The sequence below is a fragment of the Ictidomys tridecemlineatus genome, chromosome X, assembly GCF_052094955.1.
Source record: "Ictidomys tridecemlineatus isolate mIctTri1 chromosome X, mIctTri1.hap1, whole genome shotgun sequence".
Lineage (NCBI taxonomy): Eukaryota > Metazoa > Chordata > Mammalia > Rodentia > Sciuridae > Ictidomys > Ictidomys tridecemlineatus.
The window spans coordinates 66339594-66411682 of record NC_135493.1 but is presented as its reverse complement, the minus strand read 5'-3'; positions in this window follow the sequence as shown (position 1 = coordinate 66411682).

Genomic DNA, 72089 nt, shown 5'->3' with positions numbered 1-72089 from the left:
TATCCTTTTTGGAGGGGAGGTGTACCAGGGATTGAACTCAGGGGCACTTGACCACTGAGCCACATCCCCAGCCCTGTTTTGTATTTCATTTAGAGACAGCGTCTCACTGAGTTGCTTAGTGCCTCACTTTTGCAGAGGCTGGCTTTGAACTTTGATTCTCCTGCCCCTGCCTCCTGAGCTGTGGGGATTACAGGCATGCACCACCGTGCCTGGCAAAAGCTATCATTTCAAGAATAGGCTGTACTTGAGTCTGACCAGATGGTACGTCAGTGGTAGAATTGATTTAAAAGAGCAAGTTAGTATGCATCTAAAATACAGGAGATTTACAGGATTAATTGAACTTGGTAACCAACAGGAAACCTGAGCATAATTTGGATTTTATTTTGGAACATAGGCCACCATTTATTAACACATGCAATATAAGAAGATAGTCAAGTTTCTCAGAGGATAGTAGATAGAGATGAAATATGATGTTTTTGACTTGAGTCTCATAGTGCGCATGGGACAATCTGGTACAAAACTATGGTCCTGGAATTCCAGGGGAAAAGTTATACGTATATGGAAATGATTAACACAGAGGAGTTAGTAAAACTCATTACTATAAGTGAGATAGTAATTGTGATGGTGATAATGGTGATGATTATGATGAGAGCAAAAATAAAGCTAATATTCTTTGAGTATCTATTATATGACGGACACTCTGATAAATACTTTGCATTAATTATGTAATTCATTTCTCACATCACTCTGACAAGAGAAATTTATTTTCTCAGGGAATAGAAATTGGATAATGGTAGACATTAGATTTTAATTCAGGACTTCTGGATTCTAGAAATTGAAAGAACACCGAAAGAACATCAGAGAATGTTGATGTTTAAGTTTTCTGCACAGAGAGTAAAGAATTAAAGGAGGCTGAAGAAATCAGAAATAGAAACAAAACTTGAAAAAAGAATCTTATGGAAATAAAAGAAGGACAGATATCTATGAAGGAAATGGTTAATAATATTGAATGCAAAAGAGGTTAAAATGAATAAGAACAGGAAAATATCTGATAGGCTTGGCAATGACTTACGAGAACAGTTTTGGTGGAATGGTAGGGAAGTGACTCTAATTATAGTAAGTTAGCAATAAAAGAATAGCATGAAAGCAGAGGAAGTGAAAATAAATTGTTATTGTGAAAAGTTTGGATATAAAATGAAGAATAAAGAAGAGTAGACTTGGGATAATCTTGACAATAAAGAATAGTGATTATTGGCACAAATTCTGGATTCTTGACAGTCTAAAGTTAAAAACAAATTTTGCTATCTACTTAACTTGTTTTATTATCTTCGGCAAGGTATTTCACCTCTTTGTGCCTCCCTCTTCTCATCTGTGAAATAACTATAAATATAGGCAATTATCTCACAATGTGGTAAGGATTAAATGATTGAGGTTATGTAAATAACTTAAAAAGGTGCTCAGCACATTGTAAATATTCCATGTGTTTTCTGGTCTGTTAAGATTACATTAAGGGAGGAAAAAAATGGTAAATAAAGTTGATGGTAAAGAAAGTTGATTATGTTTATACGCCACAGGGTAGAAAATAGGAAAGAATTAAAGATTGAGGGCAAAATGAGGCATATGGATGAAATCTGTTCCAATTTGTAGTAAAGTACGAGGGGGAGATAAAAAAAAAGCATAACTGAGGGATTATCCGTGAATAGCAGAAGAGTCTGGGAGAAAGGAGGTATGGGAAGTATAGTTATAAATAGAGATATATAGGGTGAAATGTTCTTTCATGATAGCTTTATTTTCCTCTGTAAAGTATGAGGTCAGATTTTCTGTAGAAAGTAGTGGGTTTGTGGATGTGGGGTATCATTGTTGATTCCCAGTATGAAAAAGGAAAAGGGCAAATTACACTAGACAGCTAAGAGGATCCCTGGTTAGCACCAAGTGTCCAAGTAAATTTGAACACTGTTTTCAAAGGAAAAATAAATGTGTGCTCTTAGGTGAATATTTCCAGCACTATTTTAGATGGTCACAGTGCAGGTACTGAGAAAGAACTGAACAGAAGGGTAAAGGAATGACGGTTTAGCTGTGTTGGTAAGAAAGGGATTAGGCTGGCTGGGGAAGTTCATGAAACCCCAAGTGTGAACTAGGAAAAACAGGAGTTGAGTGACTCAAGATGAGGAGGTTTATAAGAGCATGGGTGAATAACTGACTAGGCACTGGCACTAACTAGCTTGTGACTTTGGGCAGTTCACCTTCCTAACAGGGCTTCAGGTTTTTCATTTGTTAAATGAAGAGATTGGAATATGTGATTTCTGTATATTCTTTTCAGTCTGGATTCTGCCTTTTCTTCTATCATTACACTGCCACCTAGTGTATACAAAGGATATAGAAGAGAGTCTATAAGGAAGAATTGAAGGAATTCGTTTTAAAATAGAAAAAAAAATACAAGCAAGTATATTTAAGGAAGGGTAAGGATAGAGCTGGACAGATTATATCTCAAATTGTTCAATATTTGTTTCCTTTTCTTCTCCAGGGGTATTTTCCTTCTCATGAATCCTGTGTCTCATTTTCCCTAGACACCAGTCCTACTCAGAGTGCCCCACTTAATTTTTTACTATTAGAGGAAAACATTTTCAGATAATCCTAATTTTAGTATCTCCGAGAAAATCAAAAGCCTCTTAAGTGTCAAATGAATGAATGTTTAATGGCGCAATTTCAGGTGACTTTAATATTGGTGGGAGACATATCTTTGACCCATAAACCCTCTTCAAATCTTCTTCCTCCACAATGGGTGTTATTTATTCTATCTATACTGGCATTTGGAACACACAGGAGACAGTTGGATAAAGTGAACCAAGCAAATGAATTTAGAACAGGAAATCAAAACGGCATTATAACAAATGGAAAATGACTTCATGGAGTGAGCACAATTTAATGCAGTAAAGAAACTCATAAGGTTTTTGTTGTTGTCTTATTTGGATCCAGTGTTACATTAAAAGAGTGAAAAGGCAACCTACAGAATGGGAGAAAATATTTGTATACAACTGCTCTGGTTAGGAGTTAAACTCCAATGTATTCAGCATACTTCATTTTGGTGTGAAAATAAAACAAGTCCTGATTAAAAAATAGGCAAATGACTTGAATAGACATTTCTCTGAAGAAGACACAGATCATCACTATGTATATTAAAAAAATCAGCATCACTAATCAGGGAAATGAAAATTAAAATTATAATGAATCATTTTATATATATATGTATATATCAGTATGACTATTAGCAAAACACAAACATTGATAAGGATGTAGAAAAACAGAGACTGTTGTGAATTTGATAGATTGGCAAGATAGTTTGAGGTATTCTTGCAAAGGCAGGCCAAAGCAGACCACAAGAATTAGGACTTGATGTGATAGGTAATAAGATGTCATTACAAGCACCTTAACAAAGAACAAACCTGGTGAAAGGTAAATGTAGAGAAAATCCATCAGACAGTAATTGATATTTAAGAAGAATTGTGTCTGCCAATGCCTGAGGTCAGGGAGGACAGCCAAAAGTTTTCTACAGGTATTTCAGGTGTGGAAAGGAAGGACTAAGGAACCAGAGAAACAGTGACAAGGGAGAACAAAAGGCAAATTCAAAAGGCATTTCACAAGAGGAGACTAGAAGATATTGGGTCTGTCATGCTGGTTGTAGGGGATGAACGGAGGAATGAATAAACGGAGGTTTTTGAATTTGAGGAATAGAAGAATGAGTTTTTGAGGACAGAGATGTGATTACAGAAACGAAGGTTCAGCTTCATGTCTGGAGAAAAGAATATTGATTCTTCATGGATTTGATGACTGGACTTATATAGAGAGATGTTTTTAATGTCAATATTTAGAAACACATATTTGGTACAGTGGAACAGTTTGCAGAGAGTAAGGGAAGGAGGAGGAGAAGGAAGAGAGAAGAACAGAACAAAAGAAGCAAGAAAGAAATTGAGAGAGGGAGAAAGAGTGAAAATGAACAAAAGATCTTTCAGGGAGAGAGAAGTGTCTGGCACATAATGTGCACTGAATATGTTCATTGAACCAGGGAATTGTGTCCAGAGTGCTATAAATTAAAACAGGAGAATGGGAGCAGATTCAAGAACATAGAATATGGTTAAGGAAAGTTATTAGAGCCTTTGGAGAGAACACGTTGGAAACTGGGTAGAATTGTGGGAACATTCCAGGATGTATGAAGTTATAAAGGAAAAGAGGCCTTTGGGGAATAAAAATGATGTGAACCTTGGATTCTGTGAATTTGACTGAGAAAGAAGGTGAGAAACTGGCCAAAAATATGTAAAAATTCTAGTAGAGATTTTTTTTACTAGTTTGTTAGTTTTTTTAGATAAAGGAGCCCTGAACCTATTTGAAAACAGAAGGAAAATAAAGAGCCCATAGAACAAGAAATGAAGGAGCAGAAGAAAGAAGAGACAAATTCATAAGGATTTATTTGTTATCCAAACAACTTACAAACATAGCAGTGATTTAATCCAAAGCAATAAAGCCCAATGGTGGAACTTCAGGAAATGTGACAACCAGTTTGAAAAAGTAGGACTAATTTGAAATTGCCTCAAATTAGAAATCTACTTCTGTTCAAACCAGTTATACTAGGTTATTCTGGTGTGCTTTCCTTTTGAAAAGATGGCATTGACTTGAGGTATGTATGTCAGTGGCGGAGGAAGTAGGTTGAGCTAAAATGAGGAGGGTAAGCTGGAATGTTTCCATGTGACTTTCCAATGTCATGCTCCTGTGATTTTGCTCCATCCATAATAGAACACAGATCTCCAATCTTAGTGACCTTTCCAGTGCCAAAAATGACTCGCATAACAGATCACTTGCTGGGCCTAAGCAAGTTTCACATGAAGGCTTACTGGTCCTCTAACTCAGAGAGATCCATCACTCTCTTGCATTCATGAACCTTCTGGTTCAACTCCAAGGGAGCCACAAAGCTTGCCTTTCTCTTGTTCAATGCTGATTTGACCCCTCTATTAGCCTGACTTCAAACCAGGAAATTCCCTACTATGGGACTAGAGAAATGAGTCACTAAGGGCCAGTAACATGTTCTGTGGAGTCTTTCTTATTCTACATCATAGTCTGCTGAACAATATATTGAAATCTAACTATCTTTTCAGAATAGAAAAACATTAGTCAGGTGCAATGGCACATGCCTGTAATCCCAGCAGTTTGGGAGGCTGAGGCAGGATGATTGCAAGTTCAAAGCCAGCCTCAGCAACTTAGCGGGGCTCTAAGCAACTCAGTGAGACCCTGTTTCTAAATAAAATACAAAAGAGGGCTGGGGATGTGACTCAGTGGTTGAGTGCCTCTGAGTTCAGTCCCTGTTTCAAAAAAAAAAAAAAGGAACATGGATGATATTCAGGTCTAAAATGAGGCTTTATATATACTGATTATATGCCCAAGATGGCAGGGATATTAGAGTTTTCCATTTCACATGGAGATGAACTAAGAGCAAACAAATACTGTAACTCATCTAAAATTAAATTTCTAATCAGCATAGGTAATCACTATGATTATGACTTGGAGTATAGTTAAATTCTTAGCTATTCTAAAATCTTGATCTAATTTTTTTGGTTACATCATTTGTCTGTGATGGTTAGTTTTTTGTTGTTGTTGTTGTTGTTGTTTTGGCACCAGGGATTGAACTCAAGGGCACTTAATTGCTGAGCAGCTACATCCTCAGCCCTTTTTGTTTTGAGACAGCATTTTCCTCAATTGCTTAGCACTTCACTAAAATGCTGAGATTGGCTTTGAGCTTGTGATCCTCCTATGTCAGCCTCAGAAATTCCTGGGATTACAGGAATGCACCACCATGCCTGGCTTGTGATGGTTAGTTTCATGTGTCAATTTACCAAGTCCATAGTACCCAGATATTTGGTCAAGATTCTTTTGGACATTTCTGTGAAGGTGTTTGAATGACATGAATATTTAAATCAGTAGATTTTGAGTAAATCATATTACCATTCATAATATGGGCACCCTCACCAACTGATTCCTGTGTCTTTGTAGGTGACTGCAGAAAAAAAGTGCTGAAGTTTCCCACCCAACCACTTTGATATTTGTAGAAATTGGCCCCTTAAAAATCTTATCTCACCTTGGGGAAATAGGGAGAGCTCAAAATGTGCCCATGGGGATTGTTGAATTGCAGATAATTAAAGATGTAATGAAATTCACACTGAATAATTGAAACTATCATAGAAGAGAAAGTAGAAAGCCATTGGAGATGACTTAGTGCGAGTGCAATTTAGTTAGGGTTTTTCAAAGACAGGTTCAGTCAAGGATAACAATTCAACCAAAAGATAAGTGATGATGGATGGTTGGCAATATTGATTTTAAATTTGGATTTTGTAAAACATGTAAAATCTACCTCCATAGCCATTTTAGGGGTGTAGTTCAGTGTCATTAAGTATATGCACATTGTTGTGTAATCATCACCACTCTCCAACTCCAGAACTTTTCATCATCCTACACTGAACCTCTGAACTCATTAAGCACTAATTGCCTATTCCTCCTGTGAACCACCATTCTACTTTGTTTCTACCAATTTGACTATTCTAGGTACCTCATATAAGTAGAAGCACACAATATTTGTCCAACATCATGATGTCTTCTGTTTTCTTAGTTTCAGAGTTTTTAGCTCTTATATGTAGGTCTTTGATCTATTTTGAGATTTTTTTTGGCATGTGGTGTGTTATGGTTTAGATATGAGTTGTCCCCCAAAAGTTCACATATGAGAGAATGCTAGGTTTAGAGGTGAAATGATTGGGTTATGGGAATCTTAATCAGTGCATTAATCCCCTGATAGTGATTGATTGGTAACTGAAGGCAGATAGGGTGTGGCTGAAGGAGGTGAGTCATTGGGGGGTGTGCCTTTGGGGGTATATAATTTTCCTGGTTGAGTGGAGCTCTCTCTTTGGTTTCTGATCATCATGTCTTGAGCTACTCTTCTGCCATAATGTTCTGCTCCGCCTCAAGCCCAGAGGAATGGAGCCAGCTCTCTATGAACGGAGACCTCTGTAACTGTGAGCTCCATAATAAACTTTTCCTCCTCTAAAATTGTTCTTGTCAGGTCTTGTGGTCACAGCCCAGAAAAAGCTGACTAAAACATAGTATAAGGTAAAGGTTCATCTTCATTCCTTTCCAAGTGGGACTTGTTTTCCCTTCAAAAGGAGTCCTCTCTTCTAAAGTCATGGAATTCCTCCAGGACTTCTGCTCAAGGCTAAAAATTCTTTCTATAGTTCTCATTTTTAAAATTTTCACATTGCCCAACAATCTTGTCAATTCTTCTTTCATCTTGTCTTTCACATTTATCTTTTCCTTTTCATTCCAACTGCCATCATACCAGTTCATGACCTTATTATTACTCATGCCTGGATAAATGCATACTCCTCCTCCCTGCTTCTCTGACTAGTAATCTTGATAGTCAATTATGTCAATTCTCTCAGGAATACTCTCCCTATCTCTTATAGCGGGGTTATCAATGTGGAACATATGCATTCCAGGGAATATGTGAGATAATATACTGGAGAAGGCAGAATAAATATTAGAACTTTCATTTTATTTATTTTACATCATTCACATTTTCAGCTTTGCATGTTTCTAATATATACTTTAATATAATAGTATGTGACTAGGATTTATAAATTGATAAGTTTTAAGTACATTTTTAAGTGAAGTGGTGAAACCTGAAATGATTTTAGATATCTTAGCTACACTATCAAGTCTATACTATTGAGCATAATACTAAAAGCCCCTCATGATCTGACATCACTCCATTTTAAATTTAATTTGATCTTCAGACAATTCAAAAGTTGTATTTTTCCACTTCTGCTATGCTTTTACTGTAATTTTCCTTGAATATTTCTCAACCATAGATCATTAGCTTTGTCCTCAAGCCTAGAATGGTCTCACACCTTCTTTATGCTCTAAATCATGTCTACTTTTCAGAACATAGGTCATCCACATCTCATCTGGGGAGGATTTCCTGGCTATTACAGTATTCTAGATTCCTTTAGGAACTACAACCTGTAACTATGGACAAATAATTATATTCTAGTTTATAGTCTTATTACATTTTTACATAAAAATGCAAATATGGCCAGGCATAGTGGCACATGCCTATAATGCCAGTGACTTGGGAGGTTGAGACAGGAGGATTGCAAGTTTGAAACCAGCCTCAGCAACATAGTGAGACCCTGCCATAATAATAATAATAATAATAACAACAACAATAATAATAATAGATTGGGAATGTAGCTCAGTGGTAAAATGTCCCTGCATTCAATACCTAGTATAAAAACATGTGAATATGCCTCTCTCTACAGTTTGTTTCTATGAATCTAGAGAATGAAAATGCTTTGTCTTATTTTCTTGTAAAATTAGCTCATGGAATCCAGGAAAGTACCTTTATGTACAGTAGGACCTCAATAAATATTTAAAGACACAAGCCACATACATGAATAATTTATAAAAAAACACAAAACCTATGGAATAAGTAAAATAAAAGAGTATATATTTAGATATCAGGGAAAGTTGAAGTAAAAGACCTATAGAAAATGCTTATGGAATTCTTTTTGGAGGAGTGGAATTTTGATCTGTCTCAAAGATAATGAAGTACAGGAGTTGAAAAAGTTCTTTGTTTTAATCTGACAGGATACAAATCTGAGTTTTAGGGGCTGGGATTGTGGCTCAGTGATAGAGCACTCGCCTCACATATGCAAAGCCCTGGGTTTGATCCTCAGCACCACATAAAAATAAATAAATAAAATAAAGGTATTGTGTCCAACTACAACTAAAACATAAATATTTTCAAAAAATCTGAGTTTTTTTTTTTTTTTTTTGCCCAAACTTGCTCTTAAAAGTATCAGAAGTTAAAAAGTAAAGGGAGGCACCAGAGTACACTGTATAAGAGTGTAGCTTTTGGAAACAAATTGACCTCATTTTGGATTTTGCCTCTGCTCCATTACTACCTCTGCATTAATGGACAATTTACTTAAGATCTGAGTCTTAGTGTGCTCATTTGTAAAGTGGAAGCAATAATTATAACATGTAACTCATAGGATTGAGAATTGAATAAATTGAAGTGAATATACTGGGTGGGCATCATGCTTTGCACACAGTAAGTGTAAAATAAATGTCAGCTAAATCTGATACTACTACTACTGCCACTATTAAGTTTTAAAAGCCTTCTTTTAAAAGGCTATTTGAGCTGGGCTTGGTGGTGCAGGCCTATATCTGTAATCTCAGTGGTTTGGGAGGCTGAGGCAGGAAGATTGAAGTTCAAAGCCAGCCTCAGCAATTTAGGGAGTCCCTGAGGAACTCTGTAAGACCCTGTCTCAAAATAAAAATATAAGATGGGCTGGGAATGTGGTTCAGGGGCTCAGCAACCCTGGGTTAAATCCCTGGTACAAAAAAGGCAGTTTGAGGATGATGATTTTTCTTTAAGTTACAGAAATGGAAACAAATGAGGCCTCAGAATATGGGCTTCTCAAGAGGCAAATAAATTGATTGGAAATACTATGTGTAAAAAAGCAAGGCCGTATAATGATCTTGTATGCTTTGCTTTGCTCTTTATAACGTTTTTACTAACATAAATTACTTACCATATAAATCACATATTTAAATTGTATAATCCAGTGGTTTTTAGCATGTTCACAGAATTGTGAATCTCAAACACTTGAGAAAATTTTCATCAGCCCCAAGTGAAATCCCATACCCATTAGTAGAAATATCACTTTTCAATTCCTACCATAACCTTCAGACCTAAGAAACCACCAGTTTATTTTCTGGCTCTATGGTTTTGTCTATTCTGTACCTTTGATATAAATGAAATCATATTTGCAGTGATTAACTTTATGTGCCAATTTGGCTGAGCCACAGTGCCCAGATTTTTGGTCAAACATTGTTCTGAATATTTCTGTGAAGGCTTTTTATATTTTTTCCTGGATGACATTAACATTTAAGTTGATGAACTTTTAGTAAAGGAGATTATCTTCCATAATTTGGGTGGGCCTTATCCAAATAGTTGAAGAACATATAAAAAAACAGACCTTCCCTGAGCAACACAGAATTTTGCCACTGGACTGTAACTCTTGGGTCTCCAACATGCTGCATATTTTGGCCTTAAGGAGCCTCCATAATATTGTGAACCAATTTTTTTTTTAGAATAAACTTCTCTCTCTCCTCTATTTCTCTCTCTCATGCATATATCACTTTGAAAGGTACATGAATACTGAGAAACATCTTAACAGACCTCTTATGTGTTACTTCATCAGTTTCCTACATCAAGCCATACTTTTGGATGTGCCCATGTCACATAGTGTTCTAATGATTTCTCTGTCCCCAAATGAATTGATTTAAAAACTTCAAACCAGGTGCAGTGGCACACACCTATAAAATCAATGGCTCAGGAGGCTGAGGCAGGGGATGGTGAGTTCAAAGCCAGCCTCAGCAAAAGCAATGTGCTAAACAACTAGGTGCTAAAAAAAACACAAAAAGGGCTGGAGATGTGGTTCAGTTGCCAACTACCCCTGAGTTCAATCCCCAGTACCTACTCCCCCCCAAAAATAAGGATAGAGACTCTCCCCAGCACAGATAATGTGACCCTGTCAGATATACCAGAAATCAAACAGAAAGTCCCTAGTTAGAAATTTAGTTCATTTTGTTGTTGTTGATAACCAAAACTCTTACTCATATAGTCTCATAAGTTACCCAAAGAAATGAGGGGCTTTCCACCTCCTTCCAGTTAATTTGAACAGTTAATTTTCACCCAAGAGTCTTTCTGTCTGATACTAATTTTAGCTGAGCCCTAGGGAATTATCTCATGGTTTTCAGATATGAGAAACCACCAATAATTATGATTATGTTCAGAAAAATGGAAGCATTTTAAGACACAGGTCCTGTTACAATATCTTTCATGCTTAATTTTCTGCCTCCTTTAATTAATTCTGCTATTGCCTCTTGCCCAGACTATTGCAATAATTTCCCTAGTCTATCTTCAATATATTCTCCTACTAAACCATTCCATATATCCCTACTTTCATGACCTTTTTTCCTCTCACACTGTTACTGCTAGTCATCCTCTGCTTATAATCCCTCAGTGAGTCTTTATTATCTTTTGGGTAGATCCTAAAATTAAGCTAACATTCTGGATCCCCCTTACCATTCAGGTCTGAAAGCAAACCTTGCCATTCTTTGTCATAATTGGTGATAGTCAGTGAGGATGTTTGACTCATTGTTTTCCCCAAACTACATAAATGTTCACACTTATTTACCATCACTTGTGCTGCCCCATTTCTCCTTTCATCCATGCTTCTTTTGGAAAGATCTATTTATTTTTATTTCATTAAAACCCTATCAGCGATTCATATACTGTAAATATTAAGATCATTATATCAGAGTTAATTACATCAATGAGCAAAAGGAGCAGGATGAATGAATGAGTACTGGGGACAGGGATGAGTGAAGAAAAGGACACTTCTTAATTTCAAACAAAATTTTTTTTTGAAATCCTAATATGTGTAATCAGCCACAGTCCAAGGAACAAACTAAAGGCCTTAAGTTGAAGCCATACTTTTTTATTTAGTTTTCCTTCTGTTTCCCTATAAATACATTACCTAAAGGGCAAGTTTAAGTTCAGCAGCTCCTTTCTTAGTTGCAATATGATTAATTCTCAAGCTCTTACAGTGAAGGAACTAGATTAGCAATATGTCTACTCATGAAGTCAGGGAAAGAAAGTAGTTTAAGTACCTCTCTCTCTCTTTGCAGTAAGCATATCATTGGGTTGAGGTTTCTGATGAAAGAGAAGGTCTGAGTTTCCTGGACACAGTGGAGAGAATAGAATTATACTGTCACAAAATGTATGCCTGAACTATATGTACTCTCCTACATAATCATGTTAGCTGATACAGTGATAAAAAGCTTCCCACATGAAGTCTTAGTCTTAGGCCTCATAAACTGATTCTTTTTGTATAACTGAGGCATGGTTAGAACAACCTCTGCCACATTTAATGGGGCTTTGGTTTCCAGGATGGCACCTGGAAAAAATGATCCCGTCAGAATTTTTTATGGGCATTAGAGGTAAAGATACATATCTAGTAGATCCAGAAAAGGCCAATGTGAGGATCATTGTAAAAGTTTCCACTACCATAGTGACAATACTGACCACTTGACCATGAGGACAAAAGTTTTATGGTGTAGTGGTATAACTATATATCCCACTTTCTAGACCACACGAGGTCTTGGCCATCCAACTCCATTACCCAGAAAACAATTGGTCCTGACTAATCACAGTATAGCAGGGCATATAAAAGCAGAAAGTTACCCATTCTAGTCTTTTACTTATTTACTTTCTCCATCTTCTCTTCATTGTTATTATTTTTAAATAATTTTTCTCTATTCCTCTTTTATTTATCAATCTTACATTTTCAAATATTTGCATGTCCTCTACCAGTACCAGATCTCTTACTATATTCCTCAACAATGTGCCACTGATAATGTATATTCCCTTGGACATAAGATCTATCCAGCCTGCCCTCAACGATGCGTTCTTTCATCATCAATCTGTGCCAGAATGGTAGAGTCCAGTCCTCATTAAGGCAGTGGGTATGTTTGCTAACTCTTTATATACCTCTTTTTTTTTCTCACATATAAAGTTTCAAAGGGAGAAAGCAAATTTCATAGGATCTTGGTGTCATTTTGAACACTTTTGTTAGCCCAGCAAAGGAAAAAAAATGAACAGAAAATGTGTTGTTTAGTATGTAGATTGATATGAGGTTTAGAAGTAAATTTTAGTTTCTTTTAAAACACAAATTCATGCTGGTGTGCTCGTTGCATACCTGTAATCCTAGTGACTCAGGAGGCTCTAGCAGGAGAATTGCAAGTTCAAGGCCAGCCTCTGCAACTTTGCAATACCCTGTCTCAAAATTTAAAAAAATAAAAATAAAAAGCTAGAGCATAGTTCAGGGGTCAAACCCTATTGGGTTAAATACCCAGTACCATACACACAAAAACTTCATGTAAAAAAATATTCAAAATATAGAGGAATTTTTTTCTCTCAGTAAAGATAAAAAAAAAACAAGCATAAAACCTATTTTCTAATAGAAGTGACAAATTGGTGTTTGAAGCACTAACACTATTTTAAAGCATGCCCCTTTACATTTATGGTCTACTAAAGTCCAGTCCACTGTGGTTAATCAAAATAGGGGGCAATGTTGTATGGTTAAAGAAGTCTGAAGAGACAGACTTCATTCCTCATTCTTTTCAGAAGAAAGTTAAAACAGAAAACCCCATCATGAAAGCAAAACACATTTTATGATCTTTTTTGGTGAGTGCTACCCAGCAATGTTTTGCCCTGAATTCTTTTTTTCCTTGGCCTAACTTGTATGTAGGGGAGTTTGATGATTTCCTTCTGACTCTCCCCCACCTACTTCATGTTAGCATTGGACTGGCCACTTGGCTTTGCTGCTCTTGGAGAACTGATCCCTCTCACTGCCTAGCTCAGCACCTGACTGTCATTAGGCAGCCTTTTCTGTCTGGAGACCATGTCGAGGAACTCCCTCCACACTGTCCTAAGCTTTATTTATACTTTGGAAAGCACCCAGAGACTTAGCTCTGGGGACAATCTTCTTAGAGTTCAGTACTATAAGCAAAACTTGTGAACTGCTTCTCCATTTTTCAGTGGGCTGCTTCTCCATTTTCTACCTACTGATTCATAATGACAAAGAATTAATTGTCCTTTAGCTTGTAGGTTCTTTTAGCCTGACTCTGGAGGCTAGTAGACCAGCTAATAATAAGTGACATAAAAAGAAGGAGATGTAAATTTCTAGACCAATATGGAAAGACACAATGACTTAGGATTCCTATTGTTTGCTTTTTTATTGGTTCTTTTTAATTATACATGACAGTCAAATACATTTTGATGTAATTATACAAGCATGGAATATATCTTATTCTAACTAGGACCCCATTCTTGTGGATATAAGAATGGGATTAATGGTGGGATTCACTATGGTATATTCATATATGCACATAGGAAAATTATTTTGGATTCATCCCACTATCTCCTTTGCCTATCCACCTCCCTTTCCTTCACACTCCTTTGTCTAGTCCAATGAGCTTCTAATCTTCTTCTCCCCTATTGTGGGTTAGCATCCACATATCAGAGCATTCTGCCTCTGATTTTTTGGAATTGACTTATTTCACTTAGCACGATATTCTCCATATCCATTTATTTACAGGAAAATGCCATAATCTCATTCTCCTTTATGGCTGAGTAATATTCCATTGTGTGTGTGTGTGTGTGTGTGTGTGTGTGTGTGTGTGCACGTGCATGTGTGTGTAAAAATCACATTTCATTTATCCATTCATCTATTGAAGGGTACCTAGGTTGGTTCCATAGTTTAGTTATTGTGAATTTTTCTGCTTTAGGGCTAGGGTTATAGCTTAGTGGTAGAGTGCTTGCCTAACATGTGTGAGGCATTGGGTTCGATTCTCAGCACTGCATATAAATAAAGATCCATTAACAGCAAAAATATTTTTTAAAAAGTGTGCTGCTGTAAACATTGATACTGCTACATCACTGTAGCATGCTGATTTTAAATCCTTTGGATGTATACCAACCCAGCTATCCTACTCCCCATTATATATACATTGGCATATAAATCTTATTGTTTTCTTAAACCAAGTAACTACGGCCTGTTTGGAGCTGTTAGTAATTTGTTTTGTCTGTGATAAAGATTCAGAGAAAATAAGATAAATTAAATTCCATTTAGTCCAGAGTTCAAACCCTAAAATTACCCACTTGGGGATACCATATTCTTGTGCATCATCATGAAACCCTACCAGAGATTGTGTGAGAGTATAGCATCTGATGTGGAAAATAGGCAATCTTCAGCCAAATTCCCTGAATTATTGTTCAGGGTACTTTTCGTTTTCTAGCTTTTTGACTCCTTTTCCTGCAAATTTATGCACAAATACTTCTTGTTCAGCCAAATATCAATAGTTTTTGTGTATTTCAGTTTATTCATACACACTTTACACATGCATACCTGTGTGGCAAGGGGTCTGTACCTACTGGCACTACAAACACATCAACTCGATTTTTTGGGGGGCAACATAAGATTTATGCTCTCAAGAAATTCATTTTCTAGGGAGCAGTAAACATGTGCACTATCATACAAAACATACTTGGAGAAACATACAATGTATTAACTAAGTTTTTTAGCATTAATTAATTAATCTAAAAATTTTAGGAAAAGTTCACAGAGGAGATAGATTTTGTTCTGGATCTTTAATTGTGAGGTTTAGACAAGCTCGAAGTAGAAATAATGGAAAATAGGGACAGGAGCACTCAAAATTGAAGTAATACACAAAACTCAAAAGTATCTGATGTTAAACTTCCAAAGGTATTTTCTATGCCACAGTTTATTGAATTTTAAGAAATTCTCATTTACTTATTTTTTTGTAAAATGCAGCTCTATGGACCAGAAACTGCTTTCTCTTTATCTGAATTAAATATTGAGCTCTTACTGTATGTCCTTTGAACAAATGACCAAAGGCATGCTTGGCAATTGATTTCCTCATTGTGGCTGGGGAAAAGCAGGCTAGGATTAAATGGAAAAATTAGGACATAGTCAGAGTATGAAGAACATTAAAGATAAAAAAGAGTAAATTAAATGTCAGCATAGAAAATTTGGATCTGATTTAGTAGCAAATGGGGAGCCACTAAATAGATTCTAAGCAGGGGATTGACCTGATCAGACCTACATTTGGTGGCATTGGAGGATAGACAAACACTTAGGAGGCTTCTTAAATAGACATAAAGTATGGGCTGAAAATAGATAACAGTGAAAATAGAGGAAAAGATGAATCTGAGGGACGCTTTGCAAAAAGAGTCAACAGAACGTAGAGGTAGCTTTGTTATGGTAAGGAATGAGGAAAATGGAAACATTAAAGATAATTTTAAGATTTCTGAAATTTGTAAGTGGATAATGATGATCTATTTACTATCTACTGTGTGCCATGTACGTTTGTGTTATTTAAATTTCATAAGCTTTCAAAACAGATATTTATATTTTACTCTCCATTTCATACATAAAGAAACCGAGGTTAAGCAATTTGCTCAAAAGAGATTAATCAATTTTCCCAAAGTTGCAGAGTCTGAACAAGGTTTATCCATGATCCTTTTTCATGATTTTCAGTACTATATTTGTATGTGTGTGTGTGTGTGTGTGTGTGTGCGCGCGCACGCTTGTGCATATGTATGCAAAGTTAGTATCTATGAAGTTTCTGATAGTTATTCATTTCAAGAGAAAACAGAAATAAAATTTTATGCACAATTGACTTTTAGATAAATTGTTTCCATATCTGTCAAGACTAATGAATATATATTTCTTCATACTGCCTAGATGATTGCCTGTGTGTGTGTGTGTGTGTGTGTGTGTGTGTGTGTGTGTGTCTCGAATGCGTCTCTACAAAGATAGGCCTGGCTCTCAGCCAAAGGTGACTTGTCTTTAGAGATATATAGCATTTTATTGATCAAAGATTAGGGTTGCTTATCTGAACGAAGTGGTGTTATGAGAAAATGATAGAAAGATGGAACATCCTGTGAAGAGATAGACTGCTCCCCCCCGCCAGTGGAGTCCCCTAAGGCACAACCAATTCAGAAAGAAGTTCACAAAAGCTCTCTGGACCAAATAAAAGATAAGAAAGAGGCAGTTTCTATTTATCTGTAGTAAGTTTGTCAGTGATTATTCAAAAATTAACAGTTTCCTTTGAGCTTACAACTTCTGTGAAACACATTTTTAATCAGTCTTTTCACCCTAAACTGTAATACCCACAACTCAAGTCTGCTAGATTAAAAACAAAGCTGGGGGAAGGGTATCCATTCTTTTAGATAAATATTTTTTTGTGTGAGAAAATAATGAATGAATTCATTAATGAGGCCTTGAATTAGAAAGCCATGCAATCACTATAGCTACTTGTCCTATAAAGTTCACTTATTCATTCATCCACCAACTATCTGTGAAGTATCTACCAAGGCAGATATGATTCCTGTTTCTTGTTCAAAAGTATATTCCAGTAGTGAACACAGGGAAAGAATAAATGTTTGCAGAATAGCCAAATTGCTCTCTTAAGAAAAATTCAAGCAGCACAAGGAACATAGAAATATGCCTAACTCATTCTGAGATCCAGAAGGTAGGTCCCTATTATAGCTGTAGATGGCAATGTGAGAGAGTAATTAATGAGAGATAAAACTGGACAGGTAATATGGGTCTAAACCACATGGACCCTTTCAAACCACGTTAAGAACAGTGGATTTATCTTTTAAGTAACTGGGAACCATTGAAAGGTCAGAAGAGAATGGAAGAATGATACTTGTATGTTGGATTTTCTCATGAGGAAGTCAAGATGTTGCCATATTCCAGGCTGAAAGATACTGAGCCAAAGCAGAGTGGTTATTACAGGACATAAAGAAATTGGATAAATTTAAGATACTTTATGAAGACATATCACTAAAACTTTATTCTCTTTCTTTTAGCCCTAAAACCAAATAATCAATGACAATTAGGTTTCTGATATGAACAATCATACATATGGTAGTGCCATCAAACATAGGGAGAGAAGAGGGTTTGGGGAGAATATGTTAAATTCAATGTTGGATATACTGAATTTGAGTATGTGTGAGACATTCAAGTAGATAAATTCAGCAGGCATTTGTGGAATATGAATTTGAAGTTTAGAAAAGAACTCTTGGCTGGGGAAACAGATTTGAGAACACTTAGTCTATAATGAATTTCTCAGGTGATAAAATATACATTGTTAGTGTTCTCTTCTGGCTTTCTTGTATGTATTTGACCATATTTGTGGGACTTTCCAGACCAGTTTACAAAGTCAAAAGATGTGATGTGGAAAGTCGAGCAAGAAGGAACCTATGTCTGTTGTTAAAATTAGTTCATGATCTTGAAAAAATCTGAACTTTCTGGATATCTCTTTCTTTAATAAAACATGGAAAAGGAAAAAAAAACAAAAAAAGCTATTTTTAATTCTTCCCATACAATCATGTACTTGCTAGATTCAAATCATTAATAGATTAAAGAGCATCAAATATTTGCTGTGGTAAATTAGCTGTTTTATTGAATTAGATTCCCAGTAATTTACATGCTGTCATGACTTATGGTAGTAGCATTTATCCTAGAATAACTTCACAACAACTAAGGATTATCTTGTTGAGTATCTACATTTTCCTGGATTCATGAACACTTGAGTGAGAATTTTATAAAAGTGGAATTTGGGGGTCAATGGAAGTATATATTTAAAATGTTTCTAGATACTAATTGCTCTTCAAAACATTGTCTGAGAATAGCTTATTCCCCACATGCTTAAAACACTAGATATTACCAATATAATCTTTGATGATGTGATTTTACCTATTTTTAAAAATATTTTTTTAATTGCAGGTGAACACAATGCCTTTATTTTTATGTGGTGCTGAGCATCAAATCCAGTGCCTCATTATGTGCTAGGCAAGAGAAGAGCTCTATCACTGAGCCACAACCCTAGCCCCGATTTTACCTATATTTAAAAATTTCTATCGAATTAAACTTTTCTGGAGTGAAAATAAAATTTTGTTGAGGGCTTTGGAAGACAACAGGGATGATCTTTTATTAAGAATGTGACTGAATATAGCTTCTATTCTGGGACTTGACTAGATTATATATTTGCAATGGTTGATGCTTTGGGATGTATAATTTCTTAGCATTAGCAAGCTTACTTGTCTCAAATAGTTTTTTATACCTTTACAAAACTTGCTCATATAACCATTTCAAAGTGGTACAGTCCTTGACCTCTTTGTGACTTTCAGGGATTCTGGTTAAATGTGAAATTCTCCATATTTTGTGCATCAAATTTAATTCACATCAGTGTGATGAAATACATGGTTGAATTATTGAAAAACAATGCAAAACTGCCAGATTCTATGGTAACTTCTTGAATCAGTAAGCACTTTTCCCCCCATGAGAATCTGGTATAAGTTACTACACAGCTGTAAGAGATCTGATCAAGGAAAAGGACCAAGGATGACTTCAGCAAAAGCATTACTGGCTTCCTGTTTCTGTATACTCTAAAATATCATTAAGCTGAAAAGCAAAGAGCAAGAGAAAACACTTGGAATAAAGCTGGATCCAGGTTTACAAGCCAGACTGATTTTTGGCAGATTAATCACTTAGCAATTGAATTGTTTATTCTTGTTTATTATTTTTGGTTGCTAAGATGACCTGATCAGATCAACTGTTCTGGGATCTATACATTCTTCTTTAACCCAGGAAGAAAATAATAATTTTATGTGACTAAAGTATGATTTTTCATGGGTTATAGTGATCTAATATGTTCACTGAAGATCAGTGAAGCATGTTACAATACCCTGACTTCAGCATCTTGTTTTTTATTATGTTTCAAAACCATTTATTTCACATGTATTTTGGTGCTTGCAAAAATCCTCTGAAGCAAGGATTATTATCTGTATTTTACAACAGGTCCGGAACTGGAGCCCAACTTACTTATCACTTGGGCTTTCCCCTAGACAGATAGAGGAAACTTCTGGTGAATAGCAGCATCATCGCATTTACTTTAAAAATGTAAAAACAAGCTCAAGATAATTTGATTATAAAATAGACAAGTATCATAGAATTAAAAAGAATATTTTAGAAATTCAGACATTTACCTTTTAGTTTAATTTACACCTGATGTATTCTTTAAATTTGGAATGATTACAAGACAGGTGAGAATTTATTTTTACAAGTACCCTTACTAGATATAAAGATTTCCAAACATTTTATATTAGTAGCTTCCTCTTTAATCATACAATAAATACAAATTATTCCTAGTGCCATATTACTAAGCATCTATAATATATAGGCTATGTACTTTTCATTTAATGTGGGAGAGGCAAAGTAGCTAAGACAAGTAGGACTAAATTGCCAAACAGATTATAAATGCTCAAATGTTCTGAACAATCTAGGATGGAAAGTCCCATTCAACAAAGTAAGAAAAACAGAAAGGGCATCATGAAAGAGGTGAAATTTGGAAAGAGTCTTAAAAAAAGATGGGTAATTTTTTTTTCTTTTTGATACTGGGGATTCAACCCAGGAGCACTTTAACACTGAGTCACATCCCTAGCTCCTTTTATTTTTAATTTTGAGACAGAGCCTCACTAACTTTCTTAGGGCTTCACTAAGTTGCTAAGGCTGGCTTTGAACTTGCAATCTTCCTGCTTCAGCCTTCTGAGCCACTTGGATTATAGGTCTGCACCAGTATACCTGGAAAGGCATGAATATTAACCAACTGCCTACTTGATGCCAGGATTACATCCATGTGCTAACACACCCTGCAGAAAGAGGGGTAGAATTCTAACTGGTAGAAGAGAGAAGGGGGCTCCAGGAAGATGAATTGATTCACACAAAGGCTAGGAGATAAGAAAGTCTAATGTGTTTGAGAATAGTGATAAACCAGTTTGAGACACAGTATACCTTTAGGAATGTGGGCAGAGAAAAAGAAAGTAGAGAGAAATCATATTGAAGAGATCTTTGAGATTCAAGGAAGAGTTTATTAAAGAACAATTCTAAACTCATGAGTCACTGGAGTTTTTTATTTTTTATTTTTTATTGGTTATTTTTAGTTATATATAACATTACAATTAATTTTGACATAATTATAAAAGCCAGGAATATAATTTGTTCTCATTCAGTCCCCAGTACTTTACCTTCCTCTCCCCTTTCCTCTATTCTACTGATCTTTCCACTATTTACTTAGTTTTTGTTTGTAAATTAGCCTCATGTGGATGTACATGATAGTGAGACTCACTGTGATTGCACCTTTAGTCTCACTCTTGTATTCTTTCTTTCTTTATGGATAAGATGTATTAACACATCCAATCATAGAAGTAATGAACACTTCAATTCCTGACCATATACATTCTATAGCAAAGGCTTTCTAACACAACTTCAGATTCTATATGTCCTTTCTAACAGACTCTTACTGAGATGCCTCACAGATCTCCAGGATGTGTGCTCTCCTTTGCCTCACCTAGTAATAAACCCAAACTAAAGCCCTCACTGATTTAGACTAGGGCCCTGGAATCAGTACTAGTGTATCCATTCCAGTCACATTTCTCCCTGTTCAACATTCTATCTTACCTTAGAAGGTAACTAATTTCACGCTGAACTGGGCTCCTATGTTAGCTTCAATATTTTGAGATTTGAGTTTATATTAGTTTTCTAGGAATAAGATCCCTTGTGATATTTTTGGCTATCTGATAAGGTTTGTATTATATCCTTGGTAGAATGGTCTTCTGACATCTGATACTATGATTTGGTTGCTTGTCAAGGGTCTTAAGTATCTTGCTTAGAAATGGAAAAGTGTATGTGAAGAGTAGAAGGATGGGTCCAATAAGTTTATCCTTGAGCTGGGCCCAGGAACTCAGGAGTTCAGAATGACTCCTCTGAGTGGCATACTTTACACAAATTATGCCTTAGTCTCTGTATTAGTTTTCTATTCTGTGTAACAAATTAGTGTAAACTTAGTGACTTATGATAATAGTTTGTATAGGTCAGAAATCTATAAATGCCTTACTAGGGTTCTCTGCCTCAGAGTTTAATTGAGCTGCAGTATCATCAGAGGCTCAGTTGGGAAAAATGCATCCAGTATTCTTCAGGTTGTTGGCAGAATTCATCTTTTTGCAGTTGGAGTCTGAGGAATTTGTTTTCTTCCTGGTTGTTAGCCCTAAATCTTAGTTTTCACTTACAGAGATCAACTTTCTATTTGGGCTCCTTCAATGTGGTTTTTACTTTATATAGGCTGAAAGGAGATATCTTACCACAGGGAGAGCCCACACTCTTTTTTGAGGGATTTTACTTAAGTCAAGCCTAGCTAGAATAATCTCCTTTTTTTTAGAAAATAAATTTAATTTTGTATACTTAAGATATACCATATGATGATGTTATAGGAGATGTACATATCCACACATATACAAAAAAAGGTTACCAAACTAAAACAAATGAACAAATTCCTTCTCTCATATCTTTACTCCCACCCCACCTTTTTTTGGTGTTGTGATCATAATTACTAAAATCTACTCATTTTGCAAGAATCCCAATTTTCTTACCTATATTCTTGATCTTGTACATTAGTTCCCTATCCTTGTTCATCCTACATATCTGCTGCTTTGTATCTTCTAACATCTCATTCTATTTCTCCCCCACCACCCTGGTAACCACTGTGTTGTTGTGTTGTTCTTTTTTTTTTTTAGAGGGGGAGAGAGAAGAGAGGGAGATAATTTTTTTTAATATTTATTTTTCAGTTTTTGGTGGATACAGTATCTTTATTTTATTTTATGTGGTGCTGAGGATCGAACCCAGCACCCCACGCATGCCAGGCGAGCGCATTGCCACTTGAGCCACATCCCCAGCCCAACACTGTGTTGTTCTTTAACCCTGTATATTTGAATTATTTTATTAAACATATAAGTGAGGTCATGCATTTTTTTTTGTCTGTGGGTTTGGCTTATTTCACTTAGCATAATGTTCTTGAGTTTCATGTATGTTGATAGAAATGGCAAGATCTCATTTTTTTGTTGGCCACAATAATATTCATTTATATTATATATCATATCTAATAGTATTCATATATAAAATATATATATATATATATATTATACATCATATCAACATAAAGATTGATGTTTGAGTAAAAAAGCTAAGATCATACTTTCTTTATACATGCATTTGTTGATGGACACTTAGTTCTATATCTTGTTTATTATGAGTAATAATGCAAAGAACACAGGAGTTCAGACATTTTTATAAGGTGAGGATTTCATTCCCTTTGGATATGTAGCCAAAGAAGAATTTCTAGATCACACAGTGGTTCTATTTTTAATATTTTGAGGAACCTTCATACTGTACTAATTTACATTCCTACCTACAGAGTTCTCTTTTCTCTGCAACCTCACCAACATTTGTTAACTTCTGATTTTTCCTTGTTACCTTATTCTTTTCCTTTTTTTGATGAAATTATAATAATACATACTAGTGGGATTCATTGTGACATATCTTGAATGCATGTAACATAATTTGATCAATCCTCACTCAACTGACCTACTTAATCTACCATAAAGCCTCCCTTATGTTTTCATGAGTTCCTTTTTCCCCTATTTTCTTTCTAGCTTCCATATATGACAGAAAATTTCTAACCCCTTGATTTTCTGTGTCTGGCTTATTTTGCTTAACATGATATTGTCTGGCTTCATTTATTTTCCTAAAAATGACATAATTTTATTCTTCATTATGGATAAATAAAACTTCTTTGTTTATATCTACCACATTTATACACATTTTATTTATTCATTCATTTGTTGATGGACACTTGGCCTGGTTCTATAACTTGGCTACTGTGAATTGTGCTACTAGAAACATGGGTATGCAGTATGTTGAAACTGTAATAAATTCAATGATAATATAAAAAAATAAAAGCAACTTCAACACCTGGAAACTAAATAATATGCTCCTGAATGAACAATGGGTTGAAAAAGACATCAAGGAAGAGATGAAAAAATTCTTAGAGGTAAATCAGAACATGGATACAACATATTGAAATCTCTAGGACACTATGAAAGCAGTACTAAGAGGAAAGTTCATTGCATAGAGTTCATTCCTTAAAATAAGAAAAAGTCAACAAATAAATGACCTAACATTACAAAGCCCTAGAAAAAGAACAAACCAACACCAAAAGCAGTAGAATACAGAAAATAATTAAAATCAGAGCTGAAATCAATGAAATTGAAACAAAAGAACTGAAAAAATTGACAAAACCAAAAGTTGGTTTATTGAAAAAATAAAATTGGCATCAAACCCATAGCCATGCTAACAAAGAGAAGGAAAGAGAAAAGTCAAATTACTAACAAACATGATGAAAAAGGAATATCACAACAGACACTACAGAAATACAGAAGATAATTAGAAATTATTTTGAAAACTTGTACTCCAATAAAATAGAAAATATTGAAGGCCTTGACAAGTCTCTAGTGTCATATGATTTGTCCAAATTGAATCAGGATGATAAACACAATTTAAACAGATTAATTTCAAGTGATGAAATAGAAGATGCCATCAGAAACTTACCAACCAAGCAAAGCTCAGGACCAGATGGATACACAGCCAAGTTCTACAAGACCTTTAAAGAAGATCTAATACCTATACTCTTTAAATTATTTCATGAAATAGAAAAAGAGGGAGCATTTTCAAACTCATTATATGAGTCCATTATCACCCTGATTCCAAAACCAGGCAAAGATACATCAAAGAAAGAAAACTTCAGATCAATATCTCTAATGAACATAGATGAAAAATTTCTCAGTAACATTCTGGCAAATTGAATAAAAAAAATATCAAAAAGATAGTGCACCATGATCAAGTGAGTTCCATCCCAGGGATGCAAGTTTGGTTCAACATAATGTAATTTATCACATCAATAGACTTAAAGATAAAAATCATATGATCATCTCCATAGATTCAGAAAAAAGATTCAACAAAATACAGCACTCCTTCATGTTCAAAACATTAGAAAAACAAGGGATAACAGGAACATATATCAACATCATAAAAGCTATCTATGCTAATTACCAAGCCAATTTTATTCTAAATGGAGAAATATTGAAATAATTTCCTTTAAAAACTGGAACAAAACTGCAGTGTTCTCTTTTACCACTTCTATTTAACATAGTTCTTGAAACACTGGCCAAAGCAATTAGACCAATGAAAGAAATTCAAGGGATATGGATAGGAAAATAAGAAACAAATTAGCACTATTTGCCAATAATATTTTTCTATACCTAGAAGACCCCCCAAAATTCTGCCAGAAAACCTCTAGAACTAATAAATGAGTTCAGCAAAGTAGCAGGATATGAAATCAACAACAATAAATCAAAGGCATTTTTGTACTACATCAGTGACAAATCCTCTGAAAGAAAAACTACTCCATTTATAATAACCTCAAAAAAATACTTGAGAATCAACGAAAGAGGTGAAAGACCTCTATAATGAAATCTACATAGCAGTAAAGAAAGTAATTTAAGAAGACCTTAGAAGATGGAAAGATTTCTCTCGTTCTTGGATAAGCAGAATTAATATTGTCAAAATGACCATACTACCAAAATCACCATACAGATTTAATGCAATTTCAATCAAAATCCCAATGACATTTCTCATAGAAATAGAAATAGCAGTCATTAAATTTATCTGGAAAAAAATAAGAGACCAAGAATAGCTAAAGTAATCCTAAAGAAGAGTGAAGCAGGTGGCATCACTATACCAGACCTTAAACTATACTACAGAGCAATAGTCACAAAACAGCATGGTATTGGCACCAAAATAGATCTGTAGACAAATGGTACATAATAGAGACAAACTCACATAATTATAGTTATCTTATGTTAGGCAAATCTTCCAAAAACCTACATTGGAGAAAACAGAGCCTCTTCAACAACTGGTGCTAGAAAAACTGCACAGTCATATGCAACAAAATGAAATTAAACCCCTATCTCTCACCATGCACAAAACTCAACGTGGATCAAGGATCTAGGAATTAAACCAGAGACACTGTGTCTATTAGAAGAAAAAGTAGGCTCAAATCTCCATCATGTCGGATTAGGCCCCAGCTTCCTTAATAAGATTCCTTTCAGTGTAAGAATTAAAATCAAGAATCAATAAATGGGATGGATTCAAACTAAAAATCTTCTTAGAAAAAGAAACAGTGAGGTGAGCAGAGAGTCTACATCTTGGGAGCAAATTTTACCACATGTACATCAGATAGAGCAATAATCTCTAGGATATATAAAGAATTCACATCAATCAACAAATATATGAAAAATGTTCATCTCTAGCAATTAGAGAAATGCAAATCAAAACTATTCTAAGATTTTATCTCATTTCAGTCAGAATGGCAGCTATTAAGAATACAAACAACAATAAGTGTTGGTGAGGGCACACTCATACATTGCTGGTGGGACTACAAATTGGTACAACCAATATGGAAAGCTGTATAGTGATTCCTTGGAAAACTGGTAATGAAACCACCATTTGACTCAGCTATCCCACTCCTTGGTCTATACCCAAAGGATATAAAAACAGCATATTACAGAGACACGACCATATCAATGTTTGTAGCAGCACAATTCACAGTAGCTAAATTGTGGAGCCAACCTAGATGCCCTTCAGTTGATGAATGGATAAAGAAAATGTGGTCTATATATACAATGGAATACTATTCATCATTAGAAGAGGATAATATTATGGCATTTGCAGGTAAATGGATAGAGTTGGAGAATATAATGCTAAGTGAAGTTAGCCAATCCCAAAAAAAACAAATGCTGAATGTTTTCTCATAAGGAGGCTGGTTATTAGTGGGAATAGGAGGAACATGGGAGGACTAGACAAACTCTAGATAGCAAAGGGGAGGGAGGAGAAGGGAGAGTACATGGGGGTAGGAAAGATGGTGGAATGAGATGGACATCAATACCCTAAGTACATGTATGAAGACAAGAATGGTGTGACTCTATTTTGTGTACCACCACAGATATGAAAAATTGTGCTCTATATGTCTAGTATGAATTTTAATGCATTCTACTGTCATATATAAAAAATTAGAATAAAAATAAGAAAATGCCTTTCTTTTTCTGTTCACACTTTCTAATTTTCTATTATAAACATGTATGACTTGTGAGATGAAAAAGAAAAAAAATCTGCTTGTGTAACTAGCACTCAAATAATTCTATCTGAATTTTTAATTGAAAATTAAATATATATATGTTAATAAATAAAACTAGTGTATTTTGTAAAAAGCAAAACCAAAAAAGAATGTACTTCAAAAGTAACTCCAGCCAGCGCACACAGCAAGGGACTGGGCAGAGACATATGTAGCTTGCATAAATTATTTGAATTATAAATTAATGAAAGTCTACATTCTATCTTCTAGAATGACCACTTAAAGAATATATAAAATGTGCTTGAACAAACATTTGTTATTTCTGTTACTCCTACTAGCTTCAACTTAATTACACTCTTTGAAGAAATTAAAAGACAGCAAGCCATTTACCAAGAGGGAGCTGTGCTGTCAGTATATTTATTAATGTATGGAAAAGCTATTTTTATATTTTCATTAGTGCATTGTATTTATACATAGTATTGGAGTTCATTTTGACATAATCAGACATGTATGGAATACAGCCATTGATTTTTGTATGTTGTTTTTGTATCCTGATACTTTGCTGAATTTGTTTATTAGCTATAGAATTTTGGTGAAACATTTTGGATCTTCTAAGCATAGGATCATATCATCTGCAAATAGGAAGAATTCAGCTTATCCGTTTTTATTTATATCCCTTTTATTTATATTCCTTGCCTAATTGCTCTCATTAAAATTCTAAGGTGCTATATTGAAATTGGACATTCTATCTTGTTCCTTATTTTAGAGGAAATGTTTTCAATTTTTCCCCAGTCACTATGATTCTTGCTTTGGGTTTGTCACATATAGACTTTATGATGTTGAGGTAATTTCCTTCTATCCCTAATTTTCATTCAATGTTTTTATCATAAATGGGTACTGAATCTTGTTGAAGGCTTTTTCTTAATGTAGTAAGATGATTATGTGGGTTTTGTCCTTGATTCTTTTAATGTGATGAATGAATTACACTTTATTAATTTTTATATTGAGCTATCCTTGTATACCTGGAATAAAACCAGGTATTTAATCATGGTGTATGACCTTCTCCTCCTCCACCTTCTTCCCAGGAAAAATAGCCTTTTGTTTATTCTTTTAAATTTCTCATTAGCTTATTTACATAATTAAACATTAATTTATCTGTTACCTCACATTTATTCATTTTACCTCCACAAATATCTATTGAGAAAAAATAACTTAATTTTTATAGTCTGTTTCAATAATAATGGACACATAAACATTTTCTTGACAGATGAGTTAATGCTGAAAAACAGAATTGGAACCTATAAACAGAATTTTGTTGCCAAAAGTATTACAAATATTATAAACTCCCTAATTAAGTTTTATATATAATTATTGATGATAGGTGTTGAACATTTTAGATATATTCAGTTTTTCATCTTTTCCTGTACAAATGAACACATGTATTTAATCCCAAGTACTCTGTAACTGAGGCTAAAGATTTTGATAAATATAGTTTTCTATATTTTCTTAATTGGCATTTAGTGTGCTAAGTATACTGATTGTCACTTATGTTACTCATTTTATTAAAGGAAAAGTAAAAAAAAATTAAAATAATCAAATAGATTCTGTTCTTTTTAAGTTGGTGCATTATAATCATACATTATAGTGGAATTCATTATGCCATATTTTGTACATATTTTGATCAGTCTCATTTTCCAGGACCTTTCTTTTCTCTCCTCCTTCCCCCTTATCCACTTGTTCTACTCTATTCTCCCTTTTCTGCCTCTGTCTCCTCCTTCTCCTCCTCCTTATTATTGCAGTACATATATATTACACATATATAATATGTGTTTGTATGTGTATATATGTGTTTGTGTATATATGTGTGTATATGTGTATAAGTGTATGTACATATATATGTATACATATACTTGATTAATTGTGGTATCTTTGTAGTACATAGCCTAATTTAGTAGATTTTGTTCCCCAGTACTTCCTTTGACCTACCCTGATCCCTCCCTCTCAATCCCCTTTCTCCAATCTGTTGATATCCCTTCTATTTTTGTGAGATATATTTTTCATTCATTTATTCTCTAGAGCTTCCCTATATGAGAGAAAACATTCTACCCTTGACTTCCTGAGTCTGGTGTATTTCACTTAGCATGATGTTCTCCATTTCCATCCATTTACAGCAAATTCAATAATTTCATTCTTCTTTATGGTGAGGAAAATTCCATTGTTTATCTGGCTAGTTTTCTGAATCTCTCTCTGTATATTGAACTACTCCTTCACATCCTGTATTTTCTCTTTTATTTCATGTCTTAGATCTTCTGTAATTCATTGATGATCTTAATAATCAACTTTTTGAATTCTTTTTCTAGGATTCCAGACACTAAGATATTTGTGGATTCAGTTATTAGTGGGTTTTAAACTTTTGGAGGTGTCTTTTTCCTTGTTTTCTCATGTTTCCTATACTCCTATAATGAGATTTTTCCCATATGCTGGGCTAAATCTTTTTCTAGCTTTTATGTGGAAGTTTCTATTATTTGGTATTTTCACTTTACTATGTGTCCTGAGCCAGGGGTATATCTCTAAGTCAAAAGACACACTCAATATGTTCACAGTGCTTTCATCAAGCCCTAGAACAATTTTGAGTGGAAATGATGGTCACCTGTAGCTGCGATTACTTAAGAGCAAACCTCATACTAACACATTATAAACATATATTAAAAGTGTTAAGTGGGTAGTAATACTCTGTAAGAGGCTAAAATAGTTTTGTAAAAAAATACAATTGTATTTTACTGTATAGGGCATGATAGGAATGGAGAAAGAAAAAGAGGCATGAAAGGATAAAGAAAAGAGAGCAAAAGGAAACAACAGAGAGGTGGGATGGAAGAGAACAACAGAAGAAAAAGTGAGCAGAGAAGAGAAGGAAAGAGTATAGAAGTGAAAAAGAAGAAAAATGTGGAATGAATAAATTCAATTAACATATTACCTCAAAGAAAAAAAGCACACAATGAACAAAAACGCAAATAAACAAATAAATAAAAACAAAAAGTAAAACAAACAAATAATGGGGAAAAGGAGCAAGATAGAAGAAGAAAAAGTAATGAAAGGAAAGAAAGGGAGATAATGAAGAAAATAGAAAGAAAAAGATGAAATGAATAAATCCAATTAAATCATTACAACATTAAAAAGTGATTTTTTTTGGGGGGGATTGGCTAACTTCACTTAACATTATCTTCTCCAATACCATCCATTTACCTGCAAATGCCATGATTTTATTCTCTCTTATTGCTGAGTAATATTCATATATATATATATATATATGCCACATTTTTTTATCCATTCATCTACTGAAGGGCATCTAGGTTGGTTCCATAGTTTAGCTGTTGTGAATTGTGCTGCTATAAACACTGATGTGGCTGTGTCCCTATAGTATGCTGTTTTTAAATCCTTTGGGTATAGACTGAGGAGAGGGATAGCTGGGTCAAATGGTGGATCCATTCCCAGATTTTCAAGAAATCTCCATACTGCTTTCCATATTGACTGCACCAATTTTCAGTTCCACCAGCAGTGTATGAATGTACCTTTCCCCCCCACATCCTTGCCAACACATATTGTTGTCTTCATAATAGCTGCCATTCTGACTAGAGTGACATGATATCTTAGAGTAGTTTTGATTTGCATTTCTCTAATTGCTAGAGATGATCATTTTTTCATTTGTTTGTTGATTGATTGTGTATCCTCTTCTGAGAAGTGTCTGTTCATGTCCTTGGCCCATTTGTTGATTGGGTTATTTGTTTTTCTGGTGCTTAGATTTTTGAGTTCTTTGAATGTTTTCTCTGATATAAGGAGGCTGACTCATAGTGGGGTAGGGATGGGGAGCATGGGAGGAATAGAAAAATTCTAGATAGGGAAGAGGGGTTGGAGGGAAAAGGAGGAGGCAGGGGATTAGCAAGATGGTAGGAAAGCGATGGACATCATTATCCAAAGAACATGTATGAAGTCACAAATTGGGTGTCAACCTACTTTATATACAAACATATAAAAAATCATGGTATATATATGTAATAATAATTGCAATGTAAAAAAGACCCAAAGTACATGTATAAAGACATGAATTGGCATGAACATACTTTATATACAAAGATATGAAAAATTGTGCTCTATATGTATAATAAGAATTGTAATGCATTATGCTATCATGTATTTAACAAAAAATAAAATCATTTAAATAAAAAGAGTGGTTTCAATTGCCTGCAATCCTGGCCACTTTGGAGGCTAAGGCAGTAGATCACAAGTCTGAGGCCTGCCCTGGCAATGCAGTAAGACCCTATCTCAAATCAAAAAAATAAAAAAGGGTGGGGAAGTAACTCAGTAGCAGTGTCCTGGGTTCAACACCCAGTGCCCTAAAAAGCAAAATGAAATGAAATAAACCAACAAAAAACTGGAAACATGAAAGGAAAGAGTAGAGGAAAACAAGTAAAGAAAAAGAGAATATAAAAAGGAGAGTAGAGCAAATACATCCAGTTAATTATGATATTAATGAAAATGCATAATTGGGTTAAGGAATACAATATCATATAGTGGGAGGATCTATCAAATCAGTGCATAAAATATTAGTGAAATAAAAAAGCTAATATTAAAGAATCTAAACTTATTCCTTGTTGAGGTATTTGACATGGAAGCATTTCTTACTGGCCCTTCCAGCTTTGAATTATGCCAGGTATTAGGAGGAATTATAGATGTGCAACCTTGACTATAGCCTCTGAGTGTCTCTGGGTGTAGGAGTAGCTACTGCCCCAGCTCTCTTAGCTGTAGATTTAGTTCTTGTTTCTCTAGTTCAGTCTTCAGATGCTGCCCAAAACTTCCAATCTTATGGTTTTCCATACTGACATTGTCCTACCCACCTCTGCTGTGAGCCTATGTGATTCTAGTGTTTTTATGGTGTTCCAGGATACTTCAAAGCTCTTAAAATGCTCTGAGGGAATGTCTAGAATATCTTCAGCCCTTTGTCTGAGCTTATGAAGGGTAGGAAACACTATGACCCTGGGGCTAATAGCACATTCTTCTCCTCACCCTTCTTCAGAGCAGTCAGGGTGTTTCTGGAAATCTACCACCTTGAATCCCAGCAACTGTGATGGATGTGTGCACACCTGCCTCCCAAGGGAGGATAAAAGCATCAACCTTGTTCAGCCCTTTTCTAGAGAGCTTGGGTGGCTCTGAAAGTCCCAGAATGACTCTTATTTCTTATAATTTCTACAGATTAAACTGCCAAACTGCAGCTGTGTGTGCAGGCCACATAGATCTAAACTGTCAATTTCAAAGTTCCTGCCATCAGCTTATCTCAGTCAAGAGCTCCCAGCAGGTTTGTGCCACAATCTCACTCCTGATCCTGAGATGATTTTTTGTCCAGAAAACCATCATCTAAATGGAAAAAAAGGGAGAATTTTGGGTCTTGGAAATACAAAAGAAAGGAGATAAAAAGAAATCAGACAAAGAAAGTGTGCAGGGATTTCTGATTCTCCTTGTAGACAACCCAGAAAAATGATGGGTCTTTTAAGATTGTTCCCCTTCCCAGATATCTCTTTGCTCTGGAGCAAAGTACCTGGGAGTGCAAGTAGGCCCTTCCACCATGCTGTCGTCTTATGCTGTATTTTAATTTCATTCTGCTAAAAGTGCACACCAGCCCAACATTGGAGTCTGTAATTCTTGAAATCTTTTCAATTCCCTTTTCTGCTCTCTGGTGGAAGCTTCCTCTCCTCCACCAAACAGCCATGCACTGACACTGATGTTGTCTATTTCTATTTTTTTGTATTTTTCTTACTCTCTTGTTATTTTTTTCTTCTTTTTAGTTATACACGTTATTTTTAAAAAGCCATTTTCTCTTGCTTCACTTGATCACTGACTCTGAGCTGTATTCCTGTGTTTCCCTCCTAATCTCCTATTTTATCATTTAGCTGTACAATTGTTTATTTATTTTAATCTTAGGAAGTAGTCCCTATGCATTGGCTGCTACTGGCATTCCATATTTTTCTCTCCTCTTTTGACTTTTTGATAATAGCCATCCTAATGGGTGTGAGGCGGCATTGCACCGTGCTTCTGATTTGCATTTTACTTATGATTAATGATGTTGAACATCTTTTCATCTGTCTGTTGGCCATTTTTATGTCTTCTTTGGAAAACTATCTTGAATAGTCCTTTGCCTATATTTCAGTCATGTTTTTGTTTGTTTTTCAACTATTGAATTCTTTATAAATTTGGATGTTAACCTCTTAGCAGATATATGGTTTACAAATATTTTTTTCTAAAGCCATAGCCTGCTTTTAAATTGTTATTGTTTTCTTTTTCTGTGCAGAAGCTTTTCCTTTTGATGTAGTTATGTTTATTTTACTTTTATGGTCTTTTGGTGGGATATCCAAAAATTCCCTACTAAGGCCAATATCCAGGAGCCTTTCTACTATTTCTTTTCTAGAAGGTTATATTTTCTGGCCTAACATTTAGCTATTTTATCCAAGTGAGTTTGGTTTTGTGTTTAAGGTAAGATAAGCATTTAATTTCTTTTTTTTTGTTTCTGGAAATCTAGTTTTACAGATCATTTATTGAAGAAACTATTTTTCTTCAATGTGTCCTTTTTGTGCTTTTGTTAAAAATTAGTTGACTGCATATATTTCGATTTACTTCTGGTATCTGTTTTCTTCCACTGGTTTATGAATCTGCTTTTATGCCAGAACAATGCTATTTTTTGTTTTATTTATTTATTTATTTTTGTCATGGGGGATTGCACTCAGTGTCACTCAAGCACTAAGCCAATCCACAGCCATATATATATATAATTTTAGAGATAGTCTCACAGAATTGCTTAGTGCCTCACTTTTGCTGAGGCTGGTTTTGAATTCACGATTCTCTTGCCTCTGCTTCCAGAGTGGCTGGGATTATAGGTGTGGGCCACCATGCCTGGCTACAATGTTGTTTTGATTAATACAGCTTTGTAGTATAATTTTAAATTAGTAAGTATTATGCTCCTAACTTTTCTATCTTTCTCAGAATTTTTTTGGTATTTCAGTCTTTTATGTTTACATGTAAATTTTAGAATTTATTTCTGTATCTGTGAAGAAATTATAATTTTGATAGTGGTTGTGTTGAATCTATATATTGTTCTAAGTACTAAGGGTATTTTAATATTACTTTTTCTTCCACTATAATGCTATGTATTTTAATTTATTAGTGTCATCTTCAATTCATTTCACCAGTTTTATAATATTCAGTGTACATATCTTTTGCCTTCTTGGTATTTTTTTTTCCTTTTTTGATGCTACTGTAAATGGGAATGTTTTCTTCAATTCTTTATTAGTTAGGTCATTATTTATATATAAAAATATTACCAGTTTTTGAACATAGCTTAATAGAGGCATCCAGCACTCATCCTCTCCTCCATAAATATCCTAAGCAGTAGCTTGATAGCTGCATTTTGTGGCAACTTTGGGAGAATGTTAGAACTAAGCAAGGAAGAGGTTGGAACTTCATAAGACTCAGATACATGACAGCATAGAAAGGTAAACAAAGCACTACGGAGGTTGCTACCATAGATTTCCATCCAGGGGAAGGGAGACTCATTTACAGGAGAAATAGTTTTGGCATATTTCATCAATGCAGATCCTGACAATCCTGGTTTCTGGAAACTTTTATAGCCTTCATAGGCTTGTAGTACAGTTAGGGGGACAACCTAGACTCTTCACTGGAGCTTCTTCTATGAGAAAGAATTCACACAATCTCACCACAACCCCCTAGAACTCAGACTACTGTGGCTTAGCATCATACTTAGAGGGAGATATTGTCAAAATGTGTACTGCTTTAGCTGTCAGAAACCCCTGCATATCCCCATCTCTGGGAACCCACTGACATTCCACCACACAGGCATAGGGTATTGCAGCCTTATGGACCCAAAATGGCCCAGAAAAGCAACTGTGATCCCAGCAATCAAGACCACTCAGTTCCTTATATTGCATGGATCAGCTGTGTCAGCACAAAGGGGAATGGAGAATCCCAGGGCACTATCCTCTGGGAACAAGGGTGCGGTCAATTCTATGTGTATTTGTGGCAAAGCTAGGACGGAAGGTGAGTACCCCAACAAGCCCTGCCAGCTACAGTCCCCAGTGACCATCTCTTGTTGGGGTTGGAGGCTAGCACTGAAATTCTGATCACTGCCATCCTGCCATCATGCCATCTATGGGCGTGTGCTATTGTCAGGGCTGAATTCAAACACCACAGAGGGATGCAGCATATGTCACTGCCTCCTCTTCCTGTGTAGTATGTAGGCCTGTGCTTCTTCCCGATCTGAAGGCCAGTGCTTCAAGCCTTCCATTACTGTTGGGGGCTATTAGTTCAGAGATCCTTGTTATCAGCAGAGCTTGCCTCAGCAGTGCCTAAGGAAATGTCCATAACCTGACTGGTTCTACCACTCTGTTTGTCTGAGTAGTCACACAATGGGTACCACACTGTCACTGCTACTACTCCCACCCCTGCATAGCATCAAGAAACTCTGATCCTTTTTAATTCTGAAATGCCATGCACAGTGCCCAGTCTTGAATATAGCCAAAGACACTACAGAGACCATATGCCATGGGCCATAGCTGGAAAGAAAGCCAACATCATATACCAACCTGACACACACACACACACACACACACACACACACATCTTCAGAAGAAAACCATTTAGTACAAAATAGTCACAACAAATTTTAAAAAAATTGAAAACTTATCCCTTATATTTAGTGACCACTATGGAATAAAAGTAGAAATTACAAAAAAGAAACATCAGAATCTATTCAGATTCATGGACACTTAATAACATACTACTGGATGAACAATGGGTCATCAAAGAAGTCCAAAGGAAATAAAAATGTTCCCTGAAACAAACAGAAATATAAATACAACATACCAGAACTCATGAGATACAGCAAAAGCAAGATTGAGGGAAGTTTACAGCAATAAATAACTACATTAAATATAGAAAAGTTACAAATAGGCAACCTAGTGATGCAAGCCAATGACCTGGGAAAGCAAGAGCAAAGCAAACCCAAAATTAGAAGGAAAGAAATAAGAAAGAATAAAGCAGGAATACATAGAGACTAAGAAAACACAACAGAAGATCAGTGGAACAAAGACTTGCTGTTTGAAAAGATAAACAAAAATCCACAAATGTTTCACTAGGCTAAAAAAAAAGAATTTTCAAATAAATAGAAATAGAGATTAAACAGGAGACATTGCAGCTGATACCACAGAAATACAAAGCATTATTAGATGCTATTATGAACAACTATATGCTTTCAAATTGGAAAACCTAGAAGAGTTGGATAAATTCCTGGACACACATAACTTCCCAAAATTAAACCATGAAGACATGGAAAACCTAAACACACCAAATAATGGGTAGTGAGATTAAAATGTCTCCCCCCAAAATAAAAGTTCAGGATGAGATAGCTTCACTACTGAATAATAGTAAACTTTTAAAGAATAACTAATGTGAATTATTCTAAAATGATTAAAATATTTGAAAGAGCAAGAATGATGCCAAACTCATTCTATAAGGCCAGTATTACCTGATACTAAAGTCAAACAAGGACACAGACCCACATACACATATTCACATATACACAAAGGAAAAGAAAAAAGAAGAAAACTATAGAATAATATAAAGGCAAAAATTCTGAACAAAATACTAGCAAACCATTTTCAACAGCACATTGAAAATATCAGGCACCATGATCAAATTGGATTTGTTTCAGTCATGCAAAGATAGACCAATGTATACAAATTAATAAACACTAAATCACATCAACATAACATCTCAATAGATGCAGAAAAAGCATTTGATAAAATCCAACATCTGTTCATGATAAAAACCCTGAACAAATTAGGTATGGAAGAATCATAACCCAGCTATGACAAACCCACAGCTGAATGGAGAAACAATATGTTTCCCTGTTATATGGAAAATGACAAGGGTGTCCACTCTCACCACTTTTATTCAATATGTTACTCCAAGTTTTAGAGTAATTAGGGAAGAGAAAGAGATAAAAATCATACAAATAGAAAGAAAGTTGAATTATGCCTATTTGTAAATAGTAAGAGAAATCTAAGTATTCCATTAGAAGCCTATTAGAACTGATAAATGAATTCAATAATGCTGCATGATACAAAGCCAATATACAAAAATTATAGCTGCTTAATAAACCAGTATTTATATGTCTGAGAAAGATATTATAAAAGCAATTGTAGCCTCAATAGATATGATTCCTAGGAATAAATTTAACAATGAAAGTGAAAGACCTCTGTAATAATGGTTACAAAACACTAAAAGAAATTGAAGATGACACAGTAAATGGAAAGAACTCCCATGATCATGGGTTAGAGTAATTAATATTAACATGTCCAGGCTACCCAAAGCAATTTATATATTCAATACAATCAAAATACCACTGACATTATTCAGAGAAATAGATAAAATAATCATAAAATTCATGTGGAAGCACAAGGATCCCAAAGAGCCAAAATTGTCTCAAAAGAACTATTTTGGAGGCATCACAATACCTGATTTCAGGTCAGATTATAGAGCCATAGTAACCAAAACAACATAGTACTGTTCTATAAACAACTAGACCAAAGGAACAGAATAGAGATCTAAGAAATAAACCTATGCATCTATAGTCAACTGATTCTCAAGAAAGAGACCAGTAACATATATTGAGGAAGAACAGCTTCTTCAACAAATGGAGCTGAGAAAATAGGGTATCCACATGCTGGAGAATGAAACCTGACCCTCTCTTACACCCTGTGCAAAAATAAACTAAAAATGGATCAAAGACCAAAATGTAAGAAGAATCTAAGAAACAACCAGAAGAAAATATGGTACCGATTTAGGTAAGTGTGAATCAGGCTGTATAGCGATACCAGATTTCAAACTATATTACAGAGCAATAGTGACAAAAACAGCATGGTACTGGTACCAAAACAGGCGGGTGGACCAATGGTATAGAATAGAGGACACAGAGACTAATCCACAAAATTACAACTATCTTATATTTGATAAAGGGGCTAAAAGCATGCAATGGAGGAAGGATAGCATCTTCAACAAATGGTGCTGGGAAAACTGGAAATCCATATGCAACAAAATGAAACTGAATCCCTTTCTCTCACCATGCACAAAAGTTAACTCAAAATGGATCAAGGAGCTTGATATCAAATCAGAGACTCTGCATCTGGTAGAAGAAAAAGTTGGCTCCGATCTACATATTGTGGGGTTGGGCTCCAAATTCCTTAATAGGACACCCATAGCACAAGAGTTAATAACAAGAATCAACAAATGGGACTTACTTAAACTAAAAAGTTTTTTCTCAGCAAGAGAAACAATAAGAGAGGTAAATAGGGAGCCTACATCCTGGGAACAAATTTTTACTCCTCACACTTCAGATAGAGCCCTAATATCCAGAGTATACAAAGAACTCAAAAAATTAGACAATAAGATAAGAAATAACCCAATCAACAAATGGGCCAAGGATCTGAATAGACACTTCTCAGAGGAGGATACACAATCAATCAACAAATACATGAAAAAATGCTCACCATCTCTAGCAGACAGAGAAATGCAAATCAAAACCACCCTAAGATACCATCTCACTCCAGTAAGATCGGCAGCCACTATGAAGTCAAACAACAAGTGCTGGCGAGGATGTGGAGAAAAGGGTACATTTGTACATTGCTGGTGGGACTGCAAATTGGTGCGGCCAATTTGGAAAGCAGTATGGAGATTCCTGGGAAAGCTGGGAATGGAACCACCATTTGACCCAGCTATTGCCCTTCTCGGACTATTCCCTGAAGACCTTAAAAGAGCATACTACAGGGATACTGCCACATGATGTTCATAGCAGCACAATTCACAATAGCTAGACTGTGGAACCAACCTAGATGCCCTTCAATAGATGAATGGATAAAAAAAATGTGGCATCTATACACAATGGAGTACTACGCAGCACTAAAAAATGACAAAATCATAGAATTTGCAGGGAAATGGATGGCACTAGAGCAGATTATGCTTACTGAAGCTAGCCAATCCCTAAACAACAAATACCAAATGTCTTCTTTGTTATAATGAGAGCAACTATGAACAGAGCAGGGAGGAAGAGCAGGAAGAAAAGATTAACATTAAACAGAGACATGAGATGGGAGGGAAAGGGAGAGAAAAGGGAAATTGCATGGAAATGAAGGGAGACCCTCATTGCTATACAAAATTACATATAAGAGGTTGAGAGAGGAATGGGAAAATAAACAAGGAGAGAAATGAATTACAGTAGATGGGGTAGAGAGAGAAGATGGGAGGGGAGGGGAGGGGGGATAGTAGAGGATAGAAAAGGGAGCATAATACAACAGTTACTAATAGGGAATTATGTAAAATTGTGGATGTGTAACCGACTTGATTCTGCAATCTGCATTTGGGGTAAAAATCGGGAGTTCATAACCCACTTCAATCTAATGTATGAAATATGATATGTCAAGAGCTTTGTAATGTGGTGAACAACCAATAAAAAAAAATAAAAAAACAAAGAAAAGCAAGGACCAGATAACTTCACGGCTAAATTCTATCAAACATTCAAAACATAACACCAATATATATTAAACTCTTCCAAAAAAAAAATAAACCTAGAGAGAATAGTTCCAAACACGTTTATGAGACCAAAACCACCTAGATATCCAAGTCTCATGGTGATCACAAGGAAAGGAAACTACAGGCAAATGCCTCTGATGAAAATTGATGCAAATGTCCTCAATAAAATATCAGCAAATCAAATCCAACATCAGAAGACATTATATACCAATAACAAGTGGGATTAACCACTGGCATGCATTTTTGGTTTAACACATGAAATTCAAAAAATGTATCATATCATCTCAACAGAATTAATAAATCAAAATCCTATAACTATCTGGATGGATGTGAAAAAGCCTGACATTCTTTCATGATAAAAAAAATTCTCATTAGTTTAACCATTTATGAAAATTCAACCTAAATGACCATCAATGGGTGAATGAATAAAGAAAATGTACACACACACACACACACACACACACACACACACACACATTCATACACACACATGGAATATTATTTATCCTTGAAGAATGAAATTACCTCAATTGGAGCACACAGGATGAAAATAGAGGGCATTGTTAACTGATATAAGCCAGACCCAGAAAAGTACTGCATATTTTATCTCTTGTGGAAGTTAAAAAACAAAGTTGACCAAAAGTGATTACTAGAGGTGGGTGGGGAAGGTGGAGGAGGGTGGATAAATGGGGCCTGCATTTGATTAGTGTACATTGTATGCATGCATTGAAATTTCACACTGAACCTCATGAATATATATATTTATACACATAATAAAACAACTTAGAATTGATTTTATATGTTTATTTTGTATCATGTATCTTACTGAATTTATTAGTTTAACAGTTGTCTTGGTGGGATCTTTGGAGACTTTTACATACAGAATCATACCATGTAAAGATGGAGATAATTTTACTTCTTCCTTTCTGACTTGGATGCCTTTCATTTCCTGAGTGTGTGTTCTTGCTGGTACTTCCAGTGATATGTTAAATAAAAGTTAGCAACAATAAACATTTTCTAGGAATTTACCCATTTCTTTTATATTATACTTTTTTGGCACATAATTATTCACAATAGTCCTTTATGATTATTTTTATTTCTGAGGCATCTATTGTAATTTCCTTACTTTAACTTTTATATATTTGAATCTTTTTTGTTAGGTACACTATTTAAGATGTATCAATTTTTTTAAAAAAATATCTTCTATTTTCATTGATTCTTTCTAAGGTTCTTCTGTACTCTATTTTATTTACTTTTTTTTAGTTTTAAACTCTGTTATTTCATTCCTTGTTGTCATGTGGGGTTAATCTGTTCTTTTACTAGATGATTAATGCATGCTGTTAGGGCATTTATTTGGGGTCTTTATTTTGATTGTAGGTATCTTTGTTATAAACTTCCCTCTTATAACTGCTTTGGCTGCATCCTATAGGTTTCAGAGTATCACATTTCCCATATTGTTTGAAGAAAATTTTAAATTTCTCTTGATTTTTGACACATTGATTGTTTAGCATCATATTGTTTAATTAATATGTATTTTCCAAAATTTCTCTTATTTTTGATGTCTAATTTCATACTACTGCATTTTGAAGTAATACTATTATCTTAAATTTAAGAAGACTTGTTTTGTGGCCTAATATGTGGTGTATTCTGGAGAATGTTCCATGTGTTCTACAGAAAAACAGGTATTCTGCTGTTATTGGATGAGCTATTTTGTATATTTCTCCCAAGTTAATTTGTCCTAAAAGTACAGTCCAAGTGTGATATTTCCTCATGTAATTTTCCTTTGGTTGATCTTTTCATTACTGAAAGTGAAATATTAAAGACTGCTACTATTATTGCATTGTTGTCAACTTTCCCACTCATGTCCATTAATATTGGCTTTATATGTTTAGGTGATAGTGAGAGCATATTATAAAGATTCTTTTCTCGCCCTTGTAACAAACCCAGGGCCTCCTCGGTGGTAGGCATGTGCTCTACCTCTAAGCTACATCCCCAACCCTCATGAGTGAGTGTGTATGTGTGTGTAGTTTTATTTTGTCTTGATGAATTGACCCCTTTACCATTCAATAAGACCTTCATTGTCTCTTGTTATGGTCTTTGACATGAAGTCCAGTTTATTGGATATAAATATAGGATATAAATACCTGTGCCACCTTCTGTCTATGATTTTCTAGGGATACGTTCTTCCATTCCTTCACTTTCAGTCTAAATGTCCTTAAAACCAAGTGGGTTATTGTAAGCAGAATATAGTTGTATATTCATTTTTTTGCAGTACTGCACTTAAACACAGGGGAGATCTAATACTGAGCTACATCCAAGGTGTTATTTTAAGTTCAATTTTTATTTTGAGACACAATCTCATTAAATTGCTCAAGCTGGCCTCAAAGTTATGATCCTCTTGTCTCAGCTCAGAGTCACTGGGATTACAGGGATGTGTCACTGTACCCTGCTAGATATTGATTTTTTAAATCCATTCAGCCACTCTGTATTTTGATTTATGGATTTAATTCATGTATATTTAGGGTTATTATTGATAGGTTGGTTTCTTTGAGTAAATTAACACATCTCCTGGTATGCAGCTATTGATTTAGCAAAAATTTTCTTCTTTATACCTATTCATAGGGCCCACCAGAAGTGATTTGCTTTAAGCTGGCAAGGTCAGCAATACATAATCACTATTCTTTCTCAGGGTCTCAGAGGTCTAACTCTTTAGCCATGTATCTTAGTTCAAAAGATCTTGATTGTCTTTTTCTTCCAGAAAATGTCAGACTTGTCCATTATGTTGATAACATTATGTTGACTGGATCAACTGGGTGTGAGATAATGAACACTTGGGTTTGTTATTGAAGCATTTGTGTATCAGTGAACAGAAAATAAATCACACTAAGATTTGCAGGCCTTCAGAAAAATTTCTATGAGTCTAGTAGTGTGGGGCTTGCCTACATATCCTTTCTAAGGCAAAGGATAAGTTGTTGCATCTGAGTCCTCCTATAAGCAAGAAAGAAGCATAACACCTAATGGGTTTATTTAGATTTTGGAGGCAGCAAATTAGGTGTGTTATTGTGACCCATACATTGAGTGACTAGGCTGCTAGTTTTGAACAGAACAGAAGAAGGTTCTGCAACAGGTATAGGCTGCTGTTCAGTCTGCTCTGCCACTTGAACCATATGATCCAGCAGATCCAGTGGTACTTGAGATGTCAAGTGGCAGATATGTAGGCTGTTGGAGCCTTTGGAAAGTTATCCTGGGTGAATCACAGAGGAGGACCTTGGGATTTTGGAGCAGATAAGAGCATTTTGAAAAAAATATCCTGGACTACTACTGGGTCTTGGTGAAAAATGAAAGCTTGACTATGGATCATCAAGTTACCATATGACCTGAGGTTCCCTCATGAACTGAGTGTTATCTGACCCACTAATCCAAACCATTTGATACATACAGTCTCAGTCATCATCAAATGGAAGTGGTATGGATGTGATGGGGCCCAGGTGGGTCCTGAAGGCACACGAAATTTGCATGAAGAAGTGACTTAAATGTCCATGGTCCTTACTCCTGCTACAATGTCTTCAGTCCCTCAGTGTGAACCTGTGGCCTTATGGAGTGTACCCTGGGATTAATTGGCAGAGAATATTAGGATCTGGTTAACAGATGTTTCTTCAAGAAATGATTGTACTACCTGAAAGTGGCCACTAGAGTACTAGAGGCCTTTTGTGGGATGTTCCTGAAGGACAGTGATGAAGGGAAATCTTCTGAGTGGGTAGAACTTTGAGCAACGCAAGTGGTTGAACAATATACTTTGAAGGAAAATGACAATGTTTCAGATCTTTCAGGAATAAAAGTGTGGTTCACCATTCCAGGTACAGGTCAAAACCTGCTAAAGTGCCTGCTGAGGGCAAAGAGAATTCAGAATGGGTAATAGAAGATAATAGACATAAATACCAATGATAGCCACATGACTACAGAAATGAGGATTGTAATAGTCATAAGTATTTCTTGCCTATTTTGTTAAAAATATACTTGCATATATACAGACATATTTAGTGGGTATCTTTGTTTACTCTTTGATTTCTTTATCATGCAACATAATATTAATTGGCAATATCAGTGCCTAAAGTATTGTTAAATTTTATACTATTTAAGTTGCAGGATGTAAGGAGAGAAAGCACACTCAGAAACTTAGTCTCCTGTTTTGGGAAAGGGATTGGTGCATTTTTGGTTGTACACAGGATGGCTATATCATGTTAAGCAGGATTATGACTTTGCTATTGTGTTTATTTGGAGATTAAGTATGACTTAAAAAGATGTGTTTGAGTATCAAGTTGACAAGGGGTAGACTTGTAATGGTTATTCTGGATTGTCAGCTTGGTTGGATTAAGGGGATTAGGAGAATTCTAGGTGTGCCAGTGTGAGCATTTCAAGAGATTTTCAATGTGTAGGATAGCAAACTGAGGAAGAAGACACCTTGAATGTGAGTGGCACAGTGCAATAGGTCAGGAACCTAAGTGGAACAAAATGTAGAAGGAGGAGGAAACCAAAGTAGATATAAGCTTAATTCTTCTTGGATGGGTGCTTTGATTGCTGCTGTGATTGTTTAAGGGTGGGTCCTTTGATGGACCTGAGGACATCAGACTCCAGTTCCATCCCTCTTCCGGACTGGAATCTGATCAGCAATTCTCCAGGAAGTTTCCTGGCCTTCAGTTTCAAACTAGAACTGTATCATTGGTCCTTCTTGTTCTGAGTCTCTAGCTTCTTGAACTGAGCAGCTACTGGTTCATGACTGGTTCTTCCTTCTGCAAATGGTCATTGTGAGACTAGCCAGCTTCTGATCATGTAAGTCAAACTAACAAATCCCTTTTATATAACCAAGTGGGGGTGGAGCAGGGGTGGGGGAGAGACAGAGAGAGGGAGATGTATTTCCTGTTGGTTCTGTTCCTCTGAAGTACCCTAATACAACAATTTGACCTCTCTCACATAAAATCTCTAAAATTCATCATTTATCTCTGATGTTGCAATTTATATTTTTTAAATGTGTATTCTTCCACAACTTATCATAATTTTAGTTATTTTAGATCATTTTTATTTTTAACATTCATACTTATGTAATTCACATATCACAATTACAGTATTACAATATTCTGGAATTAAATACATATTTATCTCTACCCATAAGTTTTATATTTTTGTATGTATTCATGATATAAATTATTTTTCTTTCATTTCCTCTTGAATATTTCCTTGAAATATTTTTGTAGGGTAATCCTAGTAGTTATGAATTCAGCTTTCCATATTCTTAAGGCTTTATTTGTCCTTGATTTCTGAAAGGCAGCTTTCTTGGTTGGCAGTTTTTTCTTTAAGCCCTTTGAATATATCATCTCCTTTTCTCCTGGCCTACAAGGTCTCTGTTGATAAATCTGCAGATATTCTAATGGTATTCCTTTATATATAACTTTATGTTTTTCTTCTTTGGTCTTAGAATTGTCTTTTTGTCTTTGACTTGACAGTTTGTTTATAATATGCCTGTTGGGGACTTCTTTGTGTTGTATCTGGGGACTTTTGAGCTTAATGTGTCTGCATGCCCATCTCTCTCTCAAGACTTGATCAATTTTCAGTGATCATTACACTGAATAACATTTCTACTCCCTCCATGTGAACTTTCTACAATAAACATATATTTGCTTAATGGTGTCCCAGAAGTCCTGTATGTTTTCTTCACTTTTTATCATTCTTTTAAATTTTTCCTTTTACTAGTCCTTTCAAAAGACCAGACTTAGATTTGAAAGATTCTTTCTTTTGCTTAACATAGCCTGCTATTAAATATTTTTATTGTTTCCACTCAATGAATTCTTTAACTCCAAGATTTCTTTTTACTTCTTTCTAATGATACCTCTTTGTTGAATGTTTAATTCAGAAAATGAATCATTTTGCTGATTTAACTGAATTGTCTAATAATATTCTATTATATCTCTAAGTTTTGTTAATGGCATTATTTTCATCATAATTCTTTTTTAGTCAAGTCACAAATTCTATTTCTTTAGGGTTAGTTACTAGAAAATGAGTGTCCCTTTAGTAGTGTCGGGTTTCTTTTTTCATGTTTCTTGTGTCCCTACATTGATGTCTAAACATCTGGTGAAAGAGTCATCTCTTTCAAACTTTACAGAGTGGGTTTTGTAGGGAAAAACTTTCACCTGCGGATGAAACTGAGGGCACTGGTTGTGCAGGATGCAACTCTTCTGGTTCTGTGTGGGCAGATGCACATCTATCTCTGTGCATCCTTTTCAGTTGTCATAAATATCAGTGAAGATGGTGGGTGGGCAGTGGTCTAGGCTGCAGGAGTTTGTGGCAGTGATGGTGGCTATGTAGGATATTAGGGCAAGGGCTCCAGTATTCCTTCTGATTTTATCTTCCCTATAGTACAGATTCTTAGCTGAGGGGATCTTTGTTGGTGTTGGATATGACATGGCTCAAAGGGAATCAAATGGGCACTGGAAAACAGAGAACAACAAATTGGAGAAGTTGGAGAGTCAGGTTTCTGGGACTACAGTCTTGTGAAACTACTGCAGCACCCGGAGCTTGAGGCACAGGCTCACTTTCCAAGGTACAAGTAGGTTATACAGTCCTACTAAGATGAGTTTTTTTTTTTTTTTTTTGCTTTGGGGCATACCTCAGAAGCTTGTGACCAGAATGCTGGAATGTAGTTATGATTCTGATCCTGGAAGAATGTTGCAGCATTAGCTTGGTTCTTGGTAAGGAGGAATGCTTAGATACTCAAGCCCCAGGGAATAAGTAACAGCTGAAATTCAGGACTCAGAACCAACAGTGCATAATGGTATAGACTATCTCATACAGTTATCTTATTCATATAAAAGAAATACCATTTTGTTTGATGTAGGAGATATCACTCCTTCATTTATGTACCAAATCCAACCCACCACCTATATTTTGTGTGCTTTTCCACATGATTGAAAGCATGACAAAAGAATAATATTTCATTACATGCAAAAAAAATATAAGAAATCCAAATTTTGACGTCTATAAATAAAGCTTCCTTGGAAGATAGCCATACTCATTCATTTAATCATTGTCTATAGATACTATCTTGCTACAACAGCAGAGCTGAGTCATTGTAACAGTAGTTGTGGCAGAATCTGGCTTGCAAAACCTAAGCGATTAATTTTCTGGCCCTTCAGAGAAAAGGTTTGCCACAGTGATCTAAACACTGAGTTTTCAAAATATTTAAATTCATCTGATTTTTTTCCAACTAAATTTTACTTGTATCCCTGATAAATAAGAAGGGGAACCTGGAGCTTCTTCTGGCTCTTTGTTGGTAGCCATAGAAAAAAACTACAATATAATACTGTTTCATTGTGGAACATTTTGCAACCCACTGATATAAAGCAAGTACAGCTGAAACTAACACAAAAATATTTCTTTCACATCACCCCTAAATGTATGGCTATCTTCCAATAAAGTTTTATTTATAGACAGCAAAATTTGGATTTCTTATATTTTTTTCATGTAATGAAATATTAACATGCAGTGTGATAGAAAGTAGCATACGTGCAAAAAGAACCATATTTTGATTTCATATATTTTTATTTTCTAGTATATGCATTTAATGCTATACATTTCTAAGTCTCATCCACATCCCATGTGGGTGGTGGAATTAGGGTTTCCTCTGCATAAAGCAGGATGGCTGAGAAATAAAGCTAAGAAAAGAAAGAGGTGAAAAAAACCACACTACAGGGCTGGGATTGTGGCTCAGCAGTAGACAGCTTGCCTCGCATGTGCAAGGTACTGGGTTAGATCCTCAGCACCACATTAAAAAAAAAAAAAACCACACAGAAAGTAATTTCTGAAAAGCAGGGGCAGGACAGCTCTATGACCTTAGGGGTTGAACTTCCACGCTTGAAGAGAGCAAGTGAGAGCCTGTGTTTGCTTTTTTATATATAGGGAAAAGTTCAAAGGTTTTCCATAGAATGTTCTTCTGCCAAGTAAGGTAGGAGGTGGACTGTCAAAGCCCAATGGGTCACACCTAGTTCCGGAGCTAGGAGAGCAGCCTTCCTAGATGAGCAAAGACTGAGGTCAAGTGCATTGGGTAATCCACTAAGTGGGAGGTGCCATAAAATGACTTGCAATGTCAACCCCAAATCTCCTTGGCTAAAGGCCATGTGAAGAAGCTAAATAACTCAGAAGTGGTTTCCCACATCTAAGTACTTATTTTGTTGTATACATTGTATTTTTCATTTTAAGTATTTTTGAACTTTCTCTTGAGACTTCACTGAACTATGTACCTTTGAGAACTATAAACCATGTATCTGGAATTTTTCAACTATTTTTTTCTGTTACCAATTTATAGTTTAATTCCAATTTGTTCTGAGAGTATACTTCAATTTCTACTTTATTAAATTGAATTGACTAAGGTGGATTTTGTGACTCAAATGTGGTCAATTTTGATGATTGTTCCATGTGAGCATGAGAAGAATGTGCATTCTGAAGTTGTTGGATTAAGTATTCTAGAAATTATTAGATACTGTTGACTAATTGTTCTGCTCAGTTAAAAAATGTCCTCACTGATTTTCTGAATGTTAGCTCTATTAATTATTCATACAGTGGTGCTTAAATATCCAACCATAACAGAAGATTGTCTATTTCTTCTTATACTTTTATTAGTTGTTTCCTTGTGCATTATTTTTTAAGTTTTTTGGACTTATAGTTGGACAGAGGCCTTTATTTTATTTGTTTATTTTTATGTAGTGCTAAGGATCGAACCCAGTGCCTCACACATGCTAGGCAAGTGCTCTGCCACTGAGCTACAGCCCCAAATCTGCTTCATGTATTTTGATACTATATTTGTTGGGTGTATACATATTAGGTATTATTATGTCTTCTCAGATGATTTGTTTATTGTTGTGTATTGTTCCTCTTTAGTTCATGCTGTGATGTCTATTTTGTAGGAAATTAAGATAGCTACTGTGTTTCTCTTTTTATTAGTGTTAGCATGGTATTATCTTTGTTACTTTAATTTCGTCTATTCCTTTTTATTAAAGAGGGTTTCTTGTAGACAACATATAGTTGGGACTTCTTTTTAAAACTAATTCTGACAATTCTTGTCTTTTACTTGGTGTGTTGATTATTGATATAGTAGAATTACTGTTCTATCATGTTTGTTATTGTTATTTATTCTCTGCTCCTTTTTTTGTTTCTTTTTGTCTTCTATTCATTTTCTGCCATTCCTAGGATTTGTGGTATAATTTATTTAAAAAAATTTAACTGTAATAAAATATATATAGCATAAAATTTACCATATGATCTGTTTTAAAGTACACAGATAAGTAGCATTAAGTATGTTCACATTAGCTTGCAAACATTATCATTCTCATACATCTCCATGATTTTCATCTTGCAACACTTAAAACTCTGTGTTAAAAAAATTAGCCTTCCCTCCTGCCCTTAACACTTGGTATTATACTTTCTTTCTTTAAGAATGTGAGTACTCTAGGTAACTCATACAGTAGGATCATATAGTATTTGTCTTTTGTGACAAGCTTATTTTACTTAACATGATGTCTTCAAGGTTCAGCTACGTTGTAACATGTCTCAGAACTTCCTTCCTTTTTAAGGCATAACATTGCATTATGTGTGCATGCAAATTTTTATTTATGTATGAATTTGTCAGTTAATATTTGTGCCACTTCCAACTTTTGATATTTGTGAATAATGTTTTTATGAGCATGAGTGCAAACATGTACGTTTGAATCCCTCCCTGCTTTAACTTATTTTGATATATTCCAGAAATGCAATATCTCATTATGTTTTCTTAATTTACATTTCCCTAGTGATTAGGGCATATTCTTTGTAGAAATGTCTGTTCAAGTTCTTTACTAATTTTAATCTTCTTTTTTTGTGTTTCAGTTGGAGGAGTTTATATGTAATGTAGATATTAATCCCTTATCTGACATATAAATTGCAAATATTTTCTTTCATGCAGGTTGCCCTTTTAATCTGTTGATTGTAGTCTTTGATGCACAGAAGTTTTTAATTTTCATATTCTCCAATTTATCTATTTTTGTTCATTGTGACTCTTGGTGTCATATCCAAGAAATAATTTTTAAATCTAGTTGAATTTGTAGCCTATGATTTCCTCTAAGAGTTTTATAGTTTGTTTGTAATATTTGAATGTTTACTCCATTTTTATTTAACTTTTGTATATGCTATAAGTAAATGTCCATTCTTTCACATTTGGATAAATAGTTATTCCACTATTAAAAAGATTGCCCATTTATTTTCATTAAATGATTTCAACATAGCTCTAAAATACCATTTGACCATATCTGCAAAGATTTATTTAAGAGCTATTTATTCTCTCAAATTGTGCTATATGTCCATCTTTATGCAAGTACCATACCATTTTGTTTACTATGGCTTTCTACTGTTTTGAAATCAGAAAGTATGAGTTTACTGGATTTGTTCTTTTTTTTCAAGATTGTTTTGAATTTGGGATTCCTTGATATTTCATATGAATTTTTGAATGGACTTTTTATATTTTTGAAAAAATAACATTCTTAGGATTTTTGATAAGGGTACACTAAATTTGTAATAATGATTTGGTTAGTACTGACATTTTAATGATATTAAATCTTTCAATCCATTAGTATAACCTTCCTATTTAGTGTTGTTTTAATTTTAGCAATGATTAAAAGTTTAAGCATACATCTTTTAAGTCCCTGGTTAAGATTATTTCTGAGTAATGTATTATGTTTATGATTTTCATAAATTACTTCCCTAATTTTATTTTCAGTTTGTTTTTTTTTTTGTGTGTGTGTGTTTAATGTGCTGCTTTTGGTTTGTTGAATTGGCATCTAGAAACTTTGTTCAAATTGTTTTTTTTTAATTTATATGAGGGTTTTAAAAAATGATTATGAGATTGTTAGGGTTTTATTAATATCATTTTATCAGAAAACAGATAATTTTACCTCTTATTTTCCAATGTGAAAGCCTTTTATTTCTTTGCTTTGTCTAATTGCTCTGGATAACTTTCATTAGCATGTTAAATGGGCATGGTAAAAGAGGCTTCTCTGTTTTTAATCAAACATTTAATATGATTCCATTTTATCTTATAGCAATCATACTTTTGCTATTTTTATAGTTGCCTCAGAGTTTGCAGTACACATTTGTAACTAAAACTAAATTTCTTTTCAAATAACACTATACTGCTTTAAAGGCAATGCAAGTGCCTTGTGATAAAGTATTCCACCCATCTGTCTCTCCAACCTCCTATCATTGCTGTCACTCAGTTTGATTATTCATAGACTATAATCACTCAATATTTGACTACTTTTATGTTTAAAAAACCACTACCTATTAGATAAAATAGGGATATGAAAATATTTACTTACTTTCATGTATTCCTTTTCTAGTTCTCTTCCTTTATATAGATCCAAGATTCTAACATACATAATTTTCCTTTTTCTCTAATATAATTAACATTTCTTGTAATAATCTTGTAATAGAGGTTAACTAGTGACCACATCCATCAATTTTTCCTTGTCTAAGAAAATATTTATTTTTCAATTATGGAGAATAATTTGGTGGATACAGATTTTAAGGTAGTGGTTCTTTTCTGTAAGCACTTCAAATATTTCATTTTCTTTTTGCTTGCATAGGTTCTGGTGAAAAATATGATGTAATTCTTACCCTTGCTCTTCTATAGCAATTCTTTTTTATTGGTGCATTATAATTATGCATAATGATGAAATCCATTATGCCATATTCATACATGTTTGTAACATAATTTGATTAATCTTATTCTTACTTTTCTCTGTACAAAGTGTATTTCCCTCCTAGATACTTTTCTTATTTTTTATTTTTTTGCATATTTATTTATTTTATTTAATTCAGTGCTAAGAATCGAACCCAGTGCCTCATACTTGCTAGGCAAGTGCTGTACCACTGAGCTACACCCCTGACCTCATCCCTTCTAGGTTCTTTCAATATATTTTATTTTTCTTGATTTTCTGAGTATTTTTGGTACATATTAATTATACAGAGTAGTGGGTTTCATTGTGGTATCTTTGTACACACATGTAACATAATTTGATCAACTTCACTCCCCAATAACTTCCTTAATATTCCATTGATTCTCTGCTTTTACACTAATTGTCCCCCTTCTACATTATGTTGTTCTTCCCCATCCTCCTTTAACTTCCACATATGAGAGAAAGCATACTAGTAGTTTTCCTGAGTCTGGTTTATTTTGCTTACCATTATGCTATCCATTTTCATTCATTAATCAGCAAATGACATAATTTTATTCATTTTTATGGTTGAATAATACTCCATATGCATATATAACATAGATTTTTATCCATTCATCTAATGATGGACACTGAGACTGATTCCATAACTTGGCTATTGTGAATTGTGCCATGAGAAACATGGATATGCATGTATTTCTAAAGTATACTGACTTTATTTCTTTTGGATAATCACCAAAGAGTGGTATAGCTGGATCATACGGTAATTGTAATTTTTAAATCCATATTGATTTCCATAGTATGTATTAGTTCATATTCCCATCAACAGTATATGATAGTTTGTTATTCCACCACATTCTCCTTAGCATTTATTTTACTTGTGTTTTTATTTTTTAATTATGTTCTAATTAGTTATTTGTGACAATAGAATGCATTTTGACACACCATACATATTATTATTTTTTAACCAGGGATTGAACCCAGGGAACACTTAAGCATGGAGCCATATCCCCAACCCTATTTAAATTTTTTTATTTTGTCACAAGGTCTTGCTAAGTTGCTTAGAGCTTCACTAAATTGCTGAGGCTGATTTTAAACTTGCAATCCTCCTTTTTCAGCCTTCCAAGCTGCTGAGATTATAAGCATGTACCACCATGCTCAACTGTATTTGTATTATTGATGATTAACAACCTGACTGAGGTAAGATGGAATGTCAATGTAATTCTGATAAGCATTTCCCTGATGGCTAAAGATGATGAACATTTTTAATAAAATTGTTAGCAATTTGTATATTTTTATTTTTTGAGAGAGAGAGAATTTTTTAATATTTATTTTTTAGTTTTCAGTGGACAAAACATCTTTTTATTTTTATGAGGTGCTGAGGATGAACCCAGCGCTCCATGCAGGCCAGACAATCACGCTACTGCTTGAGCCACATCCCCAGCCCCCATTTGTATATTTTTAGATGTGCACTTTCAGTTTATGTGCCAATTTATTGATTGGAATACTTTTTATTGTGGATATTTTGAATTCTTTATGTATTTTGTATATTAACCTTCTGAAAAGAGATTAGCTGACAAATATTTTCTTTCTTTTGTTCTGTAAGCTGTGTCTTATACTCTTGTTTCCTTTAATATGCAGAAGCTTTGTAAGTCAGTGTCATTACATTTATTGATTCTTCCTTTTATTTCCTGATCTATTGGACTTCTATTCAGGAAATCTTTTCTTAGAGCAATATGTTGAAGTTTTTCCTCTTAATTTTCTTCCAACATTTGCAAAGTTTCTGGTCTTACAATTTGTGTTTTATTTATTTTGAGCTGTGGAGGGTGAGAGATAGCATCTACTTTCATTTTTATATATGTGGATATCCAGTTTTTTCAGCACAAGTTGTTAAATTTTCCTCCAATGTAAGTTTTTCATACCTTTGTCAAGAAGCCAATGATGTAGCTTTGAGGGTTTGTCTTCGTGCCTTCTATTCTATTTCATTGGTTTATGTGAATATTTTTATGTCAGTACCATGCTGTTTTTTGCTACTGTAGTTCTTTATTATTTACCTAAATATTTGTTATTTATCTTGCTTGGTATTATTTGAAATTCTTCCTTTGGCAGTTTCATTAATTTTGTAAAATGCTCAGGCAATGTTTCTTCAAATTTTCTTCTCTTCACTGATTTCCTTCTTTTTTTTCTTTCTGAATTTTCATTATGTGCATTCTATACATTTTGGAAACATTCTGCAATTCTAGGATATTTTATTTTCACTTCATTATTTTTCTCTGTATATTTCAGTTTTGGAAGTCTCTAATATTTCCTCAAGGCAGTTGATTCTATTGATCAGAGGCATTCTTCTTTTTTTCTCTTAAAGCATTTTTGACTTCTTGTATTTCCTATTGATTATTTCCTTGTGTCTGTTTACATTACCTATCTGCTCTTGAATATGTTGTATAACCTTCACATATTAAGTTATTTTAAATTCCAAGTCCGGTGATTTCAATAGCTCTGCTATATGTTAATCTGGTCTGTCTCTTCAAAGTATTTGTGTATATTTGTGTGTGTGCTTTAGTAGGTCTTGTAATTTTTTTAACAAGTTGGAAAAATGTTCTGGGTAAAAGGAATTAAAGTAAACAGGTCCATAGTGTGAAGTTTTATGTTTTAATTGGCAGGACCTTAGTTTTTTCTACTGTTTGGTATGGCTATAGTGTAAAAGGGTGGAATTTCTTTGGTTGCCCTTTATTTTATTTCACATATGGTCTTAAGGATTCCCTATACACTTTTTCTTAAATAAGGTATAAGATGTCCTATTGGCCCATTTGTCATCACAATAACAAAACACTTGCAACTTCATAAAGAAAAGAAAAAAACTGTATTATCTAGCATACAGATTTGAAAGCTGAAAGTCAAAGCAGCATGGTGTTGGCTTTGGTGAAAGTCCTACTGGCTGTCACATTATGGTGGTGGTATCATAGTGGGGAAGTGTGTAAAAGAGAAAGATTATTTGGGGCAGCAAGAAGCCAGATATATGGGGATGCTCTTTTATAACAACTTGTTCATGAGAATTAACCAGGGTCCCATGAGAACTTCATTAATTTCTTATGAGGGCAGAACCTCCATGACCTCTTTGAAAATATGAACTATTAGTAGACAAACCATATCAAAAGAATAGCAGATGTGGAGTTCTTTTGCTTTTATGCCTGTAACTACATAGTATAATAACATATACCTCATACCCTGTAATGAGGTTTGTATGAGGTAATTTCTCCTAGGAAGACAGTCTAGTGCTTGGCAAATGTGTTTCTTTTTTCCTTCCACCTATACAACCATATACTCTGTTTTTTATCTAATAAAGTGTTTCCATAGTCTGTAGTTATTAACCAAGTTTTACCACTTTAAGTATAACATAATTGAATTTTCTAAAATTTTGAATAGGGTTCAAAATTTTCTTTGAATTTTTTAATGAAATTCAAAATTTGGTAAAATAAAAAAATAATGATCCTCGTTCAGGATAGCAAATAAAATTCTGGTTGATCTTACATTTCAGGATTCTCACTTCTGGATCAGAATCAGTTTACTGTAAATATTAGTCATGAAGGTTCTGTTTGAAAATCAATAATGACCATATGTTCACTTCTTTGGAAAGCCAATAGCATGCCTAAGGAAATGTAATTTCCAATAGTTTAAGAGGCAAGGAGCATTGATGCTAATTTCTGTATAGCATGGTTGAAAGAATTTCCTTAAAATGAAACCCAGATAATATGTATGGATATAATACTCTAATAAAAAAAAATGAGACCCTAACTACAAGCTCTTAGCACATAGATTCTGATTTCCATTAAGGTTTGGACTTCTTGGTCTTTCTTAATGTCCCTTATTGGATCATGTCTACTTCTACTTATTCCTTACTTCCCCAATTTAGAAGAAATATTTATTTATAAAACATTATATATGGGGCATGTGTGTGTTGTTAACTATTTCTATTTTCTAGGTATATTCCATGGCTGTTTTGACCCAATTCTCCTGAAAACTTCTCCCTAATCTAGTCACTATGGCTTGAATCCCTTTTATTTAGCCTGACTTAGGTCTTTTTTATTGCAAGATGTACCTCCCCTCCCAAGTATCTTGTATTGCCATGAGAGTATAGTATAGGTTAATGCTGCCCACTTTACTCTTGATATAATGTGATTTAGGCCTTCTATTATTGAAATTTGCTTAAAAATATGTATCTCTAAAGGCAGAGGGAGAAGATAAAAGACAATATTTCTTTATATGGTTTCCATACAAGTATAACATAAAAGTAGGGATTTTTTTTTGGACTATATGAAACAAGTTTAAATTTTTATTAAAAATATTTTTAGTTGTTGATGTACCTTTATTTTATTTATTTATTGATTTATTTATATGTGGTGCTGAGAATAGAACCCAGTGCCTCATACATGATAGACAAACACTCTACCACTGAGCCAAAACCTCAGCCCAAGTTTAAAATTTGTAGAGAAAACTTTCTTCCCTATTTGAAGAAACATCAACTACTTGTTATCTGTAGATAGCAAATAAGAATTACTTTGTCATGGAATTTCTGGTTCTCCAAAGTCAGGGGTGATTGGTATTTCCATTGTAAAAACAAATCTAAGGGGCTGGAGTTGTGGCTCAGCAGTAGAATGCTTGCCTAGCATGTGTGAGGCACTGGGTTCAATTCTCAGCAAGGCATATTAATAAATAAAGTAAAGGTCCATTGACAACTAAAACAAAACAAAACAAACAATGACAACAACAACAACAAAAAATCTAAGTCCAGACTCTGAAGTTCATAATATATCAGATATCTAAGAAAAAAAAGGAAAAATGGCTCCCAAGTCCAAGAGAGAATAATAAATTTGTCAATGTTTCTGCAGTGGATGGTTTGTATCTTAATGGATCTTAAAAATCATAATATGGCATTTACAATTTTTCTCACAAATTCTCTTTGAGTCTACATAGCACTTGTTTCTTAGTAAGCACATGAATCTGATCTTGCACTAAAATGAATGTATATTTTATCCCTTATAAGTACTACTGAGAGTAGTGACTGTGACTTATTTAAATTATATGTGATTCCCTACTCTTTCCCATGCTGAAGAATAATACATAGGACTTACTATATACTTTATATACTTAATAAATTTGTTTTGTGGAATTGTCCACAAAGAGAAAAGTTAAAGGAGAGAGTAGATATCAGGGCTAACACTTGCAGAGATATAAAATGGCATAATGGTTAAAAAAAAGCTGTTGAATTTTGGATGATTCCTAAGTTATAATTATTGTGGTTCTATTGTGTGAGAAACTGATCTAAGTGATGAGTTTCCACAGTGTTTCAGAATATATTCTTGGATGAAATCAGTAGTGTAATGTGGTGAAAATGTCACAGAATTTGGAGGAAGACCTGAGTCTGAATATTCTTTCTTTCTCATTGTAGTATTTATTAAGTATAAGTTACTTTATCCCAATCCTTATGTATTAAAAATAATAAATGACAGTTAGAGGGTTTCTTTGAACTAAATAAGATGAAGTGTTAGGCATGGTGGCGCATGCCTGTAATCCTAGTGGCTTGGAGGCAGAAGCACAAGGATCACAAGTTCAAAGCCAGCCTTAGCAACTTAGTGAGACCCTATCTCAAAATAATAAACAAATAAATAGGGCTGGGATGTGGCTAAGTGCCCCTGGGTTAAATCGCTGATACAAAAAAAATGAAGTGCATAGTATTAGTTGAAGTTTAGAAACATTAACATGAATATACTCATGAAATATTGTAGAATGAGACAGTTCAGTTTGCTCTATATACACTGGGAAGTAATACAGATGATTTCTAAGTTATTTTGTAACTGATTCAATGAGTTGGTCAACTTCTAAATCACAAAGAAAGTTAATTATATCTTAATCATTGATCAAATTGAGTCAATTTATTAATCAAAAAGATGGGAATTTCTATTGAGCAAATGATTTACAAGTAGCATGATGATTACATTTATTAAGTAGTTGGTCATACTTTATAGTAGGCCTTTCTTCTTAATGCTCAGGATATACTATTAATGTCTAGATCAAAAACTTTGGAAATTTATATTGATAACAAATTCAGAAAAGCAATCCCATTCATAATTGGTAGAAATATATTACAATTTTATGAAGAATGCTTAATTTTGATTTCTATGTATAAATGGGGCCAAGTCAGAGCACTCTTGCACTAGATATTTAAGCATCAGCACATATAGACCAATTGGACATTTTCTGCAGTATATTTATATACCTAAATTTAATTGGAAACTAATAACAGGAACAAAACTTTGTATCCTCACAAAACTCTGAAGTTGGTTTTGCTGGAAAATTCTTTAATATTTGAGGAAACACAAATATTTTACTAGTTCTTTTGATATTTGCATTCATTGTATATGGGTTGTATCTGAAATAGCACTCAAATATCCTTAAAGTATCACTGAACTTATGTTTAAGTAATGTGAAAAAATATAAATTTTTAAAAAATTATTTTGTAGTCATAGTTGCACACAATACCTTTACTTTATTCATTTATTTTTTTTTATGTGGTGCTGAGGATCGATCCCAGTGCCTCGCATGTGCTAGGTGAGCGGTCTACCACTGAGCCACAACTCCAGCCCCTATACTTAGGATTTTAAAGTATTTACTGAACACTTGGTGCAGGTACATGCTAGGTAAAGACTCAGAAATGGTTTAGAGAGGAAATAATTATAATTATTGCAGAAATAGTCACAATGCAGTATAATCCTTACATAAATTATTACAAGTTTCCAGAAATGGAGTAATTTCCTGTGAAAATGAAAATAAATAATATATAAATATAATACATAAGTAACATATGCAAATATGTTACTTATGTATTATATGTAAATATGATTTGATAATATATGTAAATCACCAGGCACGTTAAATATTTAATAAATATAAAAAATAAAAATAGTGTAGATAAAAAATGTTCCTGGATAAGAAACAGTCCAAGGCCCCCAATGGATGCCTGGAATTTTAGATAGTAGCAAATTCTAAATATACTGTGTTTTTTTAACCATACATGTATAACAATGATAAAATTAATTTATTCATTAGGCACAGAAGGAGATTAACAATAATACTTAATATAGTAGAATAATTATAACAGTATCCCAATCCTTATGTATTAAAAATAATAAATGACAGTTTAATAATAATACAAATAATAGTTGTATTAATACAGCCTTTTGTTTATCTCAAAATATAGTACTATATTTTATATTGCATCTTATATACATCATATATACACATCCTTTTTGTGATGATATAATGCTTACTTGATGAAATGAAGCAAAGTGAATGACAGGCATGGTGATGGAGCATTAACTTACTATATAAGGGCTACTTGAAGACAAGACTTGCAATAATATGCAGTTAGTCTAATAACTCAGACATCCACTAATGACTAAAGGGTGAGTAGGGTATTCAGTATTCCCTCACATAGTTATCATTTGTGTGGTGAAAGCAATAATACTAAATAGGCGTTTCTCAAAAGATGACGTAAAAGACCAATATGTGAAAATGTGTTCATCACCAAACATCAGGATAATATAAAATAAATCCTCAGTGAGATATCACCTCACCCCAAATAGAATGGCTATATCAAACAGACAAAAGATAACAAGTATTGCCCAGGTTGTGAGGAAAAGGGAGCCATATAACTTTGCTTCTGCAATGCTTAGCCATTCTTTTGGAGTGTGTTTTTTAGTAATGTATTTTCTGTGTTTTCCTTTATTTGACAATACCTTTGTTTTCCCTTAATTTCAGAGAATTTGACAGTTTCTCCAGATACAGAATTCACATCAATAATTAGTTCCTTTATTACTTGAAACATGCTACATACTTCTAACCCATCATGATTTCTGATTTGTGGTAGTTTTTCCAGATGCAGAATTAATGATAACAGTTCCTTAGTTTTATTATGTGAAAAGCATTGTGCCACTTCCTTCTGGCTGCCATGATTTCTGATGAAAAATGTGCTGTTGTTTGAATACCACAATCGAGCTCATTAACATATTCACTATGCCCTATCATTACCTTTTTTTTTTCTTTTTCTTTTTTGGTGGTAGGAATACTTAAGACTTACTTAGAAAATTTCAAGTATAAAATATATTATTAGCAACTATAGTCATCAAACTGTATGTTAATTCTCCAGAACTTCTTCATCTTATAACTGCACTTGTGTACCCACTGACAAATATCTCCCTTTCACTTCTGCCCCTCTACCTCTGGTAACCACTCTTCTACTCTGTTTCTATGAATTTAACTTTTATAAAATCCACATATAAATTTTATTTTTTGCAGTACTGGGGATAGAACCCAGGGCCTTTTGCCTACTAGGCAAGTGGTCTACTATTGTATATCCCCAGCCCATTTTATATTATATATCGAGACAGGGTATCACTAAGTTGCCCAGGCTGGCCTTGAGCTTGTGATCCTATAGCCTCATCCTCCTGAGTACCTGCAATTATGGGAACATGCCACTATGCCTGGCTAGAATCCACATAAAATTATATCATATAGTATTTGTCCTTTTTTTGTGTCTTAATGCACATACTGTAATGTTTCCAGCTTAAAAGCAAGTCTTAATTTTATAGACCTTCCTATGACTTTTCTGTTCTGTATTTTATTTATTTCCATCATCTTTTTTATTTGTTTCCTTTTGCTAACTTTGGGTTTAGTTTATCTTTTTTGAAACACAATGTTAAGTAATTTTGTGTGGGGGGGCCTTTCTCCTTTTTAAATATGGACAATTATCACTATAGACTTCTTTCCTAGGATAGATTTTATTATATCCCTTAGGTTTTAGTATATATTGTGTTTCTAAAGTTGGTTGAGGATATTTTCAGATTTCCTTTTTGATTTTTCTCTTTAACCCATTGATTATTTAGGAACATGTGATTTAATTTCCACATTTTTTTGTAAATGTTACAAAATTCCTCTTATTATTGATATCTAGTTTCATACCATTGTAGCTGGAAATAGTGCTAGATATGATTTCAGTCTTAGATTTTTTTAAGATTGTTTTATGATCTGTCCTGAAAAATGTCCCATATACATTAGAGAAGAATGTGAATTCTGCTGCTATTGAATGAAATATTCTGCTCTGTTGTGTCCATTTGATCTAAGTACAGTTCAAGTTTATGACTTTCTCATTTATTTTCTGTTTCATCTGTATATTATTGAAATTGGGACACTGAAGTCACCTGCTATTATTGTATTCCTGTTTGTTTCTCCTTTCATGTTCATCAATCTTTGCTTTATATATTTAGAAGCTCTGACAATTGGTGCATATATCTAAAATTTTATGACCTATTTATAAGTAGACTTTTAAAAATTAAGCAATGAATATGTCTGTCTCTTGTAAAAAATTTTTACTTGAAGTCTGGTTTATTGTATAAAACTGTAGCCATCTATTATGATTTAGGTATGTGGTGACTCCAAAAAGCTCATTTGTGAGACAATATAAGAATTTTCAGAGGTGAAATGATCCTTAAAAGTTATTTTTTAGTTGTTAATCCACCCAATCAGTGGATTAATCCACTGCTATGGATTAACTGGATGATAACTATAGACATAGAAGGTGTGACTGGAGGAGGTAGGTTACTGGGGGAATGCCTTTGGGGTTTATATTTTGTCCCTGGTAAGCAGAGCTCTCTCTCTCTGCTTCCTGGTGGCGATGTCCTGAGCTGCTTTACATCACATCCTTCTACTATGATGTTCTACCTCATCTTGGGCCCAGAGCTATGGTGTTGGCTGTCTGTGGACTGAGACCTGTAAAACTGTGAGTCAAAATAAACTTTTCCTCTTCCAATTGTTATTGTCTGGTCTTTTGGTAACAGTGACAAAAAACTAACTAAAACACCATTCATACTCTTGTTTGATAATTTTTTTGCATGGATTATCTTCTTCCATTCCTTCGCTTTCAGAGCATGTTTGTCCTTAAGTGGACTGATTGTAAATAGTACATAATAGATTTTTTATTTTTTAATCCATTCAATGACTTTATGTCTTTTCATTGGAGAATTAAACCATATACATTCAACATCATTATTCATACATAAAGACTTGTTACTGTCATTTTTTTACTTGTTTCTTGGTTGCTTTGTAGATCCTTTGGCTTATTGTCTACTTTTGTAATTTGGTAAGTTCCTGTAGCAATATGATTCAATTCCTTTCTTTATTGTTTTCGAATTTGTTATAAGGGTTCTCTGTTGTTGTTTTGTGGATACCACAAGGCATATGTAAAATATCTTATAATTGTAATATACTATTATTTTTACCTGATAGCAACATTGATTCTACCACCTACAAGAACTCTACTCTTTTACCCTCCCCCAACAATTTACATACTTTTGTAGTCATAATTTGTATGTTTTTGTATTGGGTATTCCTCAACAATTTTTTGTAGCTTTAGCTATTCTTGATTGGTTTTATTTTTAATTTTCATAATAGAGATATGATTCATATACCACCATTATAATAGTAGAGAGTTCTGAATTTGAGTATATACATTGCATACCTTTGCCAGTGAGTTCCATGGCAAAGAACTCAAATTTTTATTTTTATTTTTGGTAAGGCAGATCTATTGGTGATAAGCTCCATCAACTTTTTTTCTGATAAAGTTATTATACTTACTCACTTCTGAAAGATGGCTATACTGAATATAAAATTGGATGGCAGTGCCAGGCACTGTGGTGCATGCCTATAATTCCAGCAGCTTGGGAGGCTGAGGCAGAAGAATGGCAAATTCAAAGCCAGCCTCAGCAAAAGCAAGGTTCTAAGCAAATTGGTGAACCTCTGTCTCTAAATAAAATACAAAATAGGACTGGGGATGTGGCTTAGTGGTTGAGTAGCCCTCAGTTCAGTTCCTGGTACACCCCACCAAAAAATTTGGATAGCAGAGTTTTTTTCTTTCAGCTGTTTGAATATTATCATGTCATTCTCTGTTGTCTTAAAGGATTTCTTCTGAGAAATAATAGATGTGGATATCCATCTTTCCCCAAATTTGGGAGGCTTTTAGAAATTATTTCATTAAATAAGCTTTCTGTCCCTCTCTCTGTCTTTTCTCCTTCCAAAGTTCCCATAATAAAAATACTTGTTCATTAAATGTTATCCCATAAATCCTGTATGCTTCATTCTTTTTTTCTTTTTTTCCTTTGATTGGATAATTGCAAAAGACCTATCTTCAGGTTCACAGATTCTTCTGCTTGATGTGGTCTTCTGTTGAAGCTTTCTGTTGTGTTTTTTTCATTCATTGAATTTTTTGGAGGGGGTACTGGGAATTGAACCTAGGAGTGCTTAATTACTGAGCCAAGTCCCCAGCCCTTTTTGTATTTTTTCCTTAGAGACAGGGTCTTGCTGAGGTGCTTAGGGCCTTCCTTGCTAAGTTGCTGAGGATGGCTTAGATCTCACAATCCTCTTGCCTCAGCCTTTGAGCCACTGTGATTAAAGGCTTGCACCACTGCATCTAGCTTCATTCATTGAATTTTTTATCTCTCAAATTTTTTACTTCCAAAATTACTGTTTAGTTCATTTTAAATGATATTTCTCTCTTTGCTGTATTTATATTTCAGATCATATTTTTTTTCTAATTTTGTTAACTGTAATTTTTGTATTTAACTGGGTTTCTTCAAGATCACTATTTTAAATTTCTTTTAAAACAATTCATAAATTTCCATTTTGGGGTATGTTACTTGAAAATTATTGTGGGTTTTCTTGGTGGTGTTATGTTTCTTTGCTTTTTCATGTTTCTTGCGTCTGTGAGTCTGGTTGACCAGCCATCTCTTTCAAATATTTCCAAGTGTCTGTCTTTGGGAAACAATTCAAAATGAAGATGAGGATCAGGATTCCATTTGGAAGGGTACAGTTACTCTTATTCTGAGTAGGCATAGTGATGTGGACTTCTTGTAACTTATTCAACTGTGATCAATGTCAGCAATTTTATTGGGTGCCTAACAGGCCTTGACTACAAGGGTTTGTGGCAGTAGTGGTGGCAGAACGGGCTACTAAGAGTTCTTAGTGTAAATAATTTTAGAATACTCCTTTCCTGACTTCCTCACAATGGGGAGTTTTAGTTAAGGGAATCCTCTTTTATGAAAAAATTTTTAAAAATTATTATTTTTAGTTGTTGATGACCTTTATCTTTTTTATTTATTTATATGCAGTGCTGAGAATTGAACCAAATGCCTCACACATACTAGGCAAGAGCTCTACCACGGAGCTACAACACCAGCCCCAAGGGAATCTTTTTTGACATGAAGTCTGACATAACCCACAGGAAGCCCCACTAGTACTATGTTCTAGGTTGCAGGTGACTGTTGAGCCAGGTCCTGGGCTCACGGTCTTGTGAAACTGTGGTGGCACTGGCACCTGGGACTCAGCTAGATGAATATAGCCTAAAAAACCAGGGTCTATGATTCTGATAAATACTGTAGCAATTCAGGCCCAGAGGGCAGAGATGTAGCTGACTCTGACCCTGAGAGATAGAATACAGCACTGACCCAGTCTGGGGAATAAGAGGGTGATCCTTAAGTCCCAGGAAGTAGGGCATATCTGTAATTCAGGTCCCCTAGTCAAGTGTACACAGTGGCCATTCAGGCCTTTGAGGATGAGGTACCACATAGTGGCTGCTCAGGTCACTGGGATGATGTGATCTGGTAGTAGCCCAAGTTCTTTGAGGACAGGTGAAGTGGCAGTAGGACCCCAAAATGGTAGAATGTAACTGTGGCTTGTGTCCTGAGAGGCAGGCAGCAGACCAATGATGACTATCTTCTGAGAAAGCAGAACACCTCTATAACTTGGACTCTGGGAGGCCAGCACAATTCTAGGAAAGCAGGATGACATAACACAGATAATGCTTTGTTTCCCTGGGATATGAGGCAACATCAACTTAGCTCTGAGAGACACATATGCTCAGTTTGGCCAAACCACTTGTTTCTGGGAGAGGAGCGGGCACTATATCATCCAAGGTACCAGGGGAGTGATTACTCTGCTTAGCTAAGTCTCTGGTTCCCCAGGAGTTGGGCCACTGTGTTAGCTCTGGTGAATGCACTATGATCCTGTTTTATTTATTTAATAATTTTATAGATTTATATTTATTAGTTATACATATCAACGTGATATTTCTACACATGCATGCAGTATGCACTAATCAAATCCTGCCCCCCTTATCTATCTTTTCTACTCTCTAGTATTTGTTGTTATACATTGAAATCATTTTTTTTAGGATCCACACATGAGACAGAATGTGTAATAGTTGTCTTTTTGCATCTGGCTTATTTCACTTATCATAACGTTCTCTAGTTCCATTCATTTTGATTATTTATGGCTGAATAATATTCCATTGTTCATATATACCAAATTTTATTTGTTCATCCATTGACAGGTCCCTAGGCTGATTCCACATCTTAACTATTTTGAGTAGTGCTGCAATAAACATAGGCATGCAAGTGTCTCTTTGGGATGCTGATTTTATTTCCTTTGGAAATAAATATCTAGAAATAGGATAAATGTATCACATATTAGACCAATTTTAAGTTTTTTGAGAAACTTCCATCCTGTTATAGCTGTATTGATTTGCATTCCAAACAACAGAGTTCCTTCCTTTTTTGTCAAATCCTCACCAGCATATGTAACGTTCTGGTTTTTGTTTTGATCATAGCCTTTCTAACTAGGCTGAGATGTTAATTGTTACACCCGATTGTGAGCCTACAGTTTTCTTTAAAATTATTTTACAAATTCACAAGTATTATCGCATCATTGAGGCAGAAAACCTTCAACAGCTGAGACTGATTAATCTGGTATTCAGATCCTTCTGACCAGCTCCAGCCTATGTTTCCATTTTGTGTTGATTACACTTTGTTCTCATGTACCTTATACTCCAGTCAAACTTCTGTATTGCTTTTTGTAGACTCATGAAATTATCTAATGGCATTTATCAAACATTTGTTTAAAGCATCATCAACAACAAATATTCATCTTTTAAAAATATAGAATTCTGAGCTGGGGATATAGCTCAGTTGGTAGAGTGCTTGCCTCACATGTACAAGGATCTGGGTTCAATCCCCAGCACCACAAGACAATAAAAAAAATGCATAGTGCTAAAGTAAAGCTGCTTCTTTTAAAGTGCTGAAGTCTTGTTGTGCCTCATTGTGGCCCTTCATCTCATACCAAATGCCTGCCATGGAACAGAATCTGGATGAAAAATTCTGATTTAGTTGAAATTTTCCATGTTAAAGATAATGTAATGAAATATATGAATATGAATAATGTGACTTGTCTAGTTCAACATTAAATTAGTGATAAACCTGGAATTCATCTTTTGACTAACAAAGTTAATTTTTACTTTTATCATATGTAGTCTATTCTTTCCTATTTCTGTGCCTTTGTTCATGCCATTATCTTCGCATGCACATAGAATGACCACACACATAGTATATGTGCATGAATCCATGCATGTTCATATAGTTCTCTAGTTGTTAAAATCCCATTGAGTATTCAAAGCTCTTTTTATTTCCTCCAGAAAACTTTCCCTAATTTTCCCCACCAGAAATGTTCTCTCGAATGTGAAATATCTTAACATTTTGCTCGTCTCTTTTTAAAACATATATAGCACATTAACTTATATATATTAATTAATCTCCAGAAATTTTCTTCCCCAAAATAATAGAGCTCTTAGAGTAGTAGATGAATGTATTATTGAGTACTTATAAAGAATCAGGCATTGGGATAAGTGATTTAAATACATGATCTTGCATAATTCTTATCCTAAACTCAATTCATTAGCTATTAACTACCATTTTAAAAATGAGAAAACTAAGGATCCTAGGTTACTTCCTCAATTATAAAATAACTGAGCTGACAGCATCTGAAATCAAAGGTTATATCTTGTTCCCCTTTAAATCTCTTTAGAAGTCCTGGAACACTATATGTGTCTCTGTGGTAAAGGACCAGCTTTTTATCCCCACAACCTATTACAGACAATGAAAAAGCTACAAAATAAAATGATTCTTACAATTTCCTCGTATTGTAGTACACTTCTGGATTACAATTGACAAACTAAACGTAAAGCATCTTAGTTGGGTCATGTGATCCTATTATACCTGATTAGTTCATAGCTCATACCACCTGTTATATATCACATGAGTTTGATAATACTTGAACCAAACTATATGAATGATAACAATGTCCAGTTCAAAAATAGTGGTGATGGCCACACATCATAGTGAATATTTTTAAACTACCGAATTATATGCTTTAAAATTATAGCATTAGCAATCACTCCCGGTTTTCCCCCATCTCACCATATCTCTAGTCAACCCCTGGTCAACTATGCAGTTCCATATATGTACCTATTTAGGACACTTTATGTAGATAGAATCATACAATATATTGCCATTTTGTGTCTGGCTTCTTTCATTTAGTATAATATTTTCAAGTTTTACCCATGTGGTAGCATGTCTCAATAGTTCATTTTTTCCCATATTTTTATCAGTGCATTATAGTTGTACATAACGGTGGAATTTGTTGTCACACATTCAAGCACACACACAATATAACAATATAATTTGGCCAATATCATTCTCCAATATCAGAGTGAATCCCACCATCATGTATATCCTCAAGAATGGGGTCCTAACTAGAATAAGATATAGTCCATGCTTGTGTAATTATATCACAATGGATTATACTATCATACATAACTAAAAAGAACCAATATAAATAAGCAGTTCATTTTTATGAGCAAGTGACATTCTATCGCATGGTTTTATAGCATATTAACCACTTATCGACATTCATTGTTCATTTGGGCTGTTTGCACTTCTTGGCTATCATCAACAATTGTTCTATAAATATGTCAGCATACATTTTCTTCTAAGAGTGAAGTTGCTAGATCATATGGTAGTTATGTTTAACAATATGCTTATAATTATTATATATTTCTGATGATTTGACCTTTTTGTCATTAAAAATTTCCTCTTTATCTCTAATAACTTTTTTGTGTTAAAATATATTTTAATTATTAATATAGCCATTCTGGTTGTTTTTTACTTGTTTGCATGATGTCTTTTCCTTTCCCATACTCACATTTTATCTTTGAATTTATAATGTGTCTGTTGTAGACAGCACAGAGATAAATTTACTTTCATTATTCAGTCTGACTACCTCTGTTTTCATTATATTGTTTAATTCTTTCATATTTAATACTATTATTCATATGGTTATATTCACACCTAGACATTTTGCTATTTTCTACATATCTCTTTGTGTCTCATTTCCAGTCATGTTTCCTCTTTCTTTTGCATTGAGTGAACATTTTTAGTTTAACTTTTGAGTTAATTTATATACATATGCACCTTGCATAATTATCACTCAAAACTCAGTCCAATAGCTATTATATATACATATATATTTACATCATAAGTATGCATTACACATATATGTAACATATGTATATACATTTTAGTATATATATGGTGTGAGTATGGGGGGCTGATGATCAAACCCAGGGCTTTACACATGCTGAGGAAGTTTTCTACCACTAAAGTTACATCTCTAACCCTTTATCAGATGTATTTTAGTTTTTTCACCTGGCTGCTTTATGGCTTAAAATATATATTCTTAACTTATTCAGATTGCACTTAGATTTATGCAAACTTAATTCTAAAAAGATACACAAAATGTTATTATATAGCTGCATTTTTCCTCTTTATATTATTTTTATAAATTAAGTCTACATGTATTACAAAATGAGCATTCCATTGTTATCATTATTCTTTTATATATTTTATGTTTTAAAAATGATGATAAAATAGAAAATATATATATGAATTTTGTTATATTATCCTTCCAATGTATAATTTTTGGTAATATTTATTTCTTGCTCTGTATTAACGTTATCACTGGGTATCATTTTCTCACTCCAATATATCTTAGCTACCACCCACCTCCTTTGTATCTTTTCTATGTGTTGTACTCCCATGGTATGATTACTTTCATTTTATTTCATGCATTATTTTTTAAAATAAGAGAAGAAAGGAGAAGCTATATGTAATTATGTTATCTCATTTTTTGTTGTCCTCAGTTTATTGACATTCTTTTTTCTTCATGTACATTTGTATTCCTTTTATATTTGTATTCTCTTAGTACTTATTTTATAATGAGTTCTCTAGAGACACATTTTTTGAGTTTTTGTTTGTCTGGAAATGTGTTCTTTTTATCTTCACTCCTGAAAGAAATCTTTACTTCATATGTAATTCTTAGCTGATTTTTTATGAATATATTTGAATATGCTGCTTTACTAACTTCTAGTTCCTATAGTTTATGATGAGAAGTTGCTGCTTTCAATATTTTCTTTGTTTTTATTTTTTGAGTTTGAATATGTTGTGTCTAGGTATGGATCTCTTTGAATTTGTAATATTTGGAGTTTATTTATATTTTTTAAAAATGTGGACTAAAACATTATTTTCATGTTTCCAGCCATTATTCCTTCAAATATTATGTTGAATATTTTTCAGCCTCTTTCTCCCCTCTTCTTTTGGAACTTCCATGATATAATCATTGGTATGCTTGATGGTATCCCATAAGACTCAGTATTTTATTCATTTTTCTTCATCCTTTTTCCTGTTTCGCTGATTAAAAAATACCAATTGTTTTATCTTCATGTTTATCAATTCTTCTACATGCTTTAATCTGCTCCTTTGTATTTGTAGTAAAGTATTTCAGTTTCTTTTATTTTGTTTTACTTTAAACTGTAAAATTTCAATTTCATCTTGAACAATTTCCCTCTATTAGTATTCTGTCATTGGTGAAACATTATCTTCATACCTTACTTTAATTCTTCAGACATGGTTTCCTTAGTTCTTTGAATATATTTTAAATAGTTAATTTAAGCCCCTTATTTATTAAATCTATTGTCTGGGCTGTCTCAGGGACAGTTTCTATTAATTGCCTTGTAGTTTTCCCTTTTGTATGTTATACTTTCTTGGTTCTTTATATTTCTTATAGTTTTCTTTATTGTAGGTCTTATAGTTTTCTGTTTTAATTATATAATGTGGCTATTTTAGATATTAAATTTTTGCGATTCCCCGGGGTTTGTTATTTTTGCTATTTGTGGTCATTTCTATTTTGTTATTGTTGTTTGTTTATATAGTATAGTGACTTTGATAAAACTTATTCTATATTTTAAATGTAACTTCTACAAATGCTTTGTTGTGTATGGCCACTAAAGTCTATGCTCAATTAATTTAATAGTCATGCAATGATTGGGCCGAAATTTCCTGGAACTAGTAGATCTTCCAAGTCTTTTTAATAGAATCTGTATACATGTTTTAACAGACCTTTAATACTCAGCCTGGTAGTTTGAAATTTGGTGTAGACTTCACTTTTTCCCTGTGTAGTCTTAAAGTCTGCAAGAACTGAAAACTTAACGTCTTCTGAGATCTTTCTTTATAGTGTGCACAGCCCTGGGCAGGCACTGGCCCTACACATGTGGGTTGTATTCTAGGTTTTTAAAAACATACTGCAGTTTTTAAAAGCACCGTAAGGATTTCTTATTCTCTCGTTTTTCCTTTTAAACATTTTGTGTAAGTAGTTTGCTCTACTTGTTATATCCCAATTCTGACACCCATAGTCTTAATTTCTGATAAATAAAAACATTTTTAACAAAAGCCCCAGGGGAAATGCTGTTTATACTGGGAAATATTTTAGGTCCAACAAGCTCTATTAGCATTGTTTCCAAGGAATTTCCGGCCAGTCCTATTATGACAGTTCTCTAGGAATGCTGATTTTGAAACCTTCCAACACAATTCTATGCATTCCAATGGATGGTAAACTGATGGTTTTGAACATCCTTGCAAACCATTGGTTTTTAAGGTTACTCCAGGTCTCAGGAGAGGGTGATAGTAGAGCAAGGCACTGGGATTATGGCTCAGTGCCCCAGCACATGTGAGGCACTGGGTTTGATCCTTAGCACCACATAATAAATAAATAAATATAATTAAGTTTTGATGTCCAAAAAAAAGAAATGACAACTTGATAGCTAAGTTTGTTAAAAAAATACAATACTTTAGCTAATTTCCAGAAATTCTGAAAAGTTTGATTTTGAGCAATTCGTCATTGTTCTTGTTGCTTTTATAGGAGAAAACTTCTAAAGTGCTTATTCCACCATTTAATTGAATCTTGAACCTGAGTACACATCTTTTTAATATTCTAATGTGAAACAAATTGGAAGTATGCATTAAGTACTTTAGTTGCACATGATGGTTATTTCAAAGGAAAACACTTGAAAACTTATTTAAACTTTGTGTTTAAACTAGATAATTTTTCAGGAACACTTTTACTCAATAGAAGTACTGAAAGAAAGTTATGACTATTTAAATTTGTGTATCAAAAGATCTAGTCTTTTAATGATCAATGTGAGCCTGACATCAAGGAAAAACAACTGACAGATATTTGTTGCCAATGATGAACCTTCAATTTTCAAATAAAAATTAAAACTTTGAAAAATACATATCCATCATCATCTCATAAATCTAACACTTTCTTGTAAACTTCTATTGCTTAAAGAGATTTCTGATTAAATCAGCAGTGATAATAACAAATGCATTTTTGAGACAGTATAGTATAAAATTTGCATAGTTCTGTGTCTTAATCTATTTTCTGTTGGTATAACAAAATACCCATGACACTAGTAATTTATAAAGAAAAGAAATTTACTCTGTATCATATTTCTGAAGGCTGGGAAGTACAAGAGTACAGGACTAGCATCAGTTTAGCCTCTGGTGAGGGCCATGTGTTGTTGTAACTCATGGAGGAAAATAGAAAACCAAATAAGTGCATTTGGAATGGAGAAAAGGAGTCTCAACTCCTATGAAAATTAACCCATTCCTGTGAGAAAGGAATTAACCCACTAATGACAGTTTTGCCTCATGACCTAAATACTTTCCACTAAGTCCCCTCACCCAATATCACTGCATTGAAGAATTAAGGTTATAATACCCTCAAACCATAGCCCCCATTGAGCCAATATTTACAAAAAGTCAATGAATGTTTTAATGTTTAGAATATGAATGAAAGAGTCATTTGAAATGTAAGATAGATCACTGGATTTTAATGAAAAAGGAGGGATCACAAATATAATTTTCATCTATTTCAACAGGTGAAATTAGAATTGTTGAAAAAAAATTTCCCAATGATCAGTCCTGGTGATTGATAAATTTAGTAAGGCTAAATTTATATATATATAAACTTATATATAAACATATATATAAATTTATATAAACATTTATATATAAATATATATAAATTTATATAAACATATATATATATATATATATATAAATTTAGTAAGGCTCATAGAAAGATATATGGAATAACAAATCTTATCGTTTTGCCTATTGCTCAGTCAGTGTTTTTGTCTTTGTAAACCAAAGAGATCATCCAGAATTTGGTGAAATTTCATTATGCTATTAATTCACAACATGTAAAACCAAATGGTTAGTTATTTGGTTGAATGAAATCTCCTCTTAGGAAAATTATATGAAATATATTTCTTTAGAAATTCATATATTGTGAGACCAATCATTTCCCTTTTTAGGACTGCAGGTTCATCACAGGGGGGCCTCAAGAAGTGCCCATGTGCTTATACCTGTCTCTAAAACCAGCCTCTGTGGTTCAGGAAAATGCACATCTATTCTAGCTCTAAAGTATATTTTTCTTTCTGAAAGAAGATACTTGCATATGACTCATTTTTTTAAATGAAAAATATGCAAAAACTGAATTCCTACAAAGACTGATTTATCCCTATTTATGAAGATTCATTTCCTCTTTCATTTTACTGATTACAGTTCTAAG